The 57,763-nt window shown below is 41.2% G+C and overlaps 3 protein-coding genes across 3 annotated transcripts; all 3 read right to left on the bottom strand.

The window, feature by feature from the left end:
- Window positions 1-12,944: 12,944 nt before the first annotated feature.
- Window positions 12,945-16,385, bottom strand: LOC120908998 (outer dense fiber protein 1-like). The gene is made up of 3 exons (XM_040320571.1): window positions 16,207-16,385; window positions 15,085-15,135; window positions 12,945-13,182 (listed from the first exon to the last, which is right to left on the bottom strand). The coding sequence occupies exons 1-3, from the start codon at window positions 16,307-16,309 to the stop codon at window positions 13,088-13,090; spliced, it is 249 nt and encodes an 82-aa protein (XP_040176505.1). The 5' UTR covers window positions 16,310-16,385; the 3' UTR covers window positions 12,945-13,087.
- Window positions 16,386-30,509: 14,124 nt separating this feature from the next.
- LOC120908999 (small proline-rich protein 2B-like) lies at window positions 30,510-34,303 on the bottom strand. The gene is made up of 3 exons (XM_040320572.1): window positions 34,140-34,303; window positions 33,026-33,076; window positions 30,510-30,747 (listed from the first exon to the last, which is right to left on the bottom strand). The coding sequence occupies exons 1-3, from the start codon at window positions 34,240-34,242 to the stop codon at window positions 30,653-30,655; spliced, it is 249 nt and encodes an 82-aa protein (XP_040176506.1). The 5' UTR covers window positions 34,243-34,303; the 3' UTR covers window positions 30,510-30,652.
- A 16,770-nt stretch (window positions 34,304-51,073) lies between these two features.
- LOC120910438 (putative nuclease HARBI1) lies at window positions 51,074-53,214 on the bottom strand. The gene is made up of 3 exons (XM_040322196.1): window positions 53,119-53,214; window positions 52,756-52,980; window positions 51,074-51,838 (listed from the first exon to the last, which is right to left on the bottom strand). The coding sequence occupies exons 1-3, from the start codon at window positions 53,212-53,214 to the stop codon at window positions 51,074-51,076; spliced, it is 1,086 nt and encodes a 361-aa protein (XP_040178130.1).
- Window positions 53,215-57,763: the final 4,549 nt, after the last annotated feature.

The raw sequence follows: 57,763 nt of genomic DNA, 5'->3' as shown, positions 1-57,763 counted from the left end.
ATACACTAGTCAGTGGCATACAAAACACCACATGCGAAAAGCAGTAAAATACAATGATGTTGGAGAAGACTAAAGAAGTTATTTTGCAGAGTATTAAAACAAGACATTGTGCATCAATAAGAATATCTGGTCTTGGTGTCTTGTGTTCTTTCCCCCATTTTGTTCCCCCCTTTTTGGTCCCCTTGCCGTAGTAGCCTACTTAAATCTGTTCAGTCAACATAATTGCATTATTATATGCATATTAGATATTATTTTATAATGTTATGATCATTGGTATTATTATTATTATTATTATATATCTATATTCTGTATTTACATTTTAATGTTTGTACATGATAATTTACTGTTTTTTATTATTATTTGTTATGATATATTTTCCCTGTTCGTCTTTCAGGACAGCCACCTTAGAGAGACACAGGCTCTTCCCCTCTCAGGAAACACCGCCTTCCAAATCAAGATTTAAACCTCATCCTCCCTCCAGCTCCTCAGTTATGGTGTTTCCTCCGGCGGGGAGACAACGCTGTGGAACCAGGGGCCAAGCAGCTGGGGCGGCTGAGGCTATGCAACCTGAAAGGGGGAGACGGTCTCTCTATCTCTCGCCTACTTACAGCAGTCCGGTCAGCAAGGGATACAAGAACAACCAACTGATTAAGCGCACTCCTGATGGTTGTAAATTTACAACCTATAGGGGCGAAGGTAGTTAAAGATAGATTGTCAGGAAAGGGTAAATGGAAAATGCATTAGTCCATTTAAAATGTCCATCAAAAACTACAACTTCCACAAAGATGGCAGCCAGCTGACAGATGAAGAGCAATCTGGAATGCAGCAAAGGAAGAAGAAGCGGCGCCTTCTGAGAGTAGTAAAAATGTAATTTATTGGAAATTAAAAACAAATAAGTAATGTACTCACAAAAAGAACCAAATAACAGGCTTCATTATAAGGTTTTTCATCCACTCTGATCCCGGGTATGGCTGTTGTTGCTCGTGTCTTGATGTCTGGTGGACGAGATCACCGTAGCTCCTTGCCTCTGTCGGCAGCAACGGGGGAACCGAACGACCTCAGAGCGATGTAGAAGGAGGACGGAGTTCTCGAGGTCACAGCCGGGGATGACGTCACTTCTGGGTCAGGAGTCAGCGGGGACAAAGCCAGGACACAAACCAAGATCAACAAGAAATTAGGATAAAGCAGAGTAATGAGACAAGCCAGGTCAAACACAGGTAGGCAGGATGCTGGTCTGAAAATGACTCCCAGAAACTGACCATCACTCAGATGCATGCACAGCCTTGACTATGTACTGAATCATAGCTGCACTATGCTCATTTCCAGGCCCAGATTTTCAGGCATGGTCATGCACTCCATCTTCTTGACAACATCCTTGCATGATATGATTGATGTTGGTTTTACATCGGGGACATACATTGACTTTTCTGGAATAAATTACTTTTTCACAGTGTGGGTGCCTTTTTAATAATATTTGATACTTTTTGGAATGAGTAATAGTGACACTATTGTACTAGTGTGCTCATCACAATGGGAGGGTGATTGTCAGGGACGTGCTGGCCATAGCGCAACCAAAGCTCCAAGGCAAAGGCCAATGTGCAGGCGCAGTCTTGCAGGTGCCCGTCTTGCTGGGCACAGATGCACACATATGCGCATGTACACACATACACACATATTCACATGCAGATGCAAAGACCTATGCACATGCGTGTTAGCAATCCACACTGGCACAAAATGGCCTATATAAGTCCAGCAGCTGCACTAGTACATTACTGTCTGGTCATCAGCTTTACCCATGTACCTGTTCCTGTGGTCTGTGCTTGATTACTGTGTATCGGGTGTCCCGCAATTCCTGCAGCCTTGGCAAGCTGGCTGCCCCAAGTACACAGGCTCTCCACTGAGGGAGAGCGCACCTGTCAGCTCTGCGGGGGATATCCCCCCTTCCCTTTTCTCTTCACTGACTGTAATGCAAGTGGCTCTCACTTACAGGCATCCACCCGCTCGTCTCCCTCCCCTGCCAATTACAGAAGCTAGTACAGGAGCCAATCAGGAGGACAACTTGGGCTTCACCTATCCAGCCCAACTCTGGTGACACACCTGCCACACACCTCAGCAACCAACCGAAGATCTTAGAGGCACTCTTACCTCACCGCGTTCTCGTGCCCACTGTCGCAACATCAGTGGTCCTTGAGCCGAGTCTGTATGAGACAGGTCCCCCTTTACATATCAGGCTCTTCTACAACGTATATAACAGTGGATATATGGGGGCTCTATTGTTATAAAGGAGGGTTCCAGGTGCCTTTAAGTCTCCTTCCCCCTACAAACCCTTCTGAGTTGTTGAGGACACAGTGCCTTGCAAGTGTTGACAGTAGGGATGAGCTGAACACCCCCCTGTTCGGTTCGCACCAGAACTTGCGAACACACCAAATGTTCGTGTGAACTTTAGAACCCTGTTAAAGTCTATGGGACTTGAACGTTTGAAATCTAAAGTGCTAATTTTAAAGCCTAATATGCAAGTTATTGTCCTAAAAAGTGTTTGGGGACCTGGGTCTTGCCCCAGGGGACATGTATCAATGAAAAAAAAAAGTTTTAAAACCGGACGTTTTTTCGGGAGCAGTGAATTTAATAATGCTAAAAGTGAAACAATAAAAGTGAAATATTACTTTAAATTTCGTACCTGGGGGGGGGGGGGTGTAAAGTTAGCATGTGAAATAGCGCATGTTTCCCGTACTTAGAACTGTCCCTGCACAAAGTGTCATTTCTGAAAGGGAAAAAAGGCATTTAAAAAAGGGACTTGCGGCTATAATGAATTGTCGGCTCTGGCAATTCACAGAGAATTCATTCATAAAAAAAAAAAAAAATAGCGTGGGGGTCCCCCAAAATTCCATTACCAGGCCCTTCAGGTCTGGTGTGGATTTTAAGGGGAACTCCACCCCAAATTTAAAAAAAAAATGGCGTGGAGTTCCCCCAAAAATTCACACCAGACCCCTTATCCGAGCACGTTAACCTGGCGAATGACGCGCTGTAGCTTTGACATTTCTTATATAGGGGAGGCGCGGCCACCCATCACGTGACCCCACCCCCTCTGACACACCCTCTGCTACGTCACTGGGTAAGCCCAGTCTTCCCCCTTCCTGGGCTTCCCCAGTGACGTATGGAAATATTGGTATATACTGCGCTGCCTAAAATATACAGCTGCTAACACGGCTGATTTTGAATAAAAAAGCAAAAACGGAAAAAGAAAACAATGTGTAGCGCTTAAACCATGTAAATTATAACAATATACCTGGATAAATAACAATGTGGATTATACTTAAATAAGATTGCATGTGCAATATATCAGAAAGTGTCCATGTGATTAGACCAAACCAAGAAAACACGCAATCATCATTAGTGATCACAATAACAATGATGATAATATTAATGATCTCAAAAAATTTTAAAAATATATATATATATATTTTTTTTATAAAATTAGTCCATAGAAAGAGTATTTACACCCGGTGAAAAAATAAATCTATGTAGAAGATATTACTGTCTTCCTTAAAGTGATGATGCACCTCCACCAGTGTGAATATCAGCTTACCAGAAATGGTGGACTTGTGGGGACATATGTCACCAGAAGTCAGACAAGGCTTTGGAATAACATTCCAGGGTCTTGAAGATATAGACTGGATAATGGACTCATCAAGTGCTTCTGATACCAGGCAGCTTCAAAGGAAAATTGAGTGTGGCAAAAAAGATTCCTGAGCAGTACCTCTCCAAGTAGTATCAATGGTGTTTTAGGAGAAAGAAGAGAAGGGTGGCCACATAGCGTAAAATTGTATGATACAAAATGTATTTTAAAACAGCAAATACACTCACATGCAGGCTGTGGATATCAAACGTGTGTACACAGATGAGGTGGCAGTGGAAGTGACCCGACGCGTTTCGTATGAGAATACTTCATCTGGGGTGTGGCTCCACTGTTGCCCCCTCAATTTTATAGCAATGAACAATAATTCACCCAATTAAAATGAAAATCTAACTCACCGCCATGACAGGGAATGGTGACAGGCCACTTCCGGTTTCGAAAAGCATGGAAGGGCGGCGTGTGTTTCAAGCCTCGTTTTGGGATAAACAGCATTAGTCCGGAATACCGGAAGTGGATTATGGCTGGATTAAACCGATCCACAAAATCGATCCCATAGTGCATACGCTAGTCCGGGATTGCAGCAAACATACGTAGCACCCGCTGAACGTGGTAATTATACACAGCGATGTTTGCTGAGAGCGCGTCCAATAGGATCGCGCTCTCTCCTGTGGGCAGAGTGGACGTGTGGAACGCAGACGTCTAGAGATGACGTATGGAACGTCAACGTCAACTCCACATACGACGTGACACCGCAGAAGTGAAGAGAAGTCAGTGCGGGCCCGTGCATCACGTGACTATCACGTGTATGCAAGCCAGGCCTCATACTGAAATGAGGAAATGCGTTCCATTATGGATATTAAACCAGATTTCGGCTGAAAGGAACGCAAATCAAAAAATGATTGGGACAAAAAAGAAAATTTGGTATATATATTTAAGCATATGCACCCGAGTGTATTGATTAAAAACATGAGGCAATAAAAAACATTAATATAAATAGAATTGCATTGGGCAACAATAACGGTTGACATCTTCTGATGTATGTACAACCATGTAAATATACGTCATTAATTAGAGGATCAATCTTATTATATCGCCATGAGTTTAGATTGATCCTCTAATTAATGACGTATATTTACATGGTTGTACATACATCAGAAGATGTCAACCGTTATTGTTGCCCAATGCAATTCTAATTATATTAATGTTTTTTATTGCCTCATGTTTTTAATCAATACACTCGGGTGCATATGCTTAAATATATATACAACATTTTATTTTTTGTCCCCAATCATTTTTTGATTTGCGTTCCTTTCAGCCGAAATTTGGTTTAATATCCATCATGGAACGCATTTCCTCATTTCAGTATGAGGCCTGGCTTGCATACACGTGATAGTCACGTGATGCGCGGGCCTGCACTGACTTCTCTTCACTTCCGCGGTGTCACGTCGTATGTGGAGTTGACATTGAAGTTCCGTACGTCATCTCTAGACGTCTGCATCGGTGAGTTCGATTTTCATTTTGATTGGGTGAATTATTAGTCATTGCTATAAAATTGAGGGGGCAACAGTGGAGCAACACCCCAGATGAAGTATTCTCATACGAAATGCGTTGGGTCGCTTCCACTGCCACCTCATCTGTGTACACACGTTTGATATCCACAGCCTGCATGTGAGTGTATTTGCTGTTTTAAAATACATTTTGTATCATACAATTTTACGCTATGTGGCCACCCTTCTCTTCTTTCTCCTAAAACACCATAGATACTACTTGGAGAGGTACTGCTCAGGAATCTTTTTTGCCAAACTCAATTTTCCTTTGAAGCTGCCTGGTATCAGAAGCACTTGATGAGTCCATTATCCAGTCTATATCTTCAAGACCCTGGAATGTTATTCCAAAGCCTTGTCTGACTTCTGGTGACATATGTCCCCACAAGTCCACCATTTCTGGTAAGCTGATATTCACACTGGTGGAGGTGCATCATCACTTTAAGGAAGACAGTAATATCTTCTACATAGATTTATTTTTTCACCGGGTGTAAATACTCTTTCTATGGACTAATTTTATATAAAAAAACAAACAAACATTTTTTTAACATTTGTTGAGATCATTAATATTATCATCATTGTTATTGTGATCACTAATGATGATTGTGTGTTTTCTTGGTTTGGTCTAATCACATGGACACTTTCTGATATATTGCACATGCAATCTTATTTAAGTATAATCCACATTGTTATTTATCCAGGTATATTGTTATAATTGAGAAAAAAAAGAGCGGAGGGCGCACCGACCGTTTCAGGGGCGTACCCCTTTCTTCAGAGCTTTATGGTCTGCACTGCAGACCATGAAGCTCTGAAGAAAGGGGTGTGCCCCTGAAACGCGTCAGCTGTAACATTGACTGTTGGTTCAAACGAATACCGTGTTCCACTGATGTTGCTGGATATCTGCTGCACTATTTTTAAAGCCTGATTTTAATTCCAATTTTGTGAGTATAACCATTGATTTTAATATTTGAATAAATTCATTTTATCAGTATCACACTAGGTCGGTGCGCCCTCCGCTCTTTTTTTTCTCTTTTATAGTTTTATGAATTCCCACGATTCTGAGGAGGGCTGCAAGTCTCTAGAAGATAACTTTTAATTGAACTGCACCACCCCATAGCACTTCCTGAAAATACCAGAGCGCAGGAGACTTGTTTCTGTATATTTGATATTGTTATAATTTACATGGTTTAAGCGCTACACATTGTTTTCTTTTCCCCAGTGACGTAGCAGAGGGTGCGTCAGAGGGTGCGGGGTCACATGATGGGTGGCCCCGCCTCCCATATATAAGAAATGTCACAGCTTCACCCGCGTCATTCGCTGGGCTGTGTCCAGCGGTGAGAGGAGGTCGGCGATACTGCACTCTGGATGGATGGATCTTCTCATCGCTGGATCGGAGATCACCCGCACCCGTCGCTTGAAACAGACAACGTTGGAACAGGAACCTGGGAACCAGTGGATTATCACCGCTGGAGTTTTTTCATTTTTTTTTATTAATAAAGGACTTTTTTCTACCGTGTGTGTGTGTGTGTTTTTCCAACTATTTACACTTCCTTCTTGAAATGGTAGGGGTACAATGTACCCCATTACCTATTCACATAGGGGGGGCCAGGATCTGGGGGTCCCCTTTGTTAAAGGGGTCTTCCAGATTCTGATAAGCCCCCCGCCCGCAGACCCCCACAACCACCCGGCAAGAGTTGTGGGGATGAGGCCCTTGTCCCCATCAACATCCTCCCCATGTTGAGGGCATGTGGCCTGGTACGGTTCAGGAGAGGGGGGCCGCACTCTGTCCCCCCTCTTTTCTGCGGCCGGCCAGGTTAACGTGCTCGGATAAGGGGTCTGGTTTGAATTTTGGGGGGAACTCCACGCCATTTTTTTAAAAATTTGGGGTGGAGTTCCCCTTAAAATCCACACCAGACCTGAAGGGTCTGGAATGGATATTTGGGGGAAACCCCACGTAATTTTTTTTTATATTGACAGCGGGGTTCCCCTTAATATCCATTCCAGACCTGAAGGGCCTGGTAACGGAATTTGGGGGGACCCCCACGCTATTTATTTATTTTTTATGAATGAATTCGCTGTGAATTGCCAGAGCCGACAATTCATTATAGCCGCAAGTCTGGTTTTAAAATACTTTTTTTCCTTTCAGAAATGACACTTTGTGCAGGGACAGTTCTAAGTACTGGAAACATGCGCTATTTCACATGCTAACTTTACACCCCCCTAGGTACGAAATTTAAAGTAATATTTCACTTTTATTGTTTCACTTTTAGCATTATTAAATTCACTGCTCCCGAAAAAACAGCCGTTTTTAAAACTTTTTTTTTTGCATTGATACATGTCCCCTGGGACAGGACCCGGGTCCCCAAACACTTTTTAGGACAATAACTTGCATATTAGCCCTTAAAATTAGCACTTTAGATTTCTCCCATAGACTTTAACAGGGTGTTCCGCAGCTTTTCGAATTTCCTGCGAACAAACCCCTAATTGTTTGTTGTTCACCGAACAGGCTAACAGGCAATGTTCGAGTCGAACATGAGTTTGACTCGAACTCGAAGCTCATCCCTAGTTGACAGCAAGGGTGCAGCTTATTCACTGCCTTCCTTTGCCTGGCCACCCAGTCTGCATACCTGAATAAGTGCCTGTTTGAAATTTTAAAGGGAATGGTTACAAAAGACAAGAAGAAGGCAACAGTTTTAAATGCATTCTTCTCAGTTTTCAGAAAGGAAAAGGGGGCTATGGTAACCAAGACTGTATTGTTGATAAAACTTCACAGAATGCACCCTTGTGACTAACAGAAGCCAGTGTCTTAAATGGACTTGAAAAACTTAACACAAACCAATCACAAAGACCAGATGGCTTACACCCAATAGTCCTTAAAGAACTCAGTCAGGTGATAGCCAGACCGCTGTTCCTAATTTTTATGGACAGTTTACTGACTGGAATGGAACCAGCTGATTGGAGAAAAGCCAGTTTTGACAATATTTAAAAAAGGTCCAAGATATACCCCCCAAAACTACAGACCAGTCAGTTTAACATCAATAGTTTGTAAACTATTGGATGGGATGATAAAGGACTATATCCAAGAATTTGCTGATTGAAACAGTATCATTAGTAGTAATCAACATGGATTCATGAAGAATCATTCCTGCCAGACCAATCTATTAACATTCTATGAGGAAGTGAGTTGCCATCTAGATAAAGGTAGGCCTGTGGAAATTTGCAAAATTATTTGATATAGTTCCCCATAAACGTTTACTTTGCAAACTGAGGTCTGTCTGCATGGAACATAGTTTATGTACCTGGATAGAAAACTGGTTACAGGGGCATGTCCATTAGGTGGTGATAAATAGTGAGCATTTAGGAAGTTCTGGTGTGGTCAGTAGGGTCCCCCAAGGATCTGTCCTGGGACCAATTCTGTTTAATTTATTCATAAATTATATAGAATTTCGTATAAATAGCTCAATCTCAGTGTTTTCTGACGATACAAAGCTAAAAAGGGCAAAAACTTCATAGCACAATGTGGACAGGAAACCTTACAAGCAGACCTAAATAAAATAATGGGTTGGGCAACTACATGGCAAATGAGGTTTAATGTTGAAAAGTGTAAAGTATTGCATTTGGGCGCTAAAAATACTAATGCAAGTTACTTGCTAGGGGGAGAAACACTGAGGGAATCCAGGATGTAAAAAGATCTGTGGGTTCCAGTGGATGAAAGGCTCATCAATGGCATGCAATGCCAAGCTGCTGCAAGCAAAGCCAGCAGAATGTTAGCATGCATTAAAAAGGGGATATACTCCAGAGATAAAACAATAATTCTACCAATCCACTTAACTCTGGTCTGGCCGCATCTTGAGTATGCCATCCAGTTCTGGTCACCAGTCCTCAGGAGGGATGTGCTGGTACTGGAGAGAGTTCAGAGAAGGGCAACACAGCTAATAAAGGGACTATAGGACCTCAGATATGAGGAAAGACTACAAGCATTAAACGTATTCTCTCTGGAGAAGAAATGCTTCAGACGAGATATGATAGTTTTATACAAATACCTTACAGATGACCTTAGCAGAGGGAAAAACTTTTCAGTGGGTGGGAGTTTTAAGAGATATTCATTGAAACTGGAAGATAAGTGGTTTAACCTTAAACTGATAGAGGATTCTTTACTGCCAGAGCAATAAGGATGTGGAATTCCCTTCCACAAGCAGTGGTATCATCAGGTAACCTTGATAGCTTAAAAAAAATTATTAAATTGTCAGCTTACTGATTGCAACATACAGGAATATGGAATTTACTACTGACATAAACACACACATTCACACAGACACACCACAGGTTGCACTAGATGGACTGGTGTCTTTATTCAGCCTTACCAGCTATGTAACCCAACAACTGCTGAATTATATTAAAAATATTTTTTTTACATTGGTAGATGTCCCCGTATGGCAATCCTGTAATAGGGAACACCTGTAAATTGTAAAAAAGCATAACTAAACACTCACAATCAACATGAATTATTTGTATTCCTTATGCTGCTAGCATTTGGCAAATAGATAGGCAGGTATTTACTTTTTTTTTACATTGATTCAATTGCTTCCTGATTTCTGACCTAGGCAGGGGTCTTCATGGGCATTCTCTCATCTGGAGGAGGGGAACAGGATTTTTTCAACTACGTACACTCCAGGTCTATCTTCTGTTGTACACATCCTCTGTAGATGGTATACAGTAGGTCTGTGGATGTATGTGCAGAAATAACTTCTGCAAAAATATACTGTGAGGAATACCAGTGGGAGGCAGTAGACCATGTTATTGGTGGATGTTGTTTTACCCTGCTGACTGGATCTGTCTATTGCTATTGTTTTTAAAAATGAAATTTGAATTTATATATTTCTATGTTGTTTTGGGTTATGCCAAGGACAAAAAGGTAGAACAAACCAAGGAAATCCTTCAAAAGAGCGCTGCAACAAAAATTAGATGTTGGAGTCCCACAGTCATGTAAAAAGAAATTTATTGAAAAACATGTTTCAAAGAACAGAGTCTCCGAGTTACCAGCTATATGATGTAACATATGCAGTATGCTATGTGAGCTGTTCCAAGATTATCGTGCAACACCAAACAGTTGAACATAACAGTAATCTGTTATAAGGGTCTATCTCCTCTTGGCATACTCTGCATTTATTCATCATCATCACTCCATGTGACAGTTGTGTAATGAATGTATTTTTACAGTATTAATTTCCCCATAGAAGACACCATTAGGTGATTACTAATTTTTTAATCATTATATTCATCATCCTTTTTAATATTTTTATCAATGTTTTTATTTCTATGTTCACCCCAGCTTCCTATCCCATCCAGCTAGCCTTGTGTGTTTCTTAATGTTTTTTAATGTTTTTTAATGTCTTCTACTGTTTTACACTGTTTCCACGTGTTGTTAATGGTTTCTTCAAAAAATCGTCTGCAGTTGCTTTGTTTACAGTTTTTTAAGCACACACTGCTCAGCCAAGTTCTATCCCACATGCACTTGTTGCCTATAAATAATTCCCACAATGCTACTTTCTATTGACCTGACAAAGGGCTCTGACCCGATACATGTCGTCCTAGTTTGTAGCATTCATCATCTCCTGCTTCCAGCCTATGCAGCCTGTGTAACATTGCCGCATCGCGCACCATACAGATTCCTTGAGACATCGCTCCAGGCTCACCAACCCGGCATCCCGCCCACCCAGTTTGTATGGGCCAAGCCTCCAATTTTCTATCCAATCCTGCACCAGCACTCTGCGAGTCCTGTTTCCGCCCCTCCGTTCAGCGTCAGTGAGACGTCCTGTGCTGCTCGAGTGGAGCGTGCGTCCCCACTGCCCACAGTGTAAAGACAGACAGCTTCCTTCCACCCACGGCTGATTGAACTTTCCGTTCATCGGATAGTCCTTACATCCATCAGGGTCATGGTAAGAGGGCATCACACTGTCCACGATTGATCCTGAATAGAACTGTTTTGTTTTCTACACATGAGACACCTTGCCAGTGGGAGAGATCTTGGCTTAGCAGGAGTGCTCTAGTGCATGTATTGGCGTTGTGTTCAACTGTTTGGTGTTGCACGATAATCTTGGAACAGCTCACATAGCATACTGCATATGTTACATCATATAGCTGGTAACTCAGAGACTTTGTTCTTTGAAACATGTTTTTCAATAAATTTCCTTTTACATGGACTGTGGGACTCCAACATCTAATTTTTGTTGCAGCGCTCTTTTAAAGGATTTCCTTGGTTTGTTCTACCCTTTTCACATCACTCCGGATGTGTATATCCTTCTAGCAGCTCATCGACTCTTTTCAATTTCATGTGTACCATTGATACATTCATTTTACGTTTTTCCATTTTGGTTTCACATGCCCCCTTGTGGTTATATTTTCTCACTCTGCAATTTTTTGGCTTTGTTCTTGTTTTGTTCGCCAAGGACAACAAGGTCACCTTAAAGAATATCCAAACCTTAAAGAGTATGTTAAAATTAAAATCCAATAAATAATGGTCTACACTTGCTGCAGGCTCTTAGCTGTTTTTACTTATTTCAGCCTAATGCTCCTACCAGTTACAAACTAGAATGGCATTTCTTGTGCTACAATACTGCCCTGAGTGACTCCCAAGCAGAGGCAGCATTGTTCCCTTAGGAATGGATGTTCTCACTGGCCAATATGAGCTGATATGCCTTTCCACCTACTTTAATTGACTGCAGCAGCTGCCTGTGAAGACCACTGCTTGAAACTACACACCTGCAGCTAAGCTGTTCATGCAGAAAATGGAAATGTGAAAAAGTTGGGAAGTGATGTATACATCTTTCTGAATTTGAAGCATGAAGAAAAGTAGGCTTTTCATTTTATGATTGGGGGGGATATGAAGATACATTCCAAATAATGTCTCCCCTTTAAGGCTCAAAGTCTTATCATGTTGTGATTGTTTTCCAAATTTTTCAACTAACTTTTGTTGGTTCAACTATAGAAAACATACATCTGGCTTTGCTTAAAAGGGTGTTTTTTTGTTTAAGGCTTATTTTTGGCTTGATATGTACAGTATGTAAAAAATAATCCAGGTTCTGTATGGCAAGAGCTCTCTACTATCAGTCTTCAGGTGTAAATCGACCTTCCCAGATATCCTTGTGATTGGGCAGTTATTACTCTGAATACATTATTAATGACAATAAACTATTGTCACAAGCCAAAGTTTCTTTTTAAATTGTGTCTTTTAATCGCGGACAGGGTGATGACCAGGCTTGTTGACTTTTGGATAACTAAATGTACAGTAAATTAGACACAAATTTTGGAAAAACATTTTTTTGTCATGAATATGATAAGGTATATCAAATTAAAACCTTTTACTGCCCTAAAAATATATTCAGACATCACCATAATACCATAAGGACATTTTTAAAATGTTAATGCTGTGTATAAAACACCATGGGGAAGATTTACTAAAACTGGTGCACACAGAATTCGGAGCAGCTGTGCATAGTAACTAATCGACTTCTAAGTTTTTTTGTCAAAGCTTAAGTGAACACGGTGAAGTTAGACGCTGAATGGTTTCTATGCAAAACTGCACTAGATTATGTGTGCTGCAGTTTGAGTAAATTGCCCCAATATTGCCGTTGTCATTAATCTGTAAATAAATTTGAAAATATCTCCTTCATCAATTTTTTTAAACCTCCTAATAATATATTAGTATGTTTGAAATTACCAACAATTCGCTAAGTATATAACAAGTTATGAAATTCAAAAACATATCAGTTGCAAAGATTTTATTGAGCAGGGTTATTTAACCAAAGACAAAAGATTCAGGATTTAGCATTGTACAATGAGAGGAGTGTGGTTTATTTTGCAGAAAAGTAAATGAGTAGATCAGATTATAGACACAAGCATGATGTCTTCATTTATCACAGCAGAAATGTCCTTGGCTGTGGCAAGCATCACACGGATCAGGACAACAGGGGACAACACAAGGGTTGCATGGATTGCATGGATCTGCCAAGAAAATAAACCTCCATTAGTCATATATTACATCCTAACCCCAGCATGACCACAGGCCATTGAAGCTCAAAATTAGTTTAGCGCCATTAGTATGTGTTGGTTCTCTTGACCGTAACTCTAATTTGCCTACCTGAATAATTTTTATATTGATTACATTACATTACTGTTTTAATAAATACTTTGCTCTGAATTTATTATAAGATGACAAATCGACAACAATGGACAAAAATGTTGAAAAGAATAACGTTTAGTTATTTTTTCGTAGCAGTTTTTAATCAAACACTTTAAATGTATAATTGTTGTTTTTTGGTTTTCTTTTATACAAACTGTAATGCTATCTAACACTTTATCTTGACTGCCCAGAGCAAGAGAGAGAAAAAAGCAAAGTACCTTATGCAGGATGAGGAAGTTTGAAACTTCCAGTGACCCCATGATTAGCTGTCATAATGATCACATGATGGAAAAACCTTTCTAATTGGTCCCTGATCATTTTATGCCTTAATCTCCCTTAAAACAGAACTTCGGTATATTTTTTTTCGACTTTCCATCTATTAAGTATTCTGCCCTTGTTGTTTTAACTTTGGATAGTACAATTATTATTTTTTTTGCCAGTAAATACCTTATATAGCCCACTTCCTGTTTCTTGACTGGTAAAAAGCCTAGGCTTATGACATCCTGCGCGGCTCTCTCTCACTCTGGTGAGAGTTTGCCAGGAAGGGAGTGAGGAAGAGTCATAGGAGGGTCAATAAAAGCTGCAGGGCTGAAGAGCTGTAGATGTGCCTCTTTGTAAATCCAGGAATTGAACAGGCAGCAGCTTTAGCTGCCCACAGTTTAAATGGTTGCAGCCAGACTTAGTAGAGGGAGATTTCTGCAGCATATTTGGCAAGTACAGAATCACAGTATATATAAAATAATATGCAAAGTGGTTGGAGGGAAGCTTCAGAATGGCAAAATGTTTTTTTTTTTTTTACAAATTTTATGAGCAGACTGCAGTTCCTGTTTAAGCTGTTAAGGCAGGTGATCACATGCCAAAGCCTCAATGCCTTACAGCAGAAAAAATGATATACCTGAAAGGGTCTGTGCTGCTACCATGCAATGCACACAGCCGGAGTGGGTTTTTAGGGGTTAAACAGGCAGTGAGGAGGTGACAAAACATCTCTTAGCTATCCACCACAACCTGCTCTTCGAGAGCCAAACTGTGTGCAAACAATCACTGAGGCCTCGTACACACGACCGACGAACTCGACGGGCGAAACACATCGTTTTGCTCGTCGAGTTCCTTGTTAGGCTGTCGAGGAACTCGACAAGCCAAATTTCTCCATTCCCGTCAAGGAAATAGAGAACATGCTCTCTTTTTGGCTCGACGAGTTCCTCGACAGTTTCCTCGTCGAAAAATGTACACACGACCGGTTTCCTTGGTACGAGGCCTCAGTCTGAGACCTGTGGCTGTGATAAGTCCCAGAATTAGCAGGGGGCAGAGATGTGCACTCCTAGTTCACAACTGCGATATGAATTAACACTATCATTTTCATGGTAAGGATAGCTGATGATCTTTATCTACAGACTGTAGATGAAGAGTACAAAAGCAAAATATATGGTATTAGTAAATGCATATCATTTACAGAGGTTTGTAAAGCAATCCATATTACAGTCCTCTTGGCAAAGAGTGCAAACCACCTTATTGTTAATCAATTTGCAATCATGTTTCACTCCATGTTGCATTAATATGCCAAAGCTACGGTGCTATAAAACTCCACAATTTTTACCCCCTGTGCAATATTTGTGATCTGTGTAGAATCACCTTTCTCAGTGATGGGAAGATTGGCTTATTTTAAAGTATACACTCTTCATCCATTATTCGAAATACTCAAAACAATAATCTATTGCTCCACTTACCTTGTTGGTGAACATGGACATTTCCATGGTGATGATGGTGAGGCTTACATGCTGAAGAAATACAAACATATATTAAAAAACACCAAGTAAATGGTAAAATCAACAAAATAAACTTTATTTTTACCACCCAGTAAAACACTGACACTATTGTAAAGTCTACTTAATGTATTCTTAACCCAATATTTAGTAATCTTTTGCGCCTAGAGTTCATCATATGCTTTTCAGTGGTATTTCCACCACCATGACATAAATCTGTCTTGTGCAACTAACTTGTTTGCCTCTTAGGGACAGGAAGGAGTCTGCAATAGGTAAATAAATAAATCTGACCTTATTTTCCCCAGGTTGAGGCTTATAGTAAACTTCAGTCAGATAATAAAAGTGAATTCTACTCTGTCTGTAACTCTGTTTGCATAAATTAAAAAATTAATCAAATATCATTTAATGTTATCAGCCAAATATTGAAACCACAGTTAAATCTGCATAATATTTTTTTTCCTGGATTTAATAATCTACTGCAACTGGAGTTGATCATGTTCTTCTGAGTAGTATTACCATCACCTGTCTTGTGCAACTAAAATTTTTGCTCTTACGTAAAGCAAGAAGCCCGCGGTAGGTGAAATCAGAAAACCTGGCCTTACTTTCCCAGGGTTGAGGCATATAGTAGACTTCAGTCAGATATTCTGCTCATCAGGTCATATGTTTATTTCATATCAGACCTCTGCAATATAATTTGTCTTCCAACCTATTTGGGCCAACAGATGGAAATTTCCAGCACCAATGCAGGAACACAATGCTGTATACTGTATGCAGCTGATGCTAAATACAGTTCATAGAGCACTGACAGCAGACAGACATCAATTAGTAATGGGAATAGTTTGTTTGGGTCAACGTATTAGTGTATTTAAAATCAAAGTAAACCTACATTCAAGCTTTAAAAAGAATACAAATCCAGCTAAAATTAAATTTCAGTTATTTATACAATAATTTATACACACATGCCTACCCAAACATCTTTAGCAGGAAATTATAAGAAAAAAATACTTTTACAGTGGAGGAAGTGCAACAACCTTTTTACATTTATTTATGTATAAAAATAATGTAGTTTATAAACACAACACTTACGGTCTTGGCATGGATCTTTGCAGACTACTACGTTTTGGCAAGGTTTGCATGGATCTTGGCATTGGATCTTCTGGGCAACACATTTCCCTTTGATTCCAGACATATCTGCTTTTAAGTTTGGTTTTCTTCTTGGAAGATTCAGAAGAGATTTTTCGGTTGTTTGAATAATGTATGAGGGCACCTTTTTATATATATATACTGTAAGTGGAGGTGGAATTAGAACACATTCCACCACTGGCTGGTCATACCAAATTTACAAGGTGTTTAAACACTATCCACATGCTTATTGTTTACTATTTTGTTTGGTCTTTATTTAGCATTTTGCTAATTATTTACTGTACCTGCACTCTATGATTTATACTTTTTAATTGTTTCTTTGTCTTCTTAATTCCTTTTTAATTGTTTTATATATACAGATGCATAGTTTTAACCTCCCTGGTGGTATTCACGAGTGTGGCTCGAGGTTAAACTTCAGTACCATTAGCGGTAACCCTGAGCTACACTTGGGATTGCATCTCAGGATCCTGATGCAGTGTACTTACCTTGTTACCAGGATACTGCGATGTCCCTCCGCTCTGTCTGCAGGCTGTGTCCTCTGCCTGATGCCTCTGTGTGCCAGGCTCTGATCTCTGCGAGTGTCACAACGCATTGGGGCAGAGCCCGGAGGCAAATTCAAAAAGTTCAACATTCATAACACATACATCACACTGTAATCTTACAGATTACATTACTGTATAAAAACATTTCACCTCCCTGTTGTCCTTAGTGCTTTGTCCAATGCCCTGCATGCAGTTTTATATTATATATAGTAATAGGTGTTAAAAAGGTTTAAAATTTTGTTTCATATACACTTAGGGGGGATTTACTAAAACTGGTGCAGCACGCCTCTGATGATAGCCACATAGGATGAAACATGTTAGGCGCGGAGTTCTTATATGTTTTGATGCCTGTTTGCCTGTTTGTTCCTGTAAGTACCATACAATAAACTGTGTGTTGCTTTTACCTACGGGCTTTACTATTGCTGTTTCCTCTCTGCATTTTTGGTAACACTCCTGCTGATGAATGCAATGTACACTTTTGGGTCCTTGTGAGTTCTGGACGTCCTTTACCTTTGACGCTGTTTGTGGACCATCATTTTCATCCATACATCCTGTTTGGAGTGAGACTGCCACTGACCTATGCATCATTTGATTTCCATGCCCATAATGATGTCTTTCTGGTAAGCAGACTGATTGCACAAGGGTGGGGTGTGTTTCCTTATCTGCACACTGAAGCTTTGGTGGAGGTCCTTTATTTCAACTTCATTGATGATCATACTTATTTGGACTTTTATATTCATATTATTATTATTATAAATTTTTATTCACTGGAGCGCTGCACTATTGGACTCTATGGTGTGTATAGTATGCCTGTAAAGTAGCGCTTGTTTCCCGTACTTCAGGTCTAGTATGGATTTTTTTTTTTTTTTTTCTTTTTCTTTTTGTTATTGCAAAAGTGCTTTTATTTATTTATTTTTTTTTTTTATTTTTTTTAAATATATGTCAGTAAATATACAAAAGAAGAGAAAGGAAAAAATACTTAAATACATAAATAGATACATTAGTTTCCCCTAGCCGAACAAACCCTCGTCCCACCCTCAAGCCGCCCCCAACCCTTATCCCCTCCTTCCCGCCCTCCCATATCTCCGGAATTCTGTCTCCTATTGAATCACTCTTTGCCCATTAACCTTCCTACACTATATCATATCATCCTATCTATATACCTTGGTGCAAGTTTAAAATTAGCCCAATCCTGCCATTTTCGTTTAAATCCGCCTTCTCCTTCCTCTCCCATGTACCTGAGCTGTTCAGCATAATATATATCATTGATTCTGCAAAACCAGCTCTTCTCTGTCGGGCACATAGGGTCCTTCCATTGTTTGGGAATCAGACTCTTTGCTGCATCTAGTACGTGAGGGAGTAAAGTTCTCATGTACTGTTTAGTTGACATTTCTGTCCCATGGAACAAGCAGACCCATGGATCAGGAAGTATTTTAATTCCGGTTATCTCCTCAATTACTAATAATACATTATTCCAGTATGTTTTAATTTTTGGGCAGGTCCACCATATATGTGACATAGTGCCCACTTCAAGACAGCCCCTCCAACAATATTTGGAGGTGTCGTCTTGATAACGGTGTGCTATGGCCGGGGTTATATACCATCGTGCTAAACACTTAAAGTTCATTTCGATCAATGCACAATTAAATGAAGTCGTATGCGTCCTTTCTAATATTTTCCTGACCTCTGTCTCGGTTTTACCCGTTCCCAATTCCTCTTCCCATTTATTAATATAAGGAGGGAAACCGGGGTCTTTCAATCCCATCAATATTTTATAAATTGCGGAGATCGCGCCCCTTCCCTTTGGAGCTAAACACAGACGCTCCAAAGGGAGCAAGTATCTATCTGACCTCAGGGGGGAGGGGAGGGAATCTACAAAATGCGTCAGCTGCAAGTATCGCCACCTGTTCAACTCAAACAATTCTTTTTTTTTACTTAGTTCCTGGTAGGTAAGAATTTTGCCATCTTTTAATATGTCTTTTAATTGTGCATCTGGTTTTTTTATCCAGTTACCAAACAGGTCCATTTTCCCTGGTACAAAAAAATTTGTGTCAAATAAAGGGATTAGTGGGGAGTTATAACCCCATCTCTGTTTTTTATGTGCCCTATCCCATATAGACGTGGATGCCAATGTGATTTTGTGCATGTGCGGATTTATTTGTCTAAAATGTGGCGGTATCCAAATCTCTTTTCCTAACAGTGACTTATTTGAGCGACTTTCTAATCTCACCCACCTTTTCTCTTTGTTATCTCTGACCCAATCAACCACCCGTGCCATGTGAATGGCCCTATAATATGTGTAAATATCCGGTACCCCCAAACCACCATGTTCCTTATCTCTAATTAACACCTCCATACTTATGCGCATTTTTTTGTTCCGCCATATAAACCTATTTAATAACTGTTTTAGTATTTTAAAATAAACACCCGGTAGTGCGATTGGTAACATTTGAATTATATATAATATCTTAGGGAGAGTAAACATTTTAAAACAATTTATTCTCCCTAGTAGGGATCTTTGTCTCGATGCAATTCTCTTTAAATCTTTTTTAATATCATTTAATAATGGTATATAATTCTGTAGGTAAATTAGGTCAGGGGATGATGTAATATTAACTCCCAAATATTTTATCTCGGTATCTTTCCAAATAAATGGGAACTCTTGCTTATATCTCCGTACGTCCTGTGCGTTCACGCTAATATTGAGGATTTCTGATTTTAGAGGATTGATTTTAAAATTAGATACGTCTCCATACAATTTGAGGGTTTTTAATAGATTCGGGAGTGTTATAGTTGGATTCGTTATAAATAATAAGATATCGTCGGCGAACGCTGCAAGTTTATGTTCCCCATCATTTGTTTGAATCCCCCTGATGTCGGGGTTATTTCTAATCCCGGCCAGCAATGGTTCCAAAGATAAAATAAATAAAAGAGGGGACAGGGGGCACCCCTGTCTAGTCCCATTGAACATTTCGAATGTCCCTGACAATGTTCCGTTCACCTTAACTCTTGCCGTTGGGTGTTTATACAGAGCGCTTATCCACCCCATCATTTTTGGACCGATCCCGATAAACTCCAATGTGTTCAATAGAAATCCCCAGTCTACCCTGTCGAAAGCCTTTTCGGCGTCTATAGAAAGGAGTAGACCTGGGGATTTACTATCTTTTATTATCTGTGTCAACAGAAGTGTTCTGATGCTATTGTCCGTACCTTCCCTCCCGGGGACAAAACCTACTTGATCAGTATGTACTAAATCTTTCATGATTGTTTTCATTCTCCCTGCTAAGATTTTGGCGAACAATTTTACGTCTGCATTTAATAGCGAAATGGGTCTAAAACTAGAACATAAGGAGGGATCTTTACCTATCTTAGGGATTACTGTAATTGCAGCCTCCAATGCCTCTTGACGAATATCCCAGTTTAAACCGATACCGTTTATATAGGAGCACATCCTGGGGATCAGAATGTCACTAAACTTTTGGTAGTATGCAATTGTTAGCCCATCGGGGCCTGGGCTTTTCCCCTTTGGTAACTCCTTTAAATTATTACGGATTTCCATTTCCGTTATAGGTTCTTCTAAAAAACTAATTTTGTCATCTGGTATTTTATTTAAACATGTGTTACTTAAAAATTTTTTTGTATTAGCACTTCTCCTTTTTGTTTTTTCTGAGGTGTCCCCTTGCGATATCGAATACAACTTCCCATAGTATTCTTGAAATACTCTTGCAATTTCTGATGTTGTATGTACCTTACTCCCTTTACCTGTTTGAATACTTTCTATAAAATTACCCTTAAATTTGTTTTGAAACCCTTTTGCTAGGTATTTACCCGACAAGTCACCCCATTGATAGTTCTCTTTCTTACGTCTGTAAGATGCCGCTCTATTATCATATTCAATGAGATCTCTTAATTCCTCTCTTTTTAAGATAACGGTGCGCTCCGCTTCATGCTCTCCTGTTAGTTTATGGGTCTGTTCAAGATCCGAGATAGTTTTATATAACTCATCATATTTTTTCTTAGTTTCTTTTTTTTTCCCTGATCCTATTGCGATCAGTATGCCCCTGATATAGGCCTTGTGAGCCTCCCAAACTAATGATTCCGACATGTGTTCGGAGCAGTTTGTCTTGAAATACCATTCCAATTCTAATATCTAGTATGGATTTTAAGGGGAACTCCGCACCAAATAAAAAAAAATGGCGTGGAGTTCCCCCCTAAAATCCATACCAGACCCTTTATTCAAGCACGCAACCTGGCAGGCCGCAGGAAAAGAGGGGGGACAAGAGAGAGCCCCCCCTTCTGAACCATACCAGGCCACATGCCCTCACCATGGGGAGGATGCTTTGGGGGTCTGTGACCCCTCATAGCACCATGTCTCCATGTTGATGGGGACAGGGGCCTCATCCCAACAACCCTTGCCTGATGGTTGTGGTGGTCTGCGGGCGGGGGGCTTATTGGAATCTGGAAGACCCCTTTAACAAAGGGGACCCCCAGATACCGCCCCCCTATGTGAATTGGTAATGGGGTACATTGTACCCCTACCTTTTCACAAAGAAAGTGTAAATTAAAAAAAAAAAACAGACACCGTTGGGATAAGTCTTTTATTAAAAATAAAAAAAAGATTCCAGTGGTGATAATCCCCTCTCGGTCTCCACTTCAATGCTGACGGTATCCTGCGATGGATGCTCTCCTCTCCGGGGTCCAGCGATGGATGATCTTCTCTCCATCCAGGTCCAGGCTCCAGGGATGTCCAACGCAGCACATTCTGTCTCTAACGGAAACACCCTGGGAATATCGTTGCCGCAGCCTGACAGGTCTTATGTAGCTGAGGGCGGGGCCACCTGACACGTGACCCCGTCCCCCTCTGATGCAAGGGGAAACCCAGGCTTATCCAGTGACGTGAAGGGTGACCCCGCCCCCCTCTGATGCAACGGGAAACTCTTCTCACCCTCCTGCTGTTCTACGCCAAAAAACTGATTCTGAAGTGAATACATTATAAATTTATAATAGTTATAGTTTACTAAAAGTTTCATGGTCCTTACTTCTCCTGATGAGGTGGAGGGTGGGGGGTTTAGAAATGTAATACATGCATCATCTCCTCTGGTTGAGGGGGGCGTCACTGTTTAATCGGATTATATATCTGCCTTCTCCTTCAAAGACAGTGAATATTTTGTATGGGCAAATGTTGACTGTGTTGTGGGGGGGGGGGTTTTGTTTTGGGTTTTTTAGGAATATTGGTTACAACTCAATGTGGCCTGGCTGTTGTTTGCCGTGATGTGCGGCTTAATGTTCTATGCCTGTACTATAAATCTTAATAAAAAGTAATTTACAAAGAAATAAGGATTTTCTCATTTTTTTTATTTTAGTGTGGGGTTCCCCTTTAAGGCGGAGCTCCACCCAAAAGGGGAAGCTCCACATGTTTGCTTCCCCCCTTCGCTGCCACATTTAGCACCTTTCGCGGGAGCGGGAATTGTTGGTAGTGACAGGTATCCATCCCAACTTCCGGAAGACCTTGCCGCTGTGAGGTCCCCCAGAAGTTCGACTTCCTCCTCCTTCCCCCACCGCTGGGCCATTTACAGAGAGCAGCGCACTTCGGACATGTGCAATAGGGAGCCAGCTTTTAAAGACCGCTCCCAGGTCTTTAGAATTGTATCCATCAAGTCTTCACTGGGATGATATATCGTATTTATTGGTGTATAACACTCACTTTTTTACCCTGAAAATAGAGGGTAAACTGTGCCTGCGTGTTATATGCAGGGGGCTGTGGGATTTTTTTTCCTAAAACTTCCCTCTTAAAGCTAGGGTGCGTGTTATACGCCTGTGCGTGTTATACACCGATAAATACGGAAATTCTTCCATAGTACAAGTATATTCCACCCTTCATAACCAATTTCCCATAAATGACACTTCTTGCAAGCTCCAAAACTTGGAATCAAACCTTTGGCTGCAGTTAATAAATGTGGAATTTATAACCCACTAATTACCCATGAGTAACCTAGACTGTATTGTTAATAACATGTCACAGAATGCACCCTTGTGACTAACAGAAGCCAGGTGATAGCCAGACCAGTTCCTATGTTTTTGGACAGTTTACTGCCTGGAATGGTACAGGCTGATTGGAGAAAATCTAAAAAAGGAACAAGCTATATATCTGAAAACTATAGGCCAGTCAGTCTAAAATCAATAGTTTGTAAACTACTGGAGGGGATGCTAAGGGACTATATACAAGAATTTGCTGATGAAAACATTATCAGTAGCAATCTGTTAACATTCTTTGAGGAAGTGAGCTGTCATGGTTAGAACCACTGAAGGAATCCAGGATAAAAAAAGATCTGGGGGTCCTAGTGGATAACAGGCTCATCAATGCCAAGCTGATGCAAGCAAAGCCAGCAGAGTATCAGCATGCATTAAAAAGGGGATTCACTCAAGAGATAAAACGATAATTCTACCACTCTACAAGACCCTTTTCCGGCAGCATCTTGAGTATCCTGTTCAGTTCAGGGCACCAGTCCTCAAGAAGGATGTGCTGTAACTGGAGAGAGTCCAGAGAAGGGCAACAAAGCTAATAAAGGGACTTGAGGACCTCAGTTATGAGGAAAGACTACAAGCATTAAATGTATTCTCTCTGGAGAACAGAGACTTGAGATGAGATATGATAGTAATATACAAATGCCTTACTGGTAACCTTAGCATAGGGAAAACAACTTTTCAGTGGAAGGGAGTTTAAAAAAGACACTTGGCAATTCATTGATATTTGAGTGAAGCTGTTTAACCTTAAACTGAGTAGAGGGTTCTTTACTGTCAGAGCAGAAAGGATGGTGAATTCCCTTCCACAAGCAGTGGTATCAGCAGGGAGCGTCAATAGCTTAAAAAAATTATTAAATGGGCATCATAACGATCGCAACATACAGGGATATGTGATATTCTACTGACATAAACACGCACACACGCAGACACACTACAGGTTGCACTAGATGGACTGCTGTCTTTATTCAGCCTTACCAACTATGTAACCTAACACCTGCTGAATGTGATTACAATTTCTTTTTTACAGTGGTAGATGTCCCCTATGGCAATCCTGTAAATGGGGAAGAGCTGTAAAAAAGCGTAACTAAACTCTCTCAATCAACATTTGATCAATTATTTTTATTCCTTATGCTGCTAGCATTAGTAAATAACTAGGCAGGTATTTACTTTTTTCTTTTACATGTGTAGCGGGGTCATTCTGCCAAAGTCCAGTGGCAGGTCTTTCCCCGCTGGAACTTTACCTACGCCTGTAAATATGTTGGATACCTTTACACAAGTTATGCATTGCGGGACTACAAGTAGCAAGAGATATGGACTCCATTGACTCGTAGGAGAAATGGACTACATTTGCCTTCCAGGAGGATGTGACGTTTAGCTCGGACCGTCAAGGGAGATTACTTAAGGAAGGGGAGTGGCGCTTTTTCGCTCTCTCGGGACCGGCCTTCTCTCCTGTGCGGAGCTGCGGACGGAGACAGCAGTGCGCTTAGGCCAGAAGCCTGGGCCTAGATTTGCTGAGAGACCAGCTATCCGGACGGAAGCAAGATCCCAGCACCACGCCAGTGTTCCCGAAGTTGAAGAGGCAGCCCAGCTGACAACTGTAGCAGTGGAATGCTCTCGTCCGGGATCCTGTGTGACGTGGAACAGCAGCTCATTAGCGCATCCTGATCCCCGAGGAGAAATCGGGCGGTTTGGCCCGTTGGGTGAGAGAGCACTTGCTCGGCATCTAAATCCCTAGTCATCTAGACATCCTGTTGTGTGATTCCTTTTCTTAACCGCTACCTGTGGATTACAATTTAACGTGCACCTACTGGCCGCCACGAAACATTGACTACTTAGAGAGACTGCCCGCTAGGGGCGCTCGTGAGTAGAAACTGACTTTGAATTTAGGTGAATGGTACCATTCTTAGGTTCAGAATATCTTACTAATCTACTTTAATTGCTGATTCTTGCAAGGGCCCTTACGAATCAGGTCGAGTTACTGCTGATTGGTTGTGTTGTGTTAAATTCCTATGACTGTTATTTCAGAGTTTCTTACAGTAAACTTACCCCTTCTATTTCCAAGTTTATTCACTGTGTGGAGTATGTTTTCTTTCTTGCTCATAGGGATCGTACCATTTCAGTAGGTAATTTACTGTCATTTGTTATTGCATATTTTGGTTCAGCTATTGTGACACCAGCCCAGCAGGAGTCACCATACCTCATTACCAAACTTCTGATGTGTCAAGGGAGGGTTCAAGCTATTTAAACAGGGGTGAGTTGAGCCAAAGAGAGTAGATCCCAAATCAATCAGCGGCTCCTTCGGGGGTAGCGCTACACATTTATTCAGTTGCTGCCTAATTTCTGACCTAGTCTACAGTCTTCATGGGCATTCTCTCATCTGAAGGAGGGGAAGAGGGTTTGTTTCAACTAAGCACACCTTCCTGTCTGCATTTAAATGCTACATGAATCATCTGCCATTACTCAAGATGGCTCCATCTAGAAATGCTAGGGGGAGTGTTTCAATGTGATTTCTCAACAAAATTAAACATGGAGACATGAATGGATAGGTGAGTTTTGCTTTGAAGATTAAAAATGAGTTAGAACACACCCAGGGAACATACTTAACCCCTCCCTCGCCCCCTAGTGTTAACCCCTTACCTGCCAGTGGCATTTGTATAGTAATCAATGCATTTTTATAGCACTGATCACTATAAAAATGCCAATGGTCCCAAAAATGTGTCAAAAGTGTCCGAAGTGTCTGCCATAATATCGCAGTACCAATAAAAATCGCTGATCACCGCCATTACTAGTAAAAAAAAATATTAATAAAAATGCCATAAAACTATCCCCTATTTTGTAAACGCTATAACTTTTGAGCAAACCAATTAATAAATACTTATTGCGATTTTTTTTTACAAAAAATATGTAGAAGAATACGTGTTGACCTAAACTGAGGAAAAAAATTGTTTTTTTATATATTTTTGGGGGATATTTATTACAGCAAAAAGTAATATTCTTTTATTTTTTTCAAAATTGTCGCTCTATTTTTGTTTATAGCGCAAAAACTAAAAACCGCAGAGGTGATCAAATACCACCAAAAGAAAGCTCTATTTGTGGGAAAAAAAGGACGCCAAATTTGTTTGGAAAACAAGTCGCACGACCGCACAATTGTCAGTTAAATCGACGCAGTGCCAAATCGAAAAAAGTGGCCTGGTCTTTGACCAGCAATATGGTCAGGGGCTGAAGTGGTTAATAATGATAATAATTTATTGTCATAAGCCAAACTTTATTTTCAAATGGTGTGTTTTTCACTTACTATATTTTTTATTTTAAAACAAAATAATACAACACAATATAAACAGTCTTACATACAATTATACATTCCCTGTTACCTTATTACCAAAATCATACCTGGTATCACGGGAAGAACATAAAAAAAAAAAAAGAAGGGAAAAAATTCTCTCCCACAACCCTTCTCTATAATTCTTTACATAGACATACACATACCCCATTACAACTTCCAGGTATCTCCTCATCCTCTAGAGCAGCCAACATTACCCTCCTTAACCCTCCCCCCTGGAGTCCAAAAAGGCCCTCCAGGAGGACCATGCCCTTAAATATCTTTCCTGTTGGTGTTGTGCTGAGAGAACTAACTCTTCTAGTCTACTAATTTCTTTTACTTCTTTTACATCCACATCTCTATTGTTGGTGGAAGTGGTGATTTCCACTTCATCATTATGCAGGCCTTTGCAGCATCTAAAAGATGACAGATACTTGACTCCCTATAAGCTTTCTCTGATATTTGATTTACATGTAGAAGATAAAATTCTGGGTCTTCCGGTACTTCATGTTCTGAGCAAATCTTAAGAACTCTTTTAATCTCTAGCCAAAAACTTCTTAGCCTGGGACAGTCCCAAAATATATGTAACATCGTGCCTTTACTTCCCAGACACCTCCAACACTTATCTGATACATCTGGGAAGATTTTATTTAATCTTTCTGGTGTCCTATACCATCTCCCGAAGATCTTATAATTTGTTTCTTGTATTCTCGCACAGATTGATGTTTCGTGCGCTCGCCTATACATACATTGTCGCTGTTCCAGGCTAAATGTCTTCTCCAAACGTATGTCATTTAAGTTACGGTGCCTTAATTTTGTGTCGTAAGTGCCGTATCCACAGCGCATTTGCGCCCAAATTTGCGCCAGCGTAACTTAAATCCCGAGGCGTAAGGCGGGGTTATTGCAAGTGGGAAGGAAGTGGTCGTGCTCCATTGTAATGAGCCGTGACCCCATGCAAATGAAGGGCCGGCCATACTGCGCATGCGCGCACGAATCTGCACCTCACTGGGCATGCTCAGAACTCGGCTCGGCGCAATCAGTGAGATAGGTAAAAGGCCAAGCATACTTAGTTTGAGAATCGCCCTGTGTATAAATAGCCCCAGACAAACGCACTTCCCTTGCAAAAGTACATCCCTGTTTTCCCTTCCTAAAGCAAGTTGCTTTTGCTCTGTCGTCTGTTGGTGTGTGTTGGTGAGTGTAGTGTTAGATAAAAGATTTGGAGGAGTAGTGGATTGTAGTAGCTGTGTTTTTTTTCTGAGTGTTTTTTCTGTTTGTTTTTTCGGTGTTTGTTTTTGAATTTGTATTAGCTGTCTGCTTGTGTGGGTTTTCTTTTTGTGTGTGTTTGTTCTGTGTCTTTTTGTGTGTGTTTGTTCTGTGAGTATTTGTGTTTGTTTGTTGTGTTTGTTTTTTGTGTTTGGTGCTGAGTGTTGGGTGTTATGGCACCGAAGCGCAGGAAGTTGAATTTTTCTGTGAGAGAAAAGCAGATGCTTGCTAGGGCCATCACCCATTTTGGGCGTTATTTGCATGACCCTGAGAGCCGGGACACCACCCCGGCCAGGAGGAAGGAGATCGTTCAGCGAATTACTGACGAGATCAATGCGGGGGGGGGAGACGAGGACCCCCAGTGGGATTCAGAAGAAGATCAACGATCTTAGGAGCCTGGTCTGGGAGAAGATGGCCAAGATACGTGCCCATGCCAGGGGCACTGGCGGAGGACCACCCTGCCCCGTCAGGCTGACTGAGGAGGAACTTGCGGTGGCCCGGTGCTTCCACAGACAGCAGGTGGTGGGCCTGCCTGGCTTTGAATCTGATGATCCTGTGAGGACAGGTAATTTTTGGGTTTTTCTATCTGGTGAGTAGCATGTGTGGGTGGGGGAAGGGAATATGTGCCAAGTGTGTGGATCCTCCAATCTGTGAATGTTTTGTGTCCTCCACAGATGTCCAGGAGATTGCAGGGCCATCAGGCCAGGAGGTTGCTGGGCCATCAGGCCAGGAGGTTGCTGGGCCATCAGGCCAGGCTGCTGCACCATCCCCCGGACAACAGGCTGCAGAAGAGCCCCAAGAAGGGCAGGAGTCCCCAGGGGAGGGAAGTGGCCACACCTCACATCATGAGGAGGTTGAGGGGGAGGAGGATGAGGGGGGGGATGAGGATGAAGATATGGACATTGCCAGGGAAATCCTTTTGGCTTCGGATGTGGTTCCCCCTGAAGCTACCCCTGAGGCTGGCAGCAGTCAGGCCACCATCAGGGGTAGCCCCTCCCACTCCTCCCCCAACAGGCCTCCCCCACAAGGGTCTCTCTCTCCCCTCCTCCCAGGCCACAAGCCTCAGCTGCAGGCAGGAAGGCGACCCAGAAGACCAGGGGGTGGCCGAGTGTCTGCCGGGCAATCTGCGGAGGGACCATGCCCTTCAGACCCACCATCTGGGTCAGATTAACCGGACTTTGACCCAGATGGAGGACAGCCTGGGCTCAATTAAGGAATCACTCACTGATGTGGCCACAAACTCCTTGGCGGTCATCACATGCATTTGTGACCTGCAGACCGCAACAACAGGCGTGGCCCAGGAGGTGAGTGCCCTGACCCAGGCTGTCCAGGACAACACCCGGGCTGTCCAGGCCAATACGGCTGCCCTCACACTGAGTCTGAACAGGATAGCAGTGGCCTTGGAGGGCAGGCCAGCAGGAAGACAGTCACCAGGGGAGGCTCCTCCTTCCCCTGCTCACCCCCCCATGAGTCTCCTCCTTCCCCTGCTTCCCCCCCCCAGGAGTCTCCCCTGGTTGGCCGTGGCCGGCCCAGGCGTAGCTCACGCCGCCGCCGTTAAGTTTGGGGGTACTTTTTATTTTTTATTTTTATTATTTTTTTTTATTATACTGTGCGTATGATTTGTTTTATGTGTGTGAATGATGTATGAATGTGGGGGTGGCATTTCTGATTAAATAAGGGTGTCACCCTCAGTTTTGGTGGATTAGGGATCCCCAGGACCAGGGAGAAGTGATCCCAGGTCCATGTGAATGGTGTATGAATGCACAGTAACATAATTGGAGCCGTGGCGTGGCGTTACTGCTCCTAAGTACCATTGGGGGTACTTGGATCTAATCCAATTAGATGTGCATGTGATGTGTCTGTGCTAGGCACCACAGTGGGTGTGCATGCATGCATTCTCATTGTGCCATGATTAATGTGTGTGTTTACTGTGCAAAGATGCATTCTGCGAGGCGTCTCCTGACTGCTGTTCCCTCAGAAGAGGGGGTACCCTCGGTTACTAAAGTCACTAGTATAGTTATGCGCATGGATGCCCCTGGCATGTTGGCATACAGATTGTTGTCCTGCAAGTGTGTGTGCTCAGCTCTTCCTTAATGGTGTTGCTTTAGCTGACATTTACACGGCTGGTGCAAAGTTAGGGCACCTTTTATAAAGTGTAATTTTACACCATGAAACTAGCAGATGCGCACAGGGCGTAGCCTACGCCGCACACACTTAATTTTGTGGATCGCCTTATCTCCCTCATTTGCATCTTTGCCTATCAAAACAGTGGTGTGTCTAGCGTATTTTGCGCTCGAAGAAGCGCCGGTGTAATTCTTTTAGGTAGGACGGAAAAAAATGGATTTCAGACGTATCTCGTTTTGAGGATACGGCGCAAAGATACGCGCGGCGCATTTTTCAATTACGCCGCGCATCTCGAGATAAGTCGACGTAAGTGCTTTGTGAATCTGGCCCTGTGTCTCTATCTATCTATCTCTCTCTCTAACTGTCTGACTGTTCTTTTCTTTAACAAAGCTGGAACACATTACACGCGGCCGCATAACAGGCGGCCTTATATAGTGTGGGGAGTGTACTAAACCCCCTGAGCCATAATTGGCCAAAGCCACCCTGGCTTTGGCCAATTGTGGTTCTTCGTTTTTTGCGCCTTGTGATTGGCCAAGCATGCAGGGTCATGGTGCATGCTTGGCCAATCATCAGCGCGCAACGCCGCAGTGAATTATGGGCCAACGCGCATCACTCGAACTTGGCGCGAACGACCCGTTTTGTTCAAAATTCCTCGAACGTACGAACAGACGATGTTCGAGTCGAACATACGTTCGAGTCGAACACAAAGCTCATCCCTAATAGTAACTAATTGACTTATAGGTTTTCATTGTTAAAGATTAATTGAACAAGGTGAAGATAGACGCTGAATGGTTACTATGCAAAACTGCACCAGATTCTGTGTGCTCCAGTTTTAGTAAATTTCCCCCAATATTGCCGTTGTCATTAATCTTTAATAAATGTGAAAATATCCCCTTTTTCAATTTTTTTTAAACCCCCTAATAGTATATTAGTATGTTTGATACTACCAACAAGTGATGAAATACAAAAACATATCAGTTGCAAAGATTTTATTGAGCAGATTTAATTAACCAGTGACAAAAGATTCAGGATTTAACATTGTACAATGAGAGAAGTGTGGTTTATTTTGCAGAGAAGTAAATGAGTAGATCTGATTATAGGCACAAACATGATGTCTTTATTTATCACAGCAGATATGTCCTTGGCCGTGGCAAGGATCACAAGGATCAGGACAACAGGCAACAACACAAGGGTTGCATGGATTGCATGGATCTGCCAATGAAAAGGAAAACCTTTATTAGTCATATATTACAACCTAACCCCTTCATGATCAGAGGCCACTGAAGCTTAAACGCTCAGAATGAGTTTAACAGCATTAGTATGTGTTGGTTCTCTTGACAATAACTCTAATTTGCCTACCTGATTCATATTTAAATTGTTTAAAAACGTATTACATGACCTGTTTTAATAAATACTGTGCTCTGAATTTATTATAAGATGAGAAATCGACAATAATAGATTTTTTTTTTTTAAATAATAACATTTTGTTATTTTACGTATCAATATCAAATGGTTTAAATGTACCTTATGCAGGATGAGGAAGTTTGATACTTTCAATGACCCCCATGATTGGCTGTTATAATGACCACATGATGGAAACCTTTCTAATTAGTTCCTGATCAGTTTAAGTCTTGTTTACATTTGCATTTGGGAGGTGGTAAAAAACGTGTGGCTTAGCTGCATTTTTACTGCCCCTTATAAAAATCCACCTCAAAGTGGACCTTCAGTAATTTTTTCGACTTTGCATCTATTAAATCTTCTGGCCTTGTTGTTTTAACTTTTGATAGTAAAACATTTTTTTTCTGCCAATAAATACCTTATACAGACCACTTCCTGTTTCTTGTCTGGTAAAAAGCCTAGGCTTGTGACATCATACACAGTTCTCTCTCTCTAACTCTCGTGAGAGTTTGCAAGGAAGGGATGGGGATGAGTCATAGGAGGTCCAATCAGAGCTGCAGAGATGGGAGTGTGTCTCTGTGTGTCTGTGTAAATCCAGGAAGTGAACGGGCAGCTGCTTTAGCTGCCCACATTTAAAATGGCTCCAGCCAGACTTATTGGAGGGATATTTCTGCAGCATATTTGGCAGGTACAAAATAACAGTATATATAAAATAATATGCAAAGTGTTTGGAGGGAAGCCTCAGAATGGCAAAGATGTTTTTATTACAAATTATGTGATCAGGCTGCAGTTCCTCTTTAAGCTGTTAAAGGAGGTGATCCCTTGCCAAAGCCGCAATGCTTTACAGTTGAAAAAATATATACCTGAAAGGGGCTGTGCTGCTACTGTGCAATGCGCACAGCTTGTGTGGGTTTTTAGGGGTCAAAACAGGCAGTGAGGAGGTGACAAAACATCTCCTCGCTATCCACCACAATCTGCTCTTCGAGAGCCAAACTGTGTGCAAACAAGCACTTATGCCGCGTACACACGGTCGGAATTTCCGATAAGTAAAGTTTGACGTGAGCCTTTTGACGGAAATTCCGACCGTGTGTAGGCTCCACCGGACTTTTTCTGTTAGAATTTCCGACGGCAAAAATTTGAGAGCTGGTTCTCAATTTTTCCGCCAAGATAAATTCCGATCGTCTGTATGCAATTCCGACGTGCAAAAAAACAAGCATGCTCGGAATCAATTTGACGCATGCTCGGAATCATTGAACTCCATTTTTCTCGGCTCGTTGTAGCGTTTTGTACATCACTGCGTTCTTGACGGTCAGAATTTTGTGTGACCGTGTGTATGCAACACAAGTTTGAGCCAAAATTCCGTCGCAAAAATTCCACGGTTTTAATGTCGGAATTTTCGATCGTGTGTACGCGGCATTAGTCTGAGACCTGTGGCTGTGATAAAACCCAGAATTGGCAGGGGGCAGAGATGTGCACTCCTAGTTCACAGCTGCAATATACAGTATATTAACATTATCATTTTCTAGGTAAGGATAGCTGAGTATCTTTATCTACAGACTGTAGATGAAGAGTACATAAGCAAAATATATGTAATTAGTAAATACATATAATTTACAGAGGTTTGCAATGCAATTCATATTACAGTCCTATTGGCAAAGAGTTCCAACCACCTTATTGTTGTTAATCAGTTTGCAATTATGTTTCACTCCATGTTGCATTATTGTGCCAAAGCTATGGGCATTTAAAACTCCACTATTTGTACCCACTGTGTTGCAACTGGTAGGAAAAGGTTACAGTATTGCTACATACTTGTGAATAATTTATAAGGATATAGTTGTCACTGTTGGTCCTCTGTTGGACAAAAACAACTGATATAATCTGTAGTGCATAATTCTGTGCAGATTTCCCCCATTATCAAGTAAAATCATGATGCATTTTTAAACCACCTGTAAAAGAAACAACACAAAAGGTGCAATGTTTGTGATCTGTGAAGAACCACCTTTCTCAGTGATGGGAGGATTGGCTTATTTTAAAGTATAAACTATTCATCCATTATTCTAAATACTCAAAACAATAATCTATTTCTCCTTACCTTGTTGGCGAACATAGACGGTGCCATGGTGATGATGGTGAGGCTTACAAGCTGAAGAAATACAAACATGTATTAAAAAACACCAAGTAACAGGTAAAATCAACAAAATAAACTGTAATGTTACCAGCCAGCAAAACACTCACTATAGTAAAGTCTACTTCATTTATTCTTAACCCAATATATAGTAATCATATGAGTTCATCATATGCTTTTGAGTGGTATTACCACCACCATGACATGATTCTGTCTTGTGCAACTAACTTTTTTGCTTCTTAGGGACAGGAAGGAGTCTGCGGTAGGTGACATTGAAAACATCTGAACTTATTTTCCCCAGGGTGGAGCTTATAATAGACTCCAGTCAGATAATAAAAGTGAATTCTACTCTTCAGTCTGTATGCATAAATTCAAAAATGAATCAAATAACATGTAATGCTATCAGCCAAATATTAAAACCACAGTTGAATCTGCATAATTTATGTTTTCCCTGGATTTAAAAATTTACTGCAACTGGAGTTTATCATGTTCTTCTGAGTGTTATTACCATCACCATGATATGATTCTGTGTTGTGCAACTAACATTTTTGCTCTTACGTACAGAAGGAGCCCGCAGTAGGTGAAATCAGAAAACCTGGCCTTACTTTCCCAGGGTTGAGGCATATAGTAGACTTCAGTCAGATATTCTGCTCATCAGGTCATATATTTATTTCATATCAGACCTCTGCAATATAATTCTTCTTCCAACCTATTTGGGCCAACAGGTGGAAATTCGCAGGACCACTGCAGGAACACAACACTGTATACTGTATGCTGCTGATGCTAAATACAGTTCATAGAGCACTGACAGCAGACAGACATCAATTAGTAATGGGAATAGTTTGTTTGGGCCAGCTTATTTGTGTATTTAAAATCAAAGTAAACCTACATTCGAGTTTTAAAAAGAATACAAGTCCAGCTAAAATTAAATTACAGTTATTTATACGATAACTTACAGTACACACACATGCCTACCCAAAAATCTTTAGCAAGAATTTATAAGAAAGAAAGACTTTTACATACGACCTTTTTACATTTATTTATATATAAAAACAATGTAGTTTATAAACACAACACTTACGGTCTTGGCATGGATCTTTGCAGACTACTACGTTTTGGCAAGGTTTGCATGGATCTTGGCATTGGATCTTCTGGGCAACACATTTTCCTTTGATTCCAGACATATTTGATTTTAAGTTTGATTTCCTTCTTGGAAGATTCAGAAGAGATTTTTCGGTTGTTTGAATAATGTATGATGGCATCTTTTTATATATATATATATATATATATATACTGTAAGTGGAGGTGGAATTAGAACACATTCCACCACTGGCTGGTCATACCAGATTTACAAGGTTTTTAAACACTATCCACATGCTTATCATTTACTATTTAGTTTGGTCTTTATTTAGCACTTTGCTAATTATTTACTGTACCTACACTCTATGATTTACATTATTTAATTGTTTTTTTTTTTGGTCTTTTTAATTCCTTTTTAATTGTTTTATATACTGATGCATAGTTTTTATTGGGATTATGGGTTAGAGTGCAGATTGAAAAATGGTATTAGTATTCATTTTTATATTGCAGCATGTTTCTTATATTAACCTCCCTGGCGGTATTACCAAATGTGGCTCGGGGTTAAATTTCAGTACCATTAGCGGTAACCCCGAGACACACTCAGGATCCTGATGCAGTGTACTTACCTTGTCACCAGGATCCTGCAAAAGTCCCACCGCTGTGTCTGCATCACGACGCATGGGGGCAGAGCCCGGCGGCAAATTCAAAAAGTTTAAAATTCATAACACATACAATACACTGTAATCTTACAGATTACATTACTGTATAAAAACATTTCACCTCCCTTTTGTCCCTAGTGCTTTGTCCAATGCCCTGAATGCAGTTTTATATTATATATACTGGCCCAGATTCACAAAGGAGATACGACGGAGTATCTCAGATACTCCGTCGTATCTCTCAGAGTATCTATGCGACTGATTCATAGAATCAGTTACGCATAGATATCCCTAAGATCCGACAGGTGTAATTGTTTTACACTGTCGGATCTTAGGATGCAGTACCGCGGCCGCCGCTGGGGGGAGTTTGCGTCGTAAACCAGCGTCGGGTATGCAAATTAGGAGTTACGGCGATCCACGACGGTTTTTCGCGTTCGCTACGTCGCCGCTAGTCTAGTTTCCTGGAGACGACTTCAAGTTGTGTTGTAAATCGCCCCAGATCGCCCTGTGGTTCATGTTCAAGTCGTGTCGAGTCGCCTCTGAAAGTCGCGCTGGAAGTCGTGTCGCCCTAGTGTGAACCGACTCTAACAATCTGCATTTTCAGAAGCAGGCCAACTGTGCCATCCTATGTATCTCATCTTCATGACAAATGTAATGTAAAAACTTGGCTGATAAAGTCTGCTGATTACAGACCCCAATAAAATGGGTTAGAAAATTGTTTTCTCAGTAGGACTGCCTGGGAGAGGATGGATCTAAGCCATAGGCCATTACATGTCCTGTAAAGTTGCTTTAGCTATCACATATCACATTTCCTTCCCTTCCTTTCCATGCCATTCAGAGCAACTGATGAGGCTAGAGAGGGGAACACATGCCAGACTGAGGCCTCGTACACACGACCAGTTTCCTCGGCAAAAACCAGCAAGAACCTTGTTGGGAGATATTTTTTGGTCGAGGAAACCGGTCGTGTGTACATTTTCGTCGAGGAAACTGACGAGAACCTCGTCGAGCCAAAAAGAGAGCAAGTTCTCTATTTCCTCGTCGGGAGTCAAAATTTGGCTCGCCGAGGTTCTCGACGGGCTGGTTTACGACGAGCAACTCGGACGTCTGTATGCTAACAAACCCGCGCATGCTCAGATTAAAGTAGTAGACGGGAGCGCAACTTCAGTAAAAGTATCGTTTGTCATGGAGATAGCACATTCGTCACGCTGCCAACATTCTATAGCATCGTTTAAATGCCGCGCATTTCAACCATCTTTAGAATGTAAAAAAATGTACATTAAATGAATTCTTTTGCTGCTTATCTTCACACAGATTATTGTCAAATTTGTTTCACCTTTTTAATGCTGATATCATGAATATTGACAAATCTTTTCTCTCTGCTGTTTATTTTTTTTTTTTTTAGCAAACAAGTTTTTCATTTAAGATAATTTATATTATGAGTTTATTGTAATCATTTTTTTTTTCTTTTTCTGGAAAGTAACCACCATTGTAACCTTCTTGTTTTGTCTTATGTGATCTGTCCCTTAATAATATTACCTTTTGACATTATTTGTAAAGTTAACCTTCCTTCTCACAAGGGACATATTTTTGCTGATGAAAAACACATAGACAAGTATGAATTTCAAATCCAAAAAAGACCATTTATTTCGGTCATGAACAGAACAAATAAAATAAATATATATATAATAAATGAAAGACAGCACTCAATACCCTGCTGGCATTTGTGCAAAGCCAGGTGGGGCACAATGTTACATCATGAGCAGCTGGATCCTCGAATTGGGACATTGAGTGGCTCATCCAGGAAGGAGCACAATCTGGTCTTGGACTCCCAGAGGTCTGGAACAGGAGCAGGTCAGGCAGATGTCCCAAGGAAGTGATCCCACAGCAGACTGCCTTCTGTCACACCACCTGGAAGCAAGGGAGTCACTTCTTGGTCTTCCGGACAGCCTTCTTCCTTGCAGCCTTCACTGCAGCCTGATCTGCAGCCTTCTCTGCAGCCTTCTCTGCAGCCTTCCTTCTCTGCTTGGCTGGAGGTGGTGCCAGTGGAGTAGTACTTGTGCCAGGAGGAGGAGAAGGTGTAGGAGGCAAAGTTTCTGGAGCAGGACGAGGAGAAGAATTCTGATTTGCGGAAGTTTCGTGAGCAGGAGGAGGATGAGGAGAAGGAGTTTGAAAAGTTAGAAGAGTTTCGTGAGCAGCAGGAGGAGAAGAAGAAGGAGTTTCTGAAGTTTCCTGAGCAGGAGGAGGATGAGGAGAAGGAGTTGTTAAATTTATAAGAGGATCAGGAGGAGAAGAAGAAGTGTGATGAGTTTCATGAGCAGGAGGAGGATGAGGAGAAGGAGTTAGAAAAGTTAGAAGAGTATCAGGAGGAGAAGAAGAAGTCTGAAGATTTGCAGGAGCAGGAGGAGGAGGATAATTATATGGTGGGTGACTACGGCCGGGGGTCCAAATCACTGTTTCGTCAGTGATTAGGCCCCTCACCCCCTGATTGAGCAGGCTTATGAGGAGGGGCTCAAATCTGAGGCGCTGCTCCTCAGTCATTTGCCCCATTTTTGACATGACCAGGCTGCCATAACTCTCCTCGGTGGTGGTAGGCTGCTGGAGGGCGGCCTGTGCATCACGTATCAGGGCCAGTGCTGCTTCACTGACCCTCATATCCCTCCTTTCCCTTCGATTAGGTATGCGGATGGGAGGCACCTGGCACCTTGTGCTGCTGCTGGGCCCTGCCACCTCCTCTGTGGCACTAGGCCCTGCCACCTCCTCTGTGGCACTAGGCCTTGCCACCTCCTCTGTGGCACTAGGCCTTGCCACCTCCTCTGTGGCACTAGGCCTTGCCACCTCCTCTGTGGCACTAGGCCTGGCCTCCTCCTGCCTGGCACTTTCCTGAACCTCCTGGCTGGTGTCCTCCTGTGTATCAAAAAGGGTCAGTTTTAAAGTGGTTTTTAAAATTCACACACAATTTACAGCTCCTGACTATTGATATATTTTAGGCAATATTTAGAAAAGCTAATAATTCTGACACCAGGAGTTAGCATTATTTTTACAAATACTTTTGTGGCAACTACTGACTAATGATATGGAAACCACATTTCGCCCAATTTTTTTTTTTTTAACATATTAAAGAGGAGGTTCCACCATAACCCTAAATTACAAATAAAACATTTTACTCAAAAAATTACATTAAAAGAATGTTGAAGTTTTACTCCCCCTAACTAGCTGTTGCTATGTGGACATAAAAAATCTGCCTCTTCATCCGCCGTGGTGTATTATGTTCCTCCTCCTACACTGGGTGTCAACTTGTGAATGGGACGCGCTGCATTCTGGGAACTGTGTGTGTCCCCAAAAGCAGCCGGCCCATTCACAAAGCGCCACGCTGTTTGCATATGCGCATTATGAAACGGGCAGTGAATCCGTTTGGCATCACTGCCTGTTTCCCTTAACTATGGATGGTTGCGCTTGGAGCTGCTAGGATTGAGTATGGGCCTTGGCGGGGGCTGACATCGCTGGCGGCTTGGAAAGTTACGTGTCATAATTTTAAAGTCATATATATATATATTCGCAAGCACACCAGGGATCATAACGTCCAAAGATTTAATGCATATCTATTATTTCAAAAAGAGCAACGTTTCGAGGCCACGCAGGACCTCTTCGTCAGGCATCTTTTTCCCTGACGAAGAGGTCCTGCGTGGCCTCCAAACGTTGCTCTTTTTGAAATAATAGATATGCATTAAATCTTTGGACGTTATGATCCCTGGTGTGCTGGCGAAGATATATATATATATGATTTGCTTTCCGGTTCCCAGCCGGTGATCGTTTCAGCACCCTTTTACTACTTGGCCATTTTGCCGGAAGGTGTGCAATTGGAATATTTTAGAGATAATTTGAAAGTCATCAGCTACAGTGTTTATGATTTTCATACTTGTCAATTTTACTTTTTAGAAATGTAACATCCGCTTTAACATCTCTTTGTCAGCAATTCAACACCACCAAATAACACATTTAAAGTACTATACCGGGCTCCAGGCAGGCAAATCAGGCTGTTCCTCCAGGGTGGAACGCTCCTCTTGATTGTGAGAGGGCTCCCCTTCAGGAGGATCAGGTTGGCTGCAGGGAAGGCTGGAGGGAAGGCTGGACCTTGCTCTTCCCCGTCTGGGAGGAAGGCTGGAGCTAGATCTTCTCTGTCTGGGGGGAAGGCTAGAAAGTGACTCCCTAACTTCCAGGTGCTCATCCAGAAATGACAGTCTGCTGTAGTACCACAGCGATGGGACATAGACCTGCTCTGCTCCTGCTCCAGACCTCTGAGAAGCCAGGACCATGTTCCGTTGCTTTCTGTATGAGCCTCTCAAGGTCCCAATCCGAGTATCCAGCATGTCAGTTGTAACATGGGGCCCCACCTGTCTTTGTACAAATGGTAGCAGACTATTGAGTGCTGCCTTTCTTCGTTCTTTATTTTTTGACCTTGGGTCTTTTGTGGCCCAAAGAACGGGCAGCTCTCTTAATTTGTCAATAAAAATGGCAAGAAAATCTGGGTCATTGAACTTATTCATTTTTCTGCAAGACAAAAAATATGCAAAACACACAATCAGTCTAGAAACGGTAGTAATCTTTATCCCCATATAGCCTTTAAATGTCTTTGCAGTATAGGCAGGGCCGCTGATAGAAATCATGGGGCCCCGTACAGCCTACCTGACGGGGCCCCCTTCAGCTCCCCCCCTGGCCCTGCCTTGAAACTGTATTTACGGGATTGGCGTCATTGTTAGGCACCTGGAGCAGACAACCGGGGGAGGGGGGGGGGCTGCCGCAAATTGAGTAGCGGAGTGGGGCCCTTTACAAATTAATATTAAAACCGAAAAAAAAAATTAAAATATATAAAATAATTTTTTTTTTTTTTTTTTTTTTAAAGGGGGGGGGGGGGGGGTTTTGCCATTCAGGGCCCTGGGGACCTCTGGGCCCTTTAATTAAAATACAAATAAATCATTTTTCTGAAAAATGTAAGAAAAGGGGGTTTGCCACATCTAGACCTCATGAGCCCTTTAGTATATATGGAAGAAGAAGAAACTAAATAAATTATAATAATTTCTAGAAAATAAATAAAACAAGGTGGATTGCCATCCGTGGCCCTGGGGACCTTTAATAGAAAAAAATTAATATATATATATATATATATATATATATATATATATATATATATATATATATATATATAGTTCCTAAAAATAAAATGGTCATTTTTTTTTTGGTGTTTTTGTCCCAGGCCCTGGGGATCTCAGGACCACTAAAACTCTAAAACAATATGAAAATTAGATATATTTATTTCTTTAAAGGGGGTTGCCATCCGGGCCCCTGCTGGCCCTGGGCCCCCTACAACAGGGCCAGCTGTACTGGCTTATCAGCGGCCCTGAGTATAGGCCAATGACGACACAAAATCAAAGTATAGCTACACTCTCGTCGGTCAACCGTCTTCCTCCGCACCCCCCAACGTACGTACGACACGTGTGTATGTTATCACGCCCCTTAGCTTTCGTCGCGCAATCGACAAGAAGTAATTATGTGAGCAGGTTGTGAGATTCATGCCTAAAACGACGAGATTCATGCCTAAAACGACGAGATTCAGGCCAAAAACGACTAGGTTCATGCTAAAAACGACGAGGTTCATCATGCAAAAAAATACACCTTTCATGCAAAAATAACGACATTGCCCACACAGCAGATTTTGAGAAATGTTACAGCAAAGCGCGGTTACGTACAGCCCGTACGACGGCACTATAAATGGCCATTTCCATGTCAGATCTTGGCTGACTGACATCGAAATTTCTTTATTTTCTTGCTTTCTGCTCGGTTAACAACATATCTAGCTAGCCGCCAAACTCAAAGTTTCAATAAAACGTTACGTACCGTCGTATGACACGGTCGATAGTTCCGTCTCCTTCTACAGATTGTGAACGCCGCCTTCATTCACGTGGTATCCCTTTATACACGCGCATGCGTGACGCTCCGCCCGTCTCCACACCCCTGACGTTCTTTTTAGTCTTTTCCCCGCCCCTTCTCTCTCCTTGACCCCGCATCAACAAGATGGCAGCAGCACCCGAGCACCCCAACATGCCTGCCCCAGCCCACAGAGACACTGGCACATCTCGCCGATATAAAGCAACCAACATGACATTCCAGGAGATGGTGGAGATGGTCCAGATCCTCCGGGAGGAGGATTATGACGGGAAACACGGGCCATATCTCCACCCTAATAAACTCAAGGCCCTGATCATGTCAAAAGTTGAAAGGAGGATCTTCAGGAAATTTGGGATCCGAAGGTCTCGGGAGCAGCTGAGAAAGCGCTGGTCGGACCTTAAGTTGAGGGAACAAGAGACCCTTCAGAAAATCCGGAGAGAAATTAGAAAAAGTAAGTAATTTTTCGGGGTAATCCTGTCTTGTGTTTGTAATTCTCGCCATGTGATTTTTATTGAAGGTTGTACTGTATTATGTATTTCATGTTAGTGGGCCCAAATATTTGTCGTGAAAGTCGTCGTTAATTCACAGAACGACGACTCGTACGACCAAAGATTGTGCCCATCAACATTTTTTAACTTTTTCCAGATATTTTTTTTAATTTTTTAGTTTTTAGTCCTGAGATATATATATATATATATATATATATATATATATATATATATATATATATATATATATATATATATAGATAGATAGATAGATAGATAGATAGATAGATAGATAGATACAGAGAGAGAGATTAAAGGGCTCATGAGGTCTCCATGTGGCAAACCCCCATTTTATTTTTATTAAAAAAACAATTACAAAATTCAAATTAAAGGGCCCAGAGGTCCCCAGGGCCCTGAATGGCAAACCAAGCCCCCCCTTTTTCATGTTTAAATAAATGTTTAGTTATTTATTTCTGAAAACTACTTTTTTAAGTTTTTCATTTTTTATTTTTATTATTAATTTGTAAAGGGCCCCCCTCCGCTTTGTAATTTTGATTTCAGACGGCAGCCCCCCCCTTTTTTCTGATCCAGGTGCCTACCAATGCCGCCAATCCCGTAACGTGCTGCAGAGACAGTTTCAATGCGGGGCCAGGGGGGCAGCTTAAGGGGGTCCCGTCAGGTAGGCTGTACAGGGCCACATGATTTTGCTCAGCGGCCCTGGTGAGATCCAATGAGGATTTAATTTAGATGTGTTTTTAGTAATCCAAATTAAGTGAATATACAGGAAAAGGATAGTGTGCTCATCAGTTGGGGACACATGCGGTCAGTAGCACAATTGTTGGCCATCCAAAAGAAATTTTTTAGTGGCGAACACAAAGGTGAGGTCATCCAGTGGATACTTGTTTGGCTTCCATGTTTAAAAAGACAAGAAAAGGTACACAGATTTTGCCTAATCTTTGGCAATGCCTACAATCCTGTGTCCTGCTTAGAGGGTTGTTAAAAACCAACAATAGTCCCATAATTTATTGTAACAATTATTCATATTCCTCTTTCAGGACTTCAATATTTTTCAATAATGTTTGAAACACCTTTTCTTCATTCTTGTAGGGCGTGTTGCCCTGGGTGAATTGTTAATGTCTAATCGCCATTATTGTACATAGGTATAAATATATATTACGATAACAGTATATGTGTGGTGGGGGAGAAGTTCTGATAGATACTTTAAATAGGCTGACAGTTAGGGATTGCATATATCTATTTAGCACTCTCTGTATTTGATATGCATGATTGCTTTGTATGAAGGTGGCCGGAGACGACCAGTCTACTACATCTTTTGACATACAAAGCAAGTCAGGAAGAAATCACAGTGGGAAAGGTTTGCACTTTATGGTGTCACCTGGAAACGACTGTACTCTTTCATGAATAGACAGGAGGTCTAACTAGCTAGAGGTAATTAGTTTAAACTTCAAGCCTATTCATCCCTAAAGATAGAAGGAAGTTGCCCATATTTGGAAAAGGCTATTTCAGCCAATCAGAAGTGACATCAGGATTATAAAGTCAGGGGGTCTCATCAATAGAATTAGAGAGAGATGATGAGAACTTCCCGGGCCCGGGATGTCAAGGTAACATCAGAATCTATCTTCTCCCCTGCACTTATTTACTTTGTCATAATTTGTTTTCTTAATACTTTTAGTGTGATGTGCTTATCTTGTATTTGAAACTAACTTTTATTTCCCTTACTTTAAAACTGTATATGTATGCAGTATGTTAGATAGCTAATATCTTTTCTCTAAATAAATGTGTTATGTTAAAGCTTTTCACTCTGGTCACAGAACCCTTATTTTAACCATATATCGTATATGCGAGATATTAAATCTTAAATATACAATATAATAATAATTATTAATATAATAACAAATATTAATATCAGAAAAGCAACAGTGGCGACCACGACGTTGTGAACAAGACTGAAAGTATTTAACAATAACAAATATCTAAGGAAAAGATAAGTAAAATATTTTTGTTTTTTTTAGTGGGTATTAGGAGAGATAATACACCAAGTTTTTTTTTTTTTTTTATTTATTTTTTTTTAACTAAGGGATTCAAGCTGAGTCAGCTTACCCACAAGTTATTTTTTTTAAGGTTAGTAGGAGTTCAAACTGAGTCAGTTTATCCTATCCTAGCTAGGGAAAATATATGTTAATATTTTCTAAGGTTATTTGATTTTTTTTTTTTTTTTTTTTTTTTTTGTGTTTCATTAATATCCCAAAATCATAATTGATAAAAAATCTCGGATGTACCATTATAACCGGTCAATGTAATGGGGAGAGATAAGGATGGGATCACACATTTTTGTTTAAATATCATTTATATTGACACACTGAAAGGGTTGTCAATTGGTTTTTGTGGAAAAAAATAAATGTTTATTGTTTTTTTTTTGCAAATTACACAATTTTTGCTGTTAAGATTTTTTTTTTTAGTTCTTGTTTTTTTTTGTATTAGTTTTAGCTTTTATTTTTATGGATTGTTTTTTTTATATACAAAAAAAACGTGCTTATTTTCTGTTGTCTGCAGAAAGACACTGAAAAAAAGAAAAAGCTGACTAGACTTTGATGTTCAAAAAGTTCAATGAGTTTTTGTTAGTTGAATTATATGTCCACTAACATTGAAATCAAATCTACAAAAGAGTTGGTTCTAATTTTATGTAGTTTTATTTGACTTTTTTTATTATGAGGAAATTTTACAAGTAGTAACATTCTCATTATTGTTAGTTCAGTACAAAACAGTGGATGTTTAATACTGAAAGTGATATCTTGCATTTTTGGTTTATTTTTTTTGGATTAGTTCAGTTTTTACTGAATTGAGTGTTACACAGTGTAAACACTCAGTTATTTACCTTTGCTATTGATAGCTTAGAGGTGTTCATCCTAATTGATCCTTGGGGGCTTCTATTGTTTCCTTTGTCTACTATTCAGACAAGATAGGCACAATGCTTTGTTAAGGATAATTAGGTTTCCACTCTAATCTAAAAAAATAAAAAAATAAAAAAGACTGTGTTAGGGACAGCTGAAAATATTTTTTTTTTTAAACTGTATTTTTGGGTTATTTGGTTGTTTTTCTCTTGGCCTTTTTCTCCTTTACTGTAAATGACTTTATAGTAGAAGGTCACAATTAATTTAATTCAGCTCACAAATTGTGCATACTAGCTGTTCGTAATGGATTCCTGGCTAGAAAGTGTTGTAGCAACGTTTACGCATAAACATGAGAACAAGGATTTTGCCTGTGATACTAAAGTATTGGAAGAACAAGCAAAAGCAACCAAAAATAACAAAAAACTTAAAAATCTAGCCTTAGCAGGCATGTATGCGGCTTGCATGTCTATGCATACTAAAATAAAGAAATTGGAAGGTATAGTCTGTAATAAAAATATTACAATTTCTGAAAGAGAAAAGGAGAATACAGCTTTAAAAAGCCAAGTACAATCCTTATCTACCCTTAATCAAATACTTAATGCCTCACAGGAGGAAAATTTAAAAAAGTACCAATTGGCCCAAAAAGAACTGGTACAATACAAAAGCATGCTAATTAAAGTTGAAACACAACTGGACCATGTAACTATTGCATACAAAGTGTTGCAAGATCAGTTACATGAACCTAACAAAGTAAAATTTAAAGGACAGGCTGTGGCTAGCATACGAGAACATAGTAATACCTGTGCCTTTGAAATTGAGGAAGATATGGATCCTAGTTCGACTTTGCCTGTGGTGATGGGAGAAATCGCAAAGCCACAGGAAAATCGAGAAGGTCCCATTGTCATGGACTCACCAGACCATGGGGACCAGCTATCCAGAAATGAGGAGAAGGACAAGCTCCCCAGCATGGGTACTCCCCAGATCCTATCTTCCAATGAAGGAAATCAAACATTTTTAGGGTTTGATAGTGAAGGGAATGAGATGATTTCCAATGTATACCCCATTCAACCGGTACAAATCCTTATGAGTATGGCTGATGTCATTAGCAAAATTAGATCCCATGAACACAGTACTTCACATGTAACCATGAGAGATATTTTAACTGATTTTTCTGCTACTAAGAATCTTTTTCAGTACAATGACAATTTGCTTATAGCCACATGCGACAAAGAAAAGCATTTGCGGCTATTGGAGGAACTCCGAAGAATCCTAGGAAAAACGGGACAGACGTGTAACCCCATTAACGCACAATTGTCGCAGGAATCTGTGTCTTTTCTGGGGATTACAGTGGCAGCAAACGGTAGTAAGATAGCCACGGAGAAGGTAAAAGTCATCCTACAATTCCCTCTAACAGTGAGTATGCCCACTCTCAGATCTTTCCGAGGAGTGGTAAATTATTTGTGGGATATCATCCCTGATGGTGCGCATAAGTCCGCACCACTGTATGTTTGGGGGAAAAAGGAGCAACACACCAATCCAGTGCAGAAGCTTAAAGAAGCTTTAGCACAAGCGCCAGTATTAGCCAACCCAGAGTACCAACTGCCCTTTCACATTGAGACTGCCATATCAGAGACAGCCCTGTCAGCTGTTCTGGCACAGGAAATCCATGGGCAACAAAGACCCATATTATATGTTTCTAAAACATTATTTCCTGTGGAAAGGAAGTACTCTCTATGTGAAAAACACCTTCTTGACACGTTGTGGGCAGTTAAATACTACACATACATCATAGGACTTAACACAGTCATTCTGCACATGCCCACTAAGTTTCTACTCACAGACAGAGTGGAAGATGGCAATGTATTCAATGCCAGACAGGCCCATTGGGCTCTGTTGCTCCAAAATCAAGGCATTAAAGTCAAACAAACAAATATTCGTTCCACTATTGCCCATGGCCTCCTTTTCCAAGGAACACCACATGAATGTGCTATCACCCCACAATCAGCGGCACAACATTTCTCTAGACCTTTGTCAGCAAATGAAAAGGTCCCGGAAAAGGCAGTCCCAATTTTCACAGATGGATCATGTTTTTACGTGGAGGGTTCCCCACATGCAGGATTGGGAATATACATTATCGATCCGCATGCAAAGACCCAAACATCAATCTTTCGGTCATGTCAAGTCAAATCAGCAAAATTCACTGAGATTGCTGCGATTGCGCATGCCCTAGAAATGATGAAAGGGGATCAAGAAATTGTTTTATACACAGATTCTGCGTGGGTCTGTAAGGCTCTTACAGAATTTCTGCCCTTCTGGCACACCCACCAGTACATGTCCTCAGATGGGTCTCCACGTAAACACGTATTCCTGGTGAAATATATTGCAACATTGGTGCAAAAGTTGCCAGTCAAAACATGGGGGTGCAAAGTAAAAGGTCATATAGGCACTGCCCCATACTGGGAACAAAATGACGTAGCAGATTGCTTGGCCAAACAAGGAGCACAAGGGGGGGAGATCTGGGAAATTCCTTTGAATTTACTGGGCTCAGTTTTGTGCCCCATTGTTTGTGCCTTCACAAAATTCTGCAACTAAAATGTTTTGCTTTCTTCCCTTTTAGAGCCATGAAGTCGATGTGGATTGTGATCCTGCTCTGATCAGACATACCAAGGGAGAGAAGACTGGACCGCTCATCAGCGTGATCGTTGACCAGAATACGGTCTACTGTCTAGAGGGGGAATCCGTCTTATTGCCTGTGGCCATTGTAGGGACTGTAGGGAAGCAAGTTTATTGGTGGAGTCCCATTGATAATCATCTAGTTTGGATGAATGGCGTTGCTGGGAAGATCACGGACTACCAGAACAGAGCCATGAGCTTTCACAACGGATCTTTATTGTTTATTGATTCAAGAGACACGGTTGAGGGATGCCGGAGAGTGGAAATATTCTTTCGTTATCTCCATCCTCTGGTCCAGCAACACTCATGCATCCACTCTTCAGTACGTCCCAGGGAAAATTACCTTGCAGGTGTCCCCAAATACTAACACCCCTACTCCTACAACTTTGTCCAAAAATACAGCTGCAATCCCCTATTACAAACCAACCTCCTTGGAATGCCCAACACTGCAAGAGGAACCACCTAGTGGCCTAACGGAAAACTCAATCCCTGGAATATTGTTTAATAACGTTAAGTTTATTCATGTGCAGGTGGTACTTGATTTGTCCCAGTGGAACATGGCCGAATTCGGCTCATGTGCCCGGACAAATGTATCTTTGTTTTACTCTTCCTTGCTAGTAGATTTGCATTACCTCCCAGGCAAGCAAACTCAGGATCCATTGGCAGAACCACAGGGGCATTTTCAGATCCAGAAAGTTAAAGGGCACGGACAGCATACTAGCATCCATCCCAGAACTTTTTGAAACTGACATGTCAATTTGGAACCAAGCCGATTTGACAGCGATTCGCCGGCATATCGGAAATGGTGAATAAAAAGGTTCGGCAAGTGCTGAAACCAGTTCTGCAGGGTGTTGAGGGGCTTGCAGGGGAGGAAAGGTTTTGTTATTTATTTTTTTTACGGTTTATAACATAAAGCTAGAGAGGATGGTATGGGCCAAGAGGTGATATGCACCGCGTATGGAAATTTTATCTTAAAAGACACAGATCTTACACAATGGTATTGTACTCACACTAATACTAGTGGTGGAATGAATGTACATTTTGGAGACACGTGCAAACCTTTGCCAGTTTCCACAATTTGAAGCATAGGGATAGTGACACCACACCCAAATAGAGGGCCATTTTCTTGCAAGAAAAGCCAGTCACTGTGCACCTACCGGGACCTAATGTACATATCCTTCACAATGTCGCTGCCCATGTTCCATCCACAAGAGGACTACTTTTTACACAATGGCGTCCATACACTCCCTCGGATACCTCGAGAATGACGTGTACAAGGAAAGGCTGCACCTCCCCGAAATGCTCATTCAAGTTCAAGGGCGATGGAAAGCACCGCACACTGCCTGCTGCACTGTCAAAGACAATATATACGTATGCCGTTGTGATGTGTTTGAAACTGACACTCCAGTCTGTGGTCTAAACAATGACCCGGATCCCACAGCCAACGTAGCAAGGGACCCCCAACTGGAAAGTCCACGCCAACCACCTCAAGAAACCATTCCACGTGAAATGGAGGCTAACTGCCCAGTGAAGTGGTCAAAATGGAGAACACCAAGCACAAGGGTCACCTACCACATGGATGGACTGTACTGTGTCGTTACCAATCACCAGACATTCCTCTATGGGGGTCAGTCGTGTCCAAATACCCTATCCAAATTTTTGCTCCATTCCACATGAGTACAGTACTATTGGGCAAACTATAGAAACCCCATACCAGTGTTGACATCATTGAGAGGACCCCTGAGGTCCCAGATCCTAGCACATACATACCCCATGTTGATGTAAAAATGTATACTTTGTCAGTAAACCTCCACAATCAAATTAGTAATGATATGGTGAAAACCGAGGAAAGGTTAAATGAACTTTTACATGATGGGGATTTTAGCTTAGTCACCACTAGAACCTGGAGGGAAATGGGATGAAAAGGTTTTCTCATATTGCAATGTGGGGTATTGATTTTTATGACGGGCATGGTGATATATCTTGGCTGACTTCTAAAAAAAATGGCAGAGGGAGAAACTTAACATTCTAATGGATATCAGACATAAACAATTACTCACTTAAAGTGTGGCCTAGTCTCATCTGTCTCAACTGGCCACAAGGGGTCATCTGTTGCCCTGGGTGAATTGTTAATGTCTAATCGCCATTATTGTACATAGGTATAAATATATATTACGATAACAGTATATGTGTGGTGGGGGAGAAGTTCTGATAGATACTTTAAATAGGCTGACAGTTAGGGATTGCATATATCTATTTAGCACTCTCTGTATTTGATATGCATGATTGCTTTGTATGAAGGTGGCCGGAGACGACCAGTCTACTACATCTTTTGACATACAAAGCAAGTCAGGAAGAAATCACAGTGGGAAAGGTTTGCACTTTATGGTGTCACCTGGAAACGACTGTACTCTTTCATGAATAGACAGGAGGTCTAACTAGCTAGAGGTAATTAGTTTAAACTTCAAGCCTATTCATCCCTAAAGATAGAAGGAAGTTGCCCATATTTGGAAAAGGCTATTTCAGCCAATCAGAAGTGACATCAGGATTATAAAGTCAGGGGGTCTCATCAATAGAATTAGAGAGAGATGATGAGAACTTCCCGGGCCCGGGATGTCAAGGTAACATCAGAATCTATCTTCTCCCCTGCACTTATTTACTTTGTCATAATTTGTTTTCTTAATACTTTTAGTGTGATGTGCTTATCTTGTATTTGAAACTAACTTTTATTTCCCTTACTTTAAAACTGTATATGTATGCAGTATGTTAGATAGCTAATATCTTTTCTCTAAATAAATGTGTTATGTTAAAGCTTTTCACTCTGGTCACAGAACCCTTATTTTAACCATATATCGTATATGCGAGATATTAAATCTTAAATATACAATATAATAATAATTATTAATATAATAACAAATATTAATATCAGAAAGCAACAGGCGACAGGAAGCAGCAAGCCAGGAGGCAAATGAAGGACAACCCCCGCGGGATCAGGATGAGGCTGCAACCACATCTGGTAAAGTATCATCTAAATTTGTTTAGCTAGATGTAGGCCTGCGTAATTGTACTAAATGGTTTTGTCCCCCATTTCACGGGCAGGTGGTGGCTTGGACAGGCAGACGACACAGATGGTTATCAGTGAAATATGGGCATGCAGAGAGGAAGTTGAGGAGATCCATCTTGCCAACCGGGAAATAAAAAATCGGACCAGGAGGGTTGAAAATAAACTTAAAAATTTGTTGGACATTTTGGGGAGAGTGTAAATGATTTTTGGAGTTAGGATGGTCAAAAAAAAGTACAAAGTGATTTGGTTATTTTTGATAATCCCAAAAGAAAAAAAAAAATATATATAAAGTGATTGTTGTGAATCAAAAAAAACAAAAAAAATATATAAAGAGATTTTTATCTTGTTATGAATCAAAAAAAAACAAAAAAAAATATATAAAGTGATTGTTGTGAATCAAAAAAACCAAAAAAAATATATAAAAGAGATTTTTATCTTGTTATGAATCAAAAAAAAACCAAAAAAATATATAAAGAGATTTTTATCTTGTTGTGAATCAAAAAAAAACAAAAAAATATATAAAGAGATTTTTATCTTGTTATGAATAAAAAAAAAACAAAAAAAAATATATAAAGTGATTGTTGTGAATCAAAAAAACCAAAAAAATATATAAAGAGATTTTTATCTTGTTATGAATAAAAAAAAAACAAAAAAAAAATATATAAAGTGATTGTTGTGAATCAAAAAAACCAAAAAAAATATATAAAGAGATTTTTATCTTGTTATGAATCAAAAAAAAAAAAAAAAAAAAAAAAAGTGATTTTTATCTTGTTGTGAATCAAAAAAACCCAAAAAAATATATAAAAGAGATTTTTAGCTTGTTATGAATCAAAAAAAAACAAAAAAATATATATAAAGTGATTGTTGTGAATCAAAAAAACCAAAAAAAATAAATAAAGAGATTTTGATATCTTCAAAAATTGTTTTAAAAAATGTACAAATCACAAATTGGTAAGAAGATTGTTAAAATAAATAAAATAATCGTAAAAAATAAAGTGTGTGGTGTTTTGATTAAAGAACCTGTAACTTTACATGTGTTTACTTTGTGTGTTACCTGGGAAATGGTTGCGAGTTGGCAAGGAAAATACACTTGACACTACATGTAGTACATTATGTAAAATGATGAGGCAGCTTCAAAAAACACAAGCGACCAAATTTAAATTTTTGGGTACACTGATTTATAATGTGATAAAACAAAGCTAAGCCAAATTGGCTTGTGAGGGAATGGCCCCCCTACTCATAAAATACTCCATATATTGGTCACGGACTGCACGGCCACTTTGGGGGGGCAAGCCAGTACGGGCAGGTTCCAGGCCCGGCAACATTTGCTCGGGATTGTTAAGTCCAGCCTCAGGCCCAACCATGGCCATATAGTTTGTGGAATTTCGTCTCAAAAAATTATGTAAAATGCAGCATGCAAAGACGATATAGTTCCATTTGTACTCCGCCATATGGATCGAGGTTAGGAACAGGCGGAACCGGCTGGCCATTATCCCGAAGGCGTTCTCCACCACCCTCCGGGCTCTGGCCAGCCGGTAATTAAAAACACTCCTCTCTGGGGTGAGGGTGCGCTGGGGGAATGGCCTCATTAGATGGGGTCCCAGGCCAAAAGCTTCATCAGCCAAGAAGACGAAGGGGAGTCCTTCCACGTTGTCCGCATCCGGTGGCAATGCAAGATCTTCGTCTTGGAGTCGTTCCCCGAACTCAGTCTGCCTGAAAGCTCCCCCATCCGACATCCGGCCGTTCTTGCCCACATCAACGTACAGAAATTCGTACTGTGCTGACACCACCGCCATCAGCACAATACTGTTGAACCCCTTATAATTGTAGAACTCAGAACCAGAACGGGGTGGAGGCACGATGCGGACGTGCTTTCCGTCGATGGCTCCCCCGCAGTTGGGGAAGTTCCAACGCGTCTCAAACTCCGCTGCCACAGTCTGCCATTCCTGTGGCGTGGACGGAAGCTGTGTAATAGAAAAATAAAATATTTTAAAAATATTTGGAACATAACATTGCAAGCACGTTAGACAAAGACATCATAATTATTCTAACTTTTAAATTAAATGAGCTTTTTACAACTAAAATATAACGCACAATTAGCACTTACATCACCCCCTCTGATGGATCAATGATCAAATTTGGGAGATAAAAAAAAAAAAAAAAAAAAAAAAAAAAGAATTATTCATAAACTCCCAAACTCATCTAGCCCTCTCCAAAATGACTATTAAAGTCTAGGTTCACCAATATTTGTTCAACTTTTTCTGGGTGAACCTACACTTTAATACACATTTTGGAGAGGGCTAGATGAGTTTGGGAGTTCCTTTTTTTTTTTCAGCCATGAAACTCCCAAACTCATCTAGCCCTCTCCAAAATGACTATTAAAGTCTAGGTTCACCAATATTTGTTCAACTTTTTCTGGGTGAACCTACACTTTAATACACATTTTGGAGAGGGCTAGATGAGTTTGGGAGTTCCTTTTTTTTTTTCAGCCATGAAACTCCCAAACTCATCTAGCCCTCTCCAAAATGACTATTAAAGTCTAGGTTCACCAATATTTGTTCAACTTTTTCTGGGTGAACCTACACTTTAATACACATTTTGGAGGTGGGGGGGGAACATTACAATGGATATAACACAATACATTGTAAAGTGACTAGGCTAGGTGTGTTAGGGCCCAGGATAGCATGCTGGGGAGGTAAGTGAAGGGAAATAGGCATGTGGGCCTTAAAAAGGGACATCAATAAGAGCTTAGAGCATGCATGGGGGCAAAGGGGACATTCACAGTACATTACAAGCATGGTAAGTAGGGAGGAAGGGAATAATTACAATACATTAGCATACATTAAAAACATTACATGTGATCTTAAAGGAGAAAACTTACCCTCATATAGTCATCCTGCAGAACCTGGATGATGGCAGAACAGGTATCTGGGATTATGAGGCCCAGAGCCTGGGGGGAGATGCCCGTCGAGAACTTTAAGTCCTGCAAGCTTCTCCCAGTTGCCAGATACCGTAAGGTGGCAACTAGCCTCTGTTCAGCGCTGATGGCTTCCCGCATAACAGTGTCCTGCCTGGTAATATAAGGCGACACCAAAGCCAACAGCTGCTGAAAGACAGGATCAGACATCCTCAGAAAATTCCTGTAATCTACAGGATTATTTTCCTGGATCTCCCGCAGCAGAGGCATATGACAGAATTGGTTCCTACGGAGCAACCAATTCTTGGTCCATGAACTCCTCCTCACCCTGTTCATGGCTGGGTCTAGGTCTAAAGCAACAAGACCTGAACCATACATTTGCATAGCACGAAGTCGCCTACGACGATCAGGTGCCTGCAACATGGCTAGAAACGACCGTGTAATCAGACCGCACAATCAGACCGCACTGAAGAACAGCAAGTGCTAGGAAGAACGCACTGAAAATCTAAAACGAGCGCACAGAACCGCAATGTAAAACAATACGACCTGACCGCACGTCCCGATAAACAAGCTACGATCCCACAAGCACAAACTGAACGGCAGAAAACGATATGAAAGCACGACGAATGAAAACGCGAATCGTCACTCACCAAACTTTTACTAACACGCGGAAACACGATATCAGCAAAAGCAGCCCCAAGGGTGGCGCCAAAGAATTCAAACCTCCCATTTATAGTGCCGTCGTACGTGGTGAGCGTCACCACGCTGGAGAACGAGTAAATTGTTGTCTATTACGTGTGTACGCACAGCAAGCCCGTCGAGCCTCGGAACAAGTCCAACAAGAAACTCGACAAGGAACTCGATGTGTTTCGCCCGTCGAGTTTCTCGGTCGTGTGTACGAGGCCTCATACTGTTTTTCCTTCTGAATGCCTTGGGAGCCAGGGCATGTAATAGCTAAAGAGATGTCACATGACATGTGACGTGCTGTGGGTGTAGCTTTGCCTCAACATGGTCCGTGCTGTGGGAATGAGAATCATGATCACATGACCTAGTAAGTAAGCCCTGTATAGTAATACACTTAGCATAGAATACATATACTATAGTAATAGCCTTATTATACAGTAGAACAATGTAATATACATAATACTTAGCTAAATGGGAGCATGAGCACTATGGGAGCAACAATCTGTAGGCTCTATGTTGCCACCAGGAAGGGGAAAGCACTAATAATGGCAGGGTCACCAGGTACTTTCCATTAAAGAAAATATTTATATTTTTGTAGCATTACCCCCGGAGGAGCTGCTGGTTTGTTTTGGGTGGCATGTTACTTCTGTGACTCCACCGTCTAGGGTAGTTGATGAGAGCCATAGTAATAGAATGTCCACACAGCAGATGTCTTTTTCTTGTGCTTTTATTTACCCACCAAGGTAAAACAGTTGAACTTGGTGAAGAATAGAGGAATAGCAGAGATGGAGAACACAGATTCAGGTGTAGGTAAAAGGAAACAGTCCTGCTTCCAACGACAAACTTTACTTCGCCACTCCAGCCGGAATGGGTATAGCGCACCTGGACAGGCCTCTCTCACAAGCCTGGCAGCCAGAATAACACTCGAACTTGGGGTTAAGTCTCTGCCACAGACCATCCCAATGGTTGCAGAAAATAGTGGTCTGAAGTCCCCTTGACTGGACTTAGCACCTGGATCTCCTTCAGGTAGTTTAGATTTTGGGTACCGACTGATAGGCGGCCAACATCTAGCCTCTCAGTGTCCAGTCCCCTGGTCTCCGATGGATAGTCAGGCCCCAATTGGAACACCTGCCTCTCTTGGTACTCCTCAGGCAGACTCTCCACCGAACAGCTTCCTCCAACAGGACGGACAGCCCAGAACCTCTTTAGGTGGGGACCCAGTTGATTACTGAGTCCCAAGCGGCAGATCAATTGCTCCAGGCCAACGTGGTCCCAAAGCCAGTACATGCACCCCGGCCCAGAAGGCCATTTGCCGGGGAGCCACGGAATGGCAACCCTGAAGGTGGGCGGCACACGAGGAGAAGACACAGGAAAATGGCGTCTGTCCCATAAAGGAAGCCTCCTCCTGATAGGTTGCTGGGGAAAAGTATTCAGTCCTTAACTCTACTGCTGCCACCTGCCGACCTGGGGTGGAACTGCACCCCAGGAACAACAGCATGAGCCCACAGCACAGCCAAGCTGGGACAGAAGCTCCAAATTTGAGCTAATTAACAGTGGTCAGAGTTACTTAACTCTCTGACCCCCTCTAAACTTCAATAGCACTGGTACTGAAAAGTAAACAGGTGCTACATTTAAAAATACCAGCACGTATAGTTAACACATGTATTTAGGAATATCTATGTACAACGCTATGTATATTTTTAAGGTTTAGCATTACTTTAAGCATGGGTTTCAGACCACTTGTAACTGAAGTTAATCCAAGGGTCCCCTAATGAATTACTTTCAGCTCTGCCCTTCTAGTAGGCCCTGTAACATGTTGGTCCTGAAGAATCAGTTTTATTCTGTAAATTGCATTGATCTGTGTCTGTAAAATAGTGCTATATGTATAACAAGTGAGTAATAGCTGTTGAAACGTAAATGCTTAAAATGTTGTTTCATATACACTTAGGGGGATTTACTAAAATTGGTGCACACAGAATCTGGTACAGCTGTGCATAGTAACCAATCAGCTTCTAGGTTATATTTTCAAACTCTAATTGAACAAGCTGAAGTTAGAATCTGATTGGTTACAATGCAAGGTTGCTGTGTGCACCAGTTTTAGTAAATCTCCCCCTTAATGTACTTGTTGCTAATTTTATCATGAAAAATATCTACAGAGATTTTATGGATTTATACTGTAAATAAATGTTGTATTTTTTATAAACAGTAGTTTCTAATATTTTTCTTTAGTGTGATGTTTAAAGTCCCATTTAGTAGTGATAATATTGTCATTGGGTGGTGGTGAGTCGTTGTGGTAGTGGCAAAATATTACTGGGCAGTAGGCACCATGATTGACTATGGATCTACATCTGTCACATACCTGTCTGAACTGAAGAGAGAGCTTCTCTTAGGCCTCGTACAGACGACCGGATCTGTCCGCTGGAAAACGGTCGGCTGGTCAAATGTCCGCTGGAAAACGGTCCGCTAGGCCCTACACACGACCGAACTTGTCCGCTGAAAATAGTCCGCGGACCAGTTTCAGCGGACATGTTCGGTCGTCTGTACGAGGCCTTAGACCTCCTGTCCACTATCCCCTGGAGTTGGTGTAGCAGAATGAGGAGTAGAGTTGGGTCGAGCACCCTCGGTTAGGTTTGCGCCAGAACTCCCAAACATCCCAAAAGTTTGGCCCTGAAATAACGAACCCTATTAAAGTATATTGGACCTGTACTTGAAAAACCAAAAGTGACAGTTTTAAAGGCTTTTATGCAAGTTATTGGCCATAAAAAGGGTATGAGTGCCCAGGTACTCATACCCTTTTACAACAAGATTGTTTTTTAAGGAACAGTGATTTTAATGATGCCTAAACTGAACTAATACAAATAAAAAATTAATTTAAATATAATGCCAGGGGGTCCCCTTAGTCTGCCTGTAAAGTGGTGCATCTGTACAGTGTTTAGAACCTGCTGCAGCAAAATTGACATTTATAATGAAAAAAAATGACATTTAAATAGATTTTCCCGTAACTGGACCAAGTCCAAAATACTTCCTTTGTTTTCCTATCCCATGCCTGGGCAGGCAGACCCTGATAATTCCATACAGTGGGTCATTCAAGTAAAATATTTGGGGCTCATAATAACCAACTTGGTGACAGACATCATAGGTCTTAATGTCTCCCTGCTGCTGGTTATTTAAAAAAAGAAATTGCACTCTTGGAAAAATCTCCCTTTGTCACTTGGGAAGATACATTTTACCCTTATTCTTGTACATTCTAAGAAACTCCCCAATGTGGATCCCCAAATCGATTTTCAAATCAATAGATAGCATGCACTCCTCGTTTTTATGACATGGAAGGATTCCCCACCTTAGATTAGCCATATTACAGCAGCCCTGGGGGAAGGGGGCCTAGCGGTACCCAATTTTTATAAATATTTCCTTGCTGGCCAATTGATAGTGGCTTACCACTGGCTAACTACCCCCACAGATGATGCCTCTGTATCACTGGAAGCTGCCTACGAGGGATTATATAAGGTGCTATCCCTCTTGGTATACAGAGGATCAAAGTCTCCGTACTCACTTACCTCTTCCATGTGCTCAGTTATTAAGGCATGGTCTGTGGCCCAAGGGTTCAGACCTTTTAGGCCTGACAAATTTTCCCCTAATCTACCTCTATGGCGAAATCCAAACACATTTTTTCACTTGGACAGACCCGGTAGTCTGGACTAAATACGATATTAAGACCGTACACCACATAGTATTGAATGGCTCTCTGATGACCTTTGATTTCCTGAAAGAGCACTATGGCCTACCAAACTCGCACTTCTTTAGATGTATTCAACTACGACATGATTTTTGCTCTCAATTTGGCAGAGGTCCTCTTGAACTTAAACCTACTGACCTAGAGATACTGACACGCAGTTGACAAGGACTTGCAGGCTGGCCTGGGAGGCAGTGGCTCCTGGTTTGGATAGAGACGATTGGGACGATATTTGGGGGCCCCCATTTCAATGTCTAGTTTCTACTAGAGATTGCCTGATCCTGTATACATTTCTGCATAGGATCTATCTTACTCTAACTAGGTTAGCTAGGATATTTGGGAGCCACCACTCTCTATGTTGGAGGTGTTCTGCAACCCTTGCAAACTTCATGCACATTTTTGGGGGTTGTCCACATATCAAGCCCTACTGGCAAGACATAGCAAAATGTATACAGTCAATCACATCCATTTCAGCCCCCCTTACGGTTGAAGTATGCCTGTTGGGCTTGGTGGAGCCCTTGGCTACCACTCGGGCTATACATACTCTTCTCACCC

Source organism: Rana temporaria, chromosome 8 (assembly GCF_905171775.1).
Source record: "Rana temporaria chromosome 8, aRanTem1.1, whole genome shotgun sequence".
NCBI lineage: Eukaryota > Metazoa > Chordata > Amphibia > Anura > Ranidae > Rana > Rana temporaria.
This window is presented reverse-complemented; position numbering and strand designations above follow the sequence as displayed.

Coding starts and splice junctions, on each gene's coding strand:
- LOC120908998 (XM_040320571.1), bottom strand. CDS start 16,309: ATGTCTGGAATCAAAGGGAAATGTGTTGCCCAGAAGATCCAATGCCAA. Junction 15,136..16,206: donor CAAAGATCCATGCCAAGACC/GTAAGTGTTGTG, acceptor GTATTTCTTCAG/CATGTAAGCCTCACCATCAT. Junction 13,183..15,084: donor TGTCCATGTTCACCAACAAG/GTAAGTGGAGCA, acceptor TTTTCTTGGCAG/ATCCATGCAATCCATGCAAC.
- LOC120908999 (XM_040320572.1), bottom strand. CDS start 34,242: ATGTCTGGAATCAAAGGAAAATGTGTTGCCCAGAAGATCCAATGCCAA. Junction 33,077..34,139: donor CAAAGATCCATGCCAAGACC/GTAAGTGTTGTG, acceptor GTATTTCTTCAG/CTTGTAAGCCTCACCATCAT. Junction 30,748..33,025: donor CGTCTATGTTCGCCAACAAG/GTAAGGAGAAAT, acceptor TTTCATTGGCAG/ATCCATGCAATCCATGCAAC.
- LOC120910438 (XM_040322196.1), bottom strand. CDS start 53,214: ATGTTGCAGGCACCTGATCGTCGTAGGCGACTTCGTGCTATGCAAATG. Junction 52,981..53,118: donor TAGACCCAGCCATGAACAGG/GTGAGGAGGAGT, acceptor CCTGTCTTTCAG/CAGCTGTTGGCTTTGGTGTC. Junction 51,839..52,755: donor TGCAGGATGACTATATGAGG/GTAAGTTTTCTC, acceptor TCTATTACACAG/CTTCCGTCCACGCCACAGGA.